Source organism: Nicotiana tomentosiformis, chromosome 4, assembly GCF_000390325.3.
Source record: "Nicotiana tomentosiformis chromosome 4, ASM39032v3, whole genome shotgun sequence".
Taxonomy (NCBI): domain Eukaryota; kingdom Viridiplantae; phylum Streptophyta; class Magnoliopsida; order Solanales; family Solanaceae; genus Nicotiana; species Nicotiana tomentosiformis.
In genome coordinates, this window is record NC_090815.1 from 105620881 (window position 1) to 105681828 (window position 60948).

At 36.4% G+C, this 60948-nt stretch overlaps 4 protein-coding genes and 1 long non-coding RNA gene across 7 annotated transcripts in view; 1 reads left to right on the forward strand and 4 right to left on the reverse strand.

The window, feature by feature from the left end:
* The window catches only part of LOC104121088 (14-3-3 protein 10), a 2922-nt gene extending 1102 nt beyond the window's left edge, over nucleotides 1-1820 (reverse strand). The window contains exon 1 of the mRNA XM_009632983.4: nucleotides 1193-1820. Within this exon, the coding sequence (XP_009631278.1) occupies nucleotides 1193-1690 (498 nt within the window). The 5' untranslated portion in view covers nucleotides 1691-1820. The remainder of the gene's footprint in view (nucleotides 1-1192) is intronic.
* A 31949-nt stretch (nucleotides 1821-33769) lies between these two features.
* Nucleotides 33770-36904, forward strand: LOC104119938 (pentatricopeptide repeat-containing protein At5g18475). 2 transcript variants are annotated; one of them, XM_018778952.2, is made up of 2 exons: nucleotides 33770-33974; nucleotides 35137-36904. In XM_018778952.2, the coding sequence occupies exon 2, from the start codon at nucleotides 35196-35198 to the stop codon at nucleotides 36732-36734; it is 1539 nt and encodes a 512-aa protein (XP_018634468.1). In that variant the 5' UTR covers nucleotides 33770-33974; nucleotides 35137-35195; the 3' UTR covers nucleotides 36735-36904. The 2 variants fall into 2 exon arrangements, with proteins under 2 accessions (XP_018634468.1, XP_009629855.1); XM_009631560.3 differs by having other exon boundaries at nucleotides 35155-36904.
* A 482-nt stretch (nucleotides 36905-37386) lies between these two features.
* On the reverse strand, nucleotides 37387-41805 carry LOC104119937 (uncharacterized). Of its 2 annotated transcripts, none has more exons than XM_009631559.3 (6): nucleotides 41644-41805; nucleotides 41325-41509; nucleotides 40899-40976; nucleotides 40652-40727; nucleotides 37837-37910; nucleotides 37387-37752 (listed from the first exon to the last, which is right to left on the reverse strand). In XM_009631559.3, the coding sequence occupies exons 2-6, from the start codon at nucleotides 41448-41450 to the stop codon at nucleotides 37681-37683; spliced, it is 426 nt and encodes a 141-aa protein (XP_009629854.1). In that variant the 5' UTR covers nucleotides 41451-41509; nucleotides 41644-41805; the 3' UTR covers nucleotides 37387-37680. The 2 variants fall into 2 exon arrangements, with proteins under 2 accessions (XP_009629854.1, XP_070056212.1); XM_070200111.1 differs by having other exon boundaries at nucleotides 41325-41494; nucleotides 41644-41783.
* A 2667-nt stretch (nucleotides 41806-44472) lies between these two features.
* Nucleotides 44473-49255, reverse strand: LOC138910675 (uncharacterized). Its single transcript, XR_011415822.1, has 2 exons — nucleotides 48489-49255; nucleotides 44473-44734 (listed from the first exon to the last, which is right to left on the reverse strand). It is a non-coding gene; the product is annotated as an uncharacterized lncRNA (long non-coding RNA).
* Nucleotides 49256-54987: 5732 nt separating this feature from the next.
* LOC117275555 (uncharacterized) lies at nucleotides 54988-55383 on the reverse strand. The gene has a single exon (XM_033654854.1). The coding sequence runs from the start codon at nucleotides 55381-55383 to the stop codon at nucleotides 54988-54990; it is 396 nt and encodes a 131-aa protein (XP_033510745.1).
* Nucleotides 55384-60948: the final 5565 nt, after the last annotated feature.

A 60948-nucleotide genomic window follows, 5' to 3' on the forward strand; every position in this document is an offset into this window, starting at 1 on the left:
AGACTAACATTTTTCGAAAATTAACTGAATGTCCAGAGGGAGCCAAAACCGAGAAATAAAAACTCCAGGTTAAATCAACTGAATGTCTTCTATACAGTTTCTAAATACCTGCAGCATAATAAGAAAGCCTTTGCATGTGAAATTAATTTTGTTATTCAGACACTCAATCTCACGACAAGAAAATTGAACCTAGAGGGTTTCTAACTACATCAATGATGCAACTAAAGCTAAACTGGCTTAAGCCTAACCGATGTGCATATCCTTGGATATTCACTAACATTGACCAGTCTACAACTGATCTCCTAACTTTGCACAGCAAGGACTTCTTATAATTTCAGTCCAATCTTTAATTTCAAACAAGCATAAAGACAAATTGGTGTTGAGAGACCCTTCTTGGATGGAAATGACACTTCAACTGATACAAATATGAAACACCACACCAGAAAAGCGACATCTCTTAACAAAACAGAGTAAGGCTACAATCTGCAGATCACAAAGCTTTGTCCCTTCTTTTCCTCTTAGTTGTCGTAATTTTTTTTATAAGATTCTTAGTTGTCTTTCAATGGTCAAAGATGGCAATGCAAAGGAACAATCAACTGAAGATGCAGCTTAAACACTCATCTCGCCACCTATCAACATTTTAGTAAAATCTGTGATGGAAAAAAGATGCAACAGAAAAATCGAAACTTACACACTAATATAAGAATCTCCGCCACAATCTCAACTCAAAAGAACTAAATCCAGATCACAATGGCTAAATTTTTACAATCCATATTGAACTCTAACTACAATTTCAAGATGCATTATCGCCATCGCAATACTAATCCTGCTATCACACAAGTAACTAGGAACACCTAGATGCAATTCATTTCTCACAATTTCATCCATATTAGTTAGGTTAATATATATGTAACAGAAAAAACTAAACTGCAATAGAAAATCAAACCCCATTTAACATTCTCCACAACAGTCTCAGCACAAATACAGAAAATCCAGATCAGAATGACTAAAATTAATTCTCTATGTTCAAGTCGAAATCTAGCTACAGTTTTCTACATTTACTTCACGATCTATACGATGATCCTACTATCATAACAAGTAATTAAAACATCCAAGACTTAGTTTGCCCTAATCTGAAGAACAGTAAAAAGCACAAACTCAAAACCTAGAAAAAAGTCAACTAAAACAGTACCTGAGCAGCCTTATAAGAATTCATAGTGTCTTCAGCAGCTTGCTTCCGCTCATCTCCAACCTTAAACTCCGCTAGATACCGGTAATAATCACCTTTCATTTTGAGGTAAAACACCCTCGATTCACCCGTAGAAGCAGACGGCACGAGATTCGACTCGAGCAACTTGAGTATACCAGCACAAACCTCCGTTAACTCATTCTCAACTTTACCTCTGTACTCCTTAACGAGCGACACGTGTTCTTCGTTCTTACGCGATTCCTCTTTCTGTTCAATGGAGGATACGATACGCCACGCGGCACGAAGAGAGCCGATCACGTTTTTGTAAGCGACGGAAAGGAGGTTTCGTTCCTCGACGGTGAGTTCGGCGGCGGGAGTGGAACTGAGGACTAGTTTGTCCATGTACTGGACCATTTCTTCATAGCGTTCGGCTTGTTCGGCGAGTTTGGCTAAGTAGAGGTATTGTTCGCGGCTGAGATTGTCTGTGAGCAGAGCCGCCATTGTTGTTGTTGTAGAGAGAGAGTTTAGGCGAAAGAGAATGGATTCTCGACAGAGTGTGTGTGTGCGTGAGAGAAAGAGAGAGACTTTTATGTGCTTTTTCTGCCCTTTTTCTTTGGCTTGTTTTGATTTTTCTGGGAGAATATGTCTGGGCTTAATAACCCCTAAACTTTACGCGGATTATTAGTTACACCCTAAACTATTCGTGATTTTAATTAAACTTGACTTTTTAGGAGCAATTATCTCCTTGGATGCTGATGTGGTAAAGAATATTGGTGCAAGCACATGAGAGTGAAGAAAAATTAAAAAATTAATTTTCAAGTAGGTTATTTTTTAACTTTTAATTATCATATAATTATATATAATAATTTATTTATTACAAATATATATTTCTTCTTGCTTCATCTTAACATATAACATGTACTTTACTCTAACTTTTATTCTTTTTAATTTCTTCTATAGATATAATATCTATTTGTTACAACTACATATTTCTTCTTTTTTTTAGGCCAAATTTGTTAAAGTTTGGTTAGAACTCCGTCATTTTAGCCAAATAGAAATTTTTTAGCAAATATAATAGAGTACTAGTTGTGTATTTTCTGTTATTTTTTTCTTTAGATTAATGTCTATTTATTTTAATTGTGTATTTTTATTTTCGAGTTAAATCAGTAAAAAAAATGGCTACAACTCCATTATTTTTTACCAAATAAAAAGGTATAGCCAAAATAATGAACTTGCAATTGTACACTCTTTTTATTTCTTCTTTTGATGCAATGACTATTTGTTTCAACTATGTATTTTTTGTTTTCCGGTAACATCTGTAAAAAATATATTTTAGAGCTCCATAATTTAGAGCTAAATAAAAAATTATAGCCAAAATAATAAAAATCAAACTATATATTTTTTATATCCTTTTAGACGCCTTGACTGTTTAATTCAACTGTATAAATCTTTATTTTCAGGTCAAATTCAAGAAACAATAACTAAAACTTTATTATTTTTAGCCAAATAAAAAATATTAGCCTAAATAATGTAGTTCTAGCCAAGTTTTATTATAAATATTATTCGAAAAAGATTATCTAAAATAGTAACACACTTAAAAAGGTATAAAGTATATTTTATTTTTCAAAAAATGCCATATGGACAGGAAAATTCACGTGGCATGCGAGTGCATATCACTTTCTTAGGATGAGATCGTCCAAGGGGGTAACAACTATCGAATAACCAAGTACATGGTGTAATTAAGACCACGAATAATTCAAGAATGTAATCAATAATACGTGCCAAATTTAGGGGGTTTTAAGGTATTTTGCCTATAAGTACGTACTTAATTTAGGGAAAAAATTAGTCTATTGTTTCAATTTATGTGACTGAGTTTACTCAGTATGGTACTATATAAGACAAAAGAAATTTTAATTTTTTTAGTCTTGAAAACTTAAAAGGCTAAAAGTTTATAATATGAGACTTTTAATTTATGTAGCTATAATAAGAGTAATATGAGTAAAATAAAAAGTTTAAAGTTAAATTATTTTTAAATATATAAATATATTATTCATCTAATAAGAAAAATATATTACATAAAATTAAATGAGAGAGATTACTAAGTACTGTTAACAACTAAAAAAGAGAAAAACTTATGTTAACATCATTGTAAAAGAAAAGGGGTTAAGTATTCAAATAATAACTGTCAAATAATAGCGCTATTTTAGTCCCCAAATAAAAAAGTATACGAGATACTTAAAAACCTATTTGGAAGGCCATATTGTAATTGAATTTAAATGTAATTTGATATAATTATATAATTTTAAATTATTTTTTTATTGTCTGGTTATTGGTTAAGTAGTTAATTAATTAGCATGAAGTATGGTATAATCGAGTATCGAGGAGAGCGAGTAGACTTTCCAATTTTCAAAGAAAATGTAAAAATTGCTTGTAATTACATCATATGTATATGCAGATATATTTGTTACACATTAAGGTTTTTTAACCTGCTCATCTTTTTTTTTTATATCTGTTGTTAACTTTTATTTTAAAATAAAAAATAGATATAGAACTATATAAATTATACATATGCAGTTAAATATGATATTTGAACTTACACTGTAATTATTTCATAGAAAACAAACAAGTCATAATTACTATATCGTTAATAACTAGGTTGTGTAATTTCCAACTACGCCATTAAAATTTCAGCTAAAATCAATAACGGACAAGCTATATTGTTAAATGAAAAAACAATTAGAGATTAATTACAATTAAATAATCAGCTTTACAGTAAAAAAGTTAAATGCATAAAATTCAAAACAATAATGGGCTTTAGCTACCTATACCATTGAGCCATCTGGTTGCTGCAATCCAAAGTACTTACTTTTGAAAATTCATTTTGACAAACTCCTTTGGTGGGATAAGTATAGAGATTTTTTCATTCTTATATCATATTTTAAATTTATTCGTTTTTTCTTATAATTTTTATACAATTGAATCAATAAGTGTCCTTCCATCCTCTTTTCTTTCTCTTCTACTCTTTCCATGTTCCCTGTCGCCTCCCCCCTAATCCCTATAGTTATCGGAAAACGGTCCATTACATTTCTGAATCAAACCTCAGTACAAATCAAAAGACCTCGGTCATTTTCATTTCTTGATTTTAAAATTATTGACCCAAGCCCTAACAAATCATATTCAATCGTCTCCAAACTTCGGGTTCAGCTTTGTATTAGTATTTCCAACAAGAATTTATGCTATCTAGTTGATTTCTCACACAAAATTTGAATCTCAAATGAAACTTAGCTTCTCCAAAGTGCGATGATGACGTTTTTAATGGTGAAACTCGAACTTTCTCTACCCAAATTATTCAGTTCACGTCAATATTCAAGTTTTCAGTCCAAATAAACATGAAGTAGTGCACACGAGTTGATTTGGAATTCATTCTCTTATTTTCTTTCTTTAACAAATCGAGTAAAAAAAGAATAATGTGTGGCACAACATCATACAAATTAAAAATAAATCTCATACATATTTGATACAAAGTTGATACACTTACAACAACATACAAACTAAAGATAAATTTCATACAACTAATTATATAGCATACAACATATCCACAACTTTTATACATCATTCTTACATAGTTAAATACAACTATAATATTATACAACTTCAATATAATTTTTATATAAATTTTATATAATATGTCTTTTGTATATATTTTGTTATGTGGTGTGTTCTTTCCTCTCTGAAATTCCAATCAAAATTTTCTCTTTTAACACAAAGTTGATACATATCAATAATTTTATGCAAAAAGAGTATTTATAACTTAAATACAAATTTCATATAATGATTTATATAGTATACAACTTATTTTCAACTTTCTTACATTCAAATAATTTTTTTTTTAACTACACTAAATACAACTTAAATACAATTTACATATCTTCTTCTTCTTCTTCTTCTTCTTCTTCTTCTTCTTCTTATATGATGTGTTCTTCTACCTCTCTGAAATTCCAATCAAAATTTTCTCTCTTAATACAAAATTGATACATATCAATAATTTTATACAAAAAAGAGTATTTATAACTTAAATATAAATTTCATATAACGATTTATATAGTATACAACTTATGTTCAAATTTCTTACATTCAAATAAAAAATATTTAACTACGACCGAATACAACTTAAATAAATGATTCGAAACTTTTTAATGGTTGCCAGTGGTGGAGAGTCAAACATCTTCAAATTTTATTGATTCACAATTTGAATTTGACCACCAACTATGCAACATGAAAGAAAATTGCTAAGTTAAAACTCTATATTCAAACGACTGAAACCCATTGATGAATTTCATGAAGAAAAAAGGAGAAAGGAGATGAGAAAAGAGAGAACCAGAGAAGATCGAAGAAAAAAATAAGGCTGATGAAAGAGCAGAGACGAGAAAATATAGAGAGAGGGAGGGGAAAATTGGATACTTATTAAGGGATAACTGACATTCCCTAATATTAAAATATACTCATTTAAAACTCCACAAATTTGTATATAAGTGATAAATTATATATCAACTTATAATTAAATTAAAACTTCAATAGTACAACAACAACAATAACAACAACCCAGTAAAATCTCACTAATGGGGTCTGGAGAGGGTAGTGTGTACGCAGACCTTACCCCTACCCCAAAGGAGTAGAGAGGCTGTTTCCGAAAGACCCTCGGCTCAAGAAAACAAAAAGACAAAAGGAGATAATATTAGTATCACCACAACAATCATAGAAAAATAGGAACACCATGAAATGCAGAAGAAAGATGCAAAGAAAAAACGATAGCTAGTAAATAGGACATGCACTGAAAAGCGAAGTAGTAAAATACAACATTGCCACTAACTATCTTAGACAAAAACCCTACATGGCTAGTCCCACATTGGTACTAAGTAAGTCAAGACTCAACTACATCCTAACCTACAACTCTAATACTCGACCTCCACATCTTCCTATCAAGTGTCATGTCCTCGAAAATCTGGAGCCTCGCCATATCCTGTTGTCACGACCCCAAATTTCCTCCGTAGGATGTCGTGATGGCACTTAGTCTCTAAGACTAGGTAAGCCTATCAATGCGGAATAATAATAATATCTTAAATAAATATACTACAATTCAAACAATTTTAACTCCCAAAATACGGTAGAAATAAGTCACAAGCTTCTAAGAATTCATTCTTTATGTCTCTATACATCAGAGTCTAAAGCAAATAAGGAAGACAAGATAGTAAGATAGGAGGGGACTCCGGAGTCTGCGGACACTGGCAGATATACCTCGAAGTCTCCTCGTACAGCTAGTTTAGTGATGCCTGGTCTGATAAGATATACTTGGATCTGCACAAAAAGATGTGCAGAAGTGTAGTATGAGTACACCACAACGGTACCCAATAAGTGCCAAGCCTAACTTCGGTAGAGTAGTGACGAGGTCAGGTGAGGCCCTACTGGAATATAATAATGGAATGGTAAAATATTTAACAATATAGTAAAATAAAATAACACTGGAAATGAATCAAATAGTATGTCACATTTAATGACACCAAATAATCGCAAATAATATCTCATGAAATCAAAACATAATTTTCTTCAACTTTATGAAAATCACAATAATTAATCGAAAGTAACTATGGCCATAAATCAATATTAACAAGGACACTACCGAGGTACCGCCTCGTAGTCCCAAATTATAAATAATTTCACAATATCTCATTTTCTTATCTCACCGCGGGAGCCTTTACAATTTATTTTAAAAAAATATTTTTTTCGAAATAGCATCCCGCGTTTTAGCTACCTTTATCACACCGCATGACTTCTAGTAGTTCCTCTACTAGCCACGCGTATCAAGCCACCCTTATCTCACCGCATGCGTTTCAACACCCAGACCTTATACCACCGCATGCGTATCAATATCACAATATATCATAATTTGCACCTCAAGTGCCCAATATTTCGATTTTTCCAAAAATAAATCGACAACAATATTTTTAAATAATAAAGAGCTCACGGATCATGCCAAAATAATCCAACTATTTTTTCACAATAAAGAGCTCACTGCTCCATCACAATGAGTACAAAAATATTCAGGAGTAAATAATTCAGGAAAATAATATTTCAAAATCTTTAATACGTTGCTTCAATATCAAGTTTAAAAATGTCAAATACTTCATATTAATAATATTTAATCTAAAGAAAATCAACCTTCAAATAATGCACAGAATTAAAGAAACCAAGTTTCAACTAAACAGGTCAAACAATTAGTAGGAAAAGGTCAAACAAATTTGAAGTGTATATCTCATATCATTGATGAAGAATATAACAAGATAAAATAATTTAATAAGTGCGCAATAGCGATCTACACAATTTAAAAATATAATCTTTCACATTTAGCCCGTGTACACACTCGTCACCTCGTGTACACGACTTTCAACACATTTCAATAATTACATTCATATTAATTCTAGGGAAAATTTCCCCCACACAAAGTTAGACAAGTCACTTACCTCGACTTGCTCCAATTTAACTAAGTATTATGTTTTTTCCTCGAATTTTCGACTCCGGTCGACTTGTATCTAGTCATAATTAATTCGATACGGTCAACAAAAATTATAGTAATCAATTTCATAAGAAAATATTATATTTTCTTTAAAATCCGAAATTAGCTCAAAATTTGCCTGTGGGACCCACATCTCGGAATCCGACGAAACTTACAAAATCCGACAACCCATTCAATTACGAGTCCACCCATACCAATTTTACCAAATCCGATAACAACTCGACCTCCAAATCTTAAATTTTCGTTTCTATGAAATTTTCTAAATTTTTTCAAATTTCAATCTCAAAACACTAATTAAATGGTGAAAACAATGATATATTCATGTATATTGACCAAATTCGAGTTAGAATCACTTACCCCCAATGTTTTTCCTTGAAAATATATCAAATATCGCTTCTGCTCAAGCTCCAAGTTGTTAAAAATAACGAAATGGACGAAGCCTCCCTGTTTTTATAACTTACAGATCTGTCCAGGGTGACCTCGATCACGGGGGACTCCGATCATGGGAGTCCTATCATGGAGTCCGATCATGGAGTCCGATCATGGACTGCCTCGATCATGGGCAGCCTCGATCTGTCATGGACCTCGTTTTGTAAGGGACCTCGATTTGTCATGGACCTCGATTTGTAAGGGACCTCGATTTCTTAGGGACCTCGATTTGTAAGGGACCTCGATTTCTTAGGGACCTCGATTTGTAAGGGACCTTGATTTCTTAGGGACCTCGATTTGTAAGGGACCTTTGTTATGGACCTCGATTTGTTATGGACCTCGATTTGTCATGTACCTCGATTTGTTATGGACCTCGATTTGTCATGTACCTCGATTTGTTAGGGACCTCGATTTTGTCAGGGACCTCGATTTTGTCAGGGACCTTGATTTTGACAGGGACCTCGATTTTGACAGCAACCCGATTTTTGACAGCATTTCCAGCAGAAAAATTGCAGCAGCTAAGTCCCACTTTTGATTCTTTAACCATCCGAAACTCACCCGAGGCCCTCGAGACATCAACCCAAAACACCAACAAATCCTAAAACATCATACGAACTTATTTGAAACCTCAAATCACATCAAACAACACTAAAATCACGAATCATGCTCCAATTCAATCTTAATGAAACTTAGAATTTCCAACTTCTACATTCGATGTCGAAACCTATCAAATCAAGTCCGAATGACTTCAAATTTTGCACACAAGTCATAAATGACATAACGGAGCTGTAAAAAATTTCAGAACTGAATTTCGAGCCCGATATCACAAAGTCAACTCCCCGGTCAAACTTCCAAACTTTAAATTCCTATTTTAGCCACTTCAAACCTAATTTTACTACGAACTTCCAAATAAAATTTCGATCACGATCCTAAGTCCAAAATCACCATACAGAACTGTTGGAATCATCAAAATTCTATTCCGGGGTCATTTGCACATAATTCGATATCCGTTCACTATTTAAACTTAAACTTTAAATTTTTCATCAAAATTCCATATCTCGGGCTAGGGACCTCGGAATTTGATTCCGGGCATACGTCTAAGTCCCAAATAACGATACGAATCTACCGGAACTGTCAAAATACTTATCCGAGTCCGTTTGCTCAAAATGTTGACCAAAGTCAACTCAATTGAGTTTTAAAGCTCTAATTCACATTTTAATCCATTTTTCACCTGAAAACTTTCCGAAAAATTTTATGGACTGCGCACGCAAGTCGAGGAAGGATAAATAGTACTTTTCGAGGTCTTAGAATACAAAATTAATTATTAAATTTAAAGATGACATTTTGGGTCATCACACCTGTCTGATCACCTCTCCCCAATACTTCTTAGGCCGCCATCTACCTCTTCTCGTGCCCTCCATAACTAGCCGCTCACACCTCCGTACCAGAGCATCTGGGCTTCTACTTTGAACATGTCCGAACTATCTAAGCCTCACTTCCCGCATCTTGTCATCAATGGGAGCCACGTGCACCTTCTCCCGAATAACATCATTCCTAATCTTATCTATCCTAATGTGCCCGTACATCCACCTCAACATCCTCATTTCTGCTACTTTTATCTTCTGGATATGTGAGTTTTTAACGGGCCAACACTCAGCCCTATACAACATGGCCGATCTAACCACCGCTTTATAGAACTTACCTTTGAGTATTGGTGGCACTCTCTTGTCACACAGGACTCCAGATGCTAACCTCCACTTCATCCATCCTACCCCAATACGGTATGTGACATCCTCGTCAATCTCCCCTCCCCCCTGGATAACCGAACCAAGGTACTTAAAGCTGCCTCTACTCGGGATGACCTGTGATTCAATCCTCACATTCACGCCCACTTCCCCTAGCTCAGCGCTGAATTTACACTCCAGGTATTCCGTCTTTGTCCTGCTCAGCTTGAAACCCTTAGACTCAAGAGCCTTTCTCCAAACCTCTAGCCTCTCGTTAACACCGGCTCGCGACTCATCAATCAGAACTATGTCATCAGCGAATAACATGCACCATGGCACCTTCCCTTGAATATGGTGTGTTAACGCGTCGATCACCAGGGCGAATAAGAACGGACTGAGCGCAGAACCTTGGTGTAACCCCATTACAACCGAAAAATGCTCAGAGTCGCCTCCTACTGTCCTAAACTGAGTCTTAGCCCCATCATACATGTCCTTAATCGCCATAATGTAGGGAACCAATACACATTTTGCCTCCAAGCATCTCCAGAGAACTTCTCTAGGAACCTTACTATACGCTTTCTCTATGTCAATAAAGACCATGTGCAAATCTTTCTTCCTCTCTCTGTACAGTTCCACCAACCTCCTAACAAGGTGTATAGCTTCTGTAGCCGAACGATCCGACATGAACCCGAACTGGTTGTCGGATACAGGCACTGTCATCCTCACCCACACTTCAACCACCCTCTCCCACACTTTCATGGTATGATTCAGTAATTTGATACCCCTATAATTGTTACAACTCTGAATATCACCTTTGCTCTTATACAATGGGACCACCGTACTCCACCTCCACTCATCCGGCATCCTCTTCGCCTTCAAAATAACATTAAACAACCTAGTCAACCACTCCAAACCTGCTCTCCCCACATACTTCCAAAATTCCACCGGAATCTCATCTGGCCCGGTCACTCTGTCCCTACTAATCTTACGCATAGCTCCCACGACCTCATCAACCTCGATACGCCTGCAGTACCCAAAGTCACGGTGACTCTCAGAATGCTCCAATTCGCCTAGCACAATATCCTGATCCCCTTCTTCATTCAGAAGTTTATGAAAGTAAGTCTGCCATCTCCTCTTAATCTGGGCATCTTCCATTAATACTCTACCATCTTCGTCCTTGATGCATCTCACTTGGTCCAAATCCCGAGCCTTCCTCTCTCTCAACTTGGCCAGCCGGAATAACTTCTTCTCCCCGCCTTTTTTCCCCAGTTCCTAATACATACGACCATATGTCGCAGTCTTAGCCTCTGTGACCTCCAGCTTAGCCTCCTTCCTAGCTGTCTTATACCTCTCCATGCATCCTCGCCTCTCCTCCTTATCTATGCTCCCCACTAACTTCAGGTACGCCACCTTCTTAGCTTCTACTTTACCTTGAATCACTTCATTCCACTACCAATCTCCTTTGTGCCCACCAGAGATGCCCATCGAGACTCCTAACACCTCTCGTGCAGGCTTCTTAATACAGTCTGCTGTCGCTGACCACATAGTGCTCGCGCCACCACTGCTCCTCCAAGCTCCCATAGCCGACAACCGCCCCTCCAACTCTTGGGCTTTATCCTTAGTTAAGGCTCCCCACCTGATTCTCAGACTTCCTCGAGTACACCTTTTCCTCCTCTTTAACATAATACCAACGTCCATCACCAAGAGCCTATGTTGCGTCGCGAGTATCTCACCCGGAATCACCTTGCAATCCTTGCACAGTCCTCTGACACCTCTCCTGAGGAGGAGATAGACAATATGAGTCTTCTCCAGCGTATTTTGAAAAGTAACCAAATGCCTCTCCCTCTTTGGAAAACTAGAGTTCACAATCACCAACCCAAAAGCCTTAGCGAAGTCCAACAATGATGTACCTCCTATGTTCCTCTACCCAAAACCGAAGCCTCCATGCACCTCGCCATAACCACCTGCAGTTGACCCAATATGCCCATTGAAATCCCCTCATATGAATAGCTTCTCAGTAAGCGGAACCTGACGCACAATCTCATCTAATCCCTCCCAGAAGCGTCGTTTAACCTCATCATCTAGGCCCACATGCGGCGCATAGGTGCTAACGACGTTTAGGGTGCACTCTCCAACTACCAACTTAATAATCATCAATCTATCATTCACTCGTCTAACCTCGACCACAGACTCTCTAAGTTCCCTATCCACCAAGATGCCCACTCCATTCTTACCTTTCTGGACTCCTGAATACCAAAGTTTATACCCGTCCGCGTCCTTCGCCTCGACCCTACCCACCTAGTCTCCTGGACACTCGCTATATTGACTCTCCTCTTCTGGAGGATCTTCGCCAACTCTATAGACTTACCCGTCGATGTACCTACATTCCATGAACTAATTCTCAACCTACACACACCCTTGTTCCCTTTACCTCCCTTGCCTCCTGCCCCACCCCTAATTCCTCCCCTACCTCCCGCCCCACCCCCCGTTCCCCCCGAGGACATGACCTCACTCGACCATCCCAGACCACAGCCACTATACCTACGACAGAGTAAGGGGAATCACTATCACACACAATATAACTAAGCTGACAACAATTTAACTAACACAACAAAGGAAAACTGAAAAACGGGAGGTACCAACTCACACGAGTCCAATATTTACAAATAGCAAATTCTAAGCGAGAACAATAGAACCTGATAAAACTTCAATAGTAAGGATAAATAAATTTTAAAAATAGTATAGCTAAGTTAAAATTCCGTAAGTAGTAAATTTGAGAAACTTGATCAAACGGGCCAAGTTTTAATCTCATAACAAAAGGTAAAAAAAAAAAAATTAAATGTTGAATCAAACGAAATTTTGCAAAACTTAAGTATCCATATAACAGCTAATTGAATAGTCAAGAGAATGCCCTATGAATTATAATTTATAGTGCTAAAGTTAAAATCACGTTAATATTAGCTTGTACGAAAAATATTAATGAGTCTTAAATATATCTATTATAAATAATTATCTAATGGTGGATGTCCATAACTCATAAATGAGTAATATACCTACTACGCTTCTCCATTATCTCCATAACACCACCACTTCAATACTTATGGAGTTATGGTGAGTTTTTTGGCCAATATTGTCCCTTATCTTTGAGTGTAGGTCTATTTTGGTCCCTCAAATATAACCCTGAGCATATTTAGTCCCTTACTATGCTAAAATGGAGTACATTTAATCTCACTGACACAATATGTTCAAAAACTATCGGTGTTACCCAACTCTGATTCATGAACTAAATCTTCTGCTCTAATATAAAACGTTTCCTCTCCTTTTATTGGATAACGCAAATTATCACTTTAATTCCTTATTTTTAGATAATGTCTTCTAAAATTTGGACCTTAAAAATATCCCCTCTGTGCCAGTTTTCAATAAAAAAATGACATTGTATAGCCGTTGTAAAAATAATAGCCGAAAATTATATTATATATATATATATATATATATATATATATATATATATATATATATATATATATATATATATTGTATGTTAATATACAAAAATTATATAAATTTTATATACTTTTTCCGCTAACAGATGTAAATAGTTTCTGGCACGTGCTAAAAGTGATAATACAATCTGGTTATTCGTTTGCTTCAATAATATGCCTAGAAGAGATCCTGGCAGCTCTCTTTCTTTCAAATTTTAACTTTTCTTTTTGGAAAAATCAACCGAAATTTTTAAATGTATATATATACAAATTTTATATATTTTTCGGCTATTATTTTTGCAGCAGCTATACAGTGTCATTTTCTCATTGAAAACTAGCACAGAAGGGGATATTTTTAATGTCAAAATTTTAGAAGGCATTATCTAAAAATGAGGAATTAAAGTGATAATTTGCGTTATCTAATAAAAGGAGAGGAAACGTTTTGCTTCAGAGTAGAAGATTAGCTTCATGAATCTGAGTTGGTTAACACCGTTAGTTTTTGAACATATTGTGTCAGCGAGACTAAAGGTACTCCATTTTAACATACGTAAGGGACTAAATATGCTCAGGGTTATATTTGAGGGACCAAAATAGACCTACCCTCAAAGATAAGGGATAATATTTGTCAAAAACTCAGTTATGATTGTAACTCTCATACCTCCATAACCTCCCCATGATCTCAAAATAGACCTACCCTCAAAGATAAGGGATAATATTTGTCAAAAACTCAGTTATGATTGTAACTCTCATACCTCCATAACCTCCCCATGATCTCAAATATTTAATGTCATGTTTATGTCATTCTTTTGTATACCTCTATGTAATACTATAAATAGACGGTGAGAAGTGATATTACACACACTTAAAAATACTTGATGAAATAAGAAAGTTATTTCCTTTCCTCTTTACACTTCTTGTCTATTTTCTTATTTTATATTGTTACTTTGAGCTTAGTTTCTTAACACGTTACCAGCACGAATTATTATATTCTTCTTATACTTCCTATGAGAGATGAAAGCCTTCCATGGGAGCTACAATTGCTTTTGTTGCTTTACCAAGTGATAAGTTGACATTTCATATCGTTGGTAAGTTAGAATTATAAGCAGATAATGAAATCAAGTACAATGAAAAATGTCTTGGATGATAATGTAGATTCACTCTTTCATATCTTTGCATTAACTTTATGTGCAATTGTTAATTGAAATTTTTTTTTAATTATATCTAGTGAAATAAGAAACTGGAAAGATATGTCTTTATTTGTTATATCTCTTATCAGACAAGGATAATATTTCAAGTAATTCACATTGTATCATTTCTGCTCCATCTTTGGTATGAAAATCCAGTACGATTTTTACTTTATTTAACATTGGAGCTTAGTTCCATTAGAAACTGTCAAATAATTTATACTTTGGTACAATCCTCATGGCCTTTTAGTTTCACGGACATATATGTGTTTGATCAGAATAGTCGTTAAACTAATCAATTCTTTCCTTGTTGTTGTTTACTGCCTTCATTGAATTCTTCATCTAATTATATGAACTAATGACTTGAAAAGCAAAGGCTAAAATATTAGAAGTACTGTGACTTTGCTGGAACTTGGCAATAGTGATATCATTATGTTATATAGCTAGCTAGCTTATAGGAATGTGTAAACTGTCGAGCAAAATATTCTTGCTTCTTATTAACTTTCTGAAAACTGAATATACCTAATCATTGTGATACATAATAAAGTAACAGTACTAGTAACTCTTTATTTTACGAGACAGTATATTCTTCTTGGATGGTTTCTTTCGGCTAACAGTTTTTATATTTCAATAAATGTATATATGTTTCTGTATATTTTAATATATAGATGCTTAATATGATGTACTCTATGGCACGACACCTCCCTATTTGTATATGGGTGTAATAAAATAGAAATTAATAACAAGACAGAAAATGAAGGATTTGGGGGTAAAGAAAATGTAATGACCATTGTATTATAGCCATGTTCCCATTTATTCCTTATTCTGTGCTCATTTGTTGTTATATAACTTGACGGGGTGGTTGGTTTGGTTCCGAAAATATTTCGGAATGAGTTGGGATAATTAGTCCCAAGGTTGAAAGACTAAGTTGGAAGAGTTGAACAGATGTTGACTTATATATAAATAACCCCGGAATAGAGTTTTGATGGTTCTGATAGTTCTGTATGGTGATTTTGGACTTAGAAGTGTGTCCAGATATTGATTTGGAGGTCCGTAGATGATTTTGGCTTGAATTGGCGAAAGTTGGAAAAGTTAAAGTTTGGAGAGTTGAGAAGTTTGACCGAGAGTTGACTTTGTAGTTACCGGGCTCGGATTTTGATTCGCGGAGTTGGAATAGGTCCGTTGTGTCAATTATGACTAGTGTGCAAAATTTGAGGTCAATCGGATTTGGTTTGGTATGTTTCGGTATTAGTTTTGGAAGTTAGAAGTTCATAAGTTCATTAGACTTGAATCGATATGCGATTAGTGGTTTTAATGTGGTTTGATATGATTTGAGACTTTGAACGAGTTCGTATGAGGTTTTAGGACTTGTTGATATATTTGGTTGAGGTCCCAGGGGCCTCGGATAGATTTCGGATGGTTAACAGATTAAAATTTGACTTAGAAGATTTGCTGAAGTTGTTGATGCATGTGTTGCTGGTTTCCTTATACGCGATCGCGAGTAGAGGTCTGCGATTGTGAAGGGTTGTTTGGGTGACTGGGGGATTTGTTCTACGCGTTCGCGAGAATGGGTCTGCGATCGCGAAGCCTGGGGAGTTAGTGCTATGCAAACGCGTGGTAGGTGTTGTGTTCGCGAAAAAGGAAGGAGGGGTTTCCTGGAAGCCACGCATTGTTCATCGCGATCGCGTGAAGAGGCGTGCGATCGCGTAGGTTGATGGTTCTGTGCATCGCATTCGCGGAGGTTTGTTCGCGTTTGCGAAGATTACTTTGAGAGCAGCATAATTTTTGTTCTTCGCGATCGCGAGGGACTTTCCCCGATCGCGAAGAGGAGCACCTGGGCAGAATATAAAATTTCAAAAACGAGGTTTAAAGTATTATTTCACATTGGGACTTTGGGACCTCGGATTAAGACGATTCTTAGAGGGATTTTCAACGAATTGATTGGGGTAAGTGATTCTAACTCGGATTTAGTTAATGTATATAAATCTATCATTGTTTTTACCATTTAATTATTATTTTTAGTTGGAAAAATTGGGAAAATTGTAAAAATTTCATAAACTATAATTTGAAGATTTGAAGGTCGAGTTGGGATCAGAATTGAGTAATTTTGGTATGGTTGGACTAGTTGAATGGGTGTTCGAATTTTTTTAATTTTGTCGGATTCCGAAACGTGGGCCCGGGGTTAACTTTTTGACTTTTGTTAAAGAACCTAGCTTTATCATATGGAATTGATTCCTATAGTTTGTATTGATTGTATGAAGTTGTTTGTGAAGATCTATTCAAGAGTTTCCCTGAGGTAACACACCTCAATATTTTAATTAACGGGTCCCAATTCACAAACCCTAATTATTTGGCATCTTGTGCCCACATTACAATTCACAATCGCACGGACAACTCACGTGCCAATATCATTAATACCTCATATTTGCACGGACACCTCACGTGCTAAGGGAGTGGCAATTTCTCATAACCGCACGGACAACTCACGTGCAACAATAACAATGACTCATAACCGTATGAACAACTCACGTGCCTACAATAACAGTAACTCATGACTGCACGGATAACTCATGTGCCAACAATAACAATAACTCATGACCGCACAGACAACTCACGTGCCAATAGTATAACTCTCACACAGAAGGCAAGTAACCGAGAATAAATGTAGATGATCAACATATATCAGGATTCATCTTCTTAAACCGATATGAGTGATAAGTTACGTGTATGCTTGTGCAAGTGTTCTATCACAACTCAAGTCAACAACTAGAGCAAAGACAATGAATAGTACATAGGAAACAACACAACGAAACTTAAAATGCATAACTCACATAAGGTAGGCACACCACTACACTAATATCTTCAATAACAACGCCCCCAGGCCATCATAAATCATACCTTACATAGCCCTCCTCGTCTCGCCACGTGCGCAACAATAAATTAAATACCCGCCTTGTCTCGCCACACACACATAATAATATTTCCTCCTTATCTCGTCACATGCGCAAACCCCATGCGCAACCCACACATATATATATATATATATATATATATATATATATATATATATATATATATATATATATATATATATATATATTTCCACCTTGTCATGCCACATGTGCAAATATCAATGATAATAATAGCATGGACAACTCACGTGCGAACACCCCGACAATCCTCTCAACAATATCACGTGTGACAAAAACATAACAACACAATATAATTACTTGCACCACATGTGCCCATATGCCACAATATTTTCTCAAAATAATTCCAATACTACAACCACACATAGCCCTCGGTTCGACAACACTGAGTACAATAATAACAACAACAATAACATGAGAGTATAACAAGTAAATCAACACAAGAATTGCAAAATACAAAGAAACGCAAGAACGAACTCACAATGAAAGATATAACAAGTAATAATGGTTTCAAATAAGAATAACTCAACAATGGGATGGATAATGTGTAACAACGATATCCAATAAGAGTAACTCAACAACTGAAGGGATAACATGTAACAATGTCTCCAAATAAGTACAACTCGACGATAAGAGAGATAGCATGTAACAATGATTCTAAGTATGTACAACTCAATGATAAGGGGGATAACATGTAACAATGATTCCAAATAAGGATAAGCCAACTATGAAAAGGATAACAATAACTTCAATTAAGGTTAAGTAATTACGGAAGATATAACAATAACTTCAATTAAGGTAAATCAATTACGGAAGAGATAATATAGCAATAAAAGAGGAAACAACCTCAATTAAGGCATATAAGAGTATATTTGGCAACAAAGATAGGACATGAATCAATCAACTTCAAATAAGATACGTAAGGGTGAATTTAACAAATGGAGGATTTAACAAGATAAGACAACTTCATTTTTAATGAACATAAGAACCTAAGAGTCTAATCCGGTCAAATTTCCACATATAAGCTGTGTACACACTCGTCACCTCGTGTACACGTCTTTCACGTAGTTCAAATAGTACAAAGCAATAAATTCCTACGGACCCACACAACGTTAGGCAAGATACTTAACTCAAAAGCCCTCAATAAATTTTCAAAAATAGCTTTTTCTTTATAATTCACCTCCACTCGGTACAAATCTAGTCAAAAATCGGCTTAATTACATCAAATAATGCAAGAGAAATCAATTCCAACAATTAAAGCTATGATCTTTACATAATTGCTCAAAAGTAAATAAAAGTCAACCCCGAGCTCGTCCGGTCAAAATCTGGGTCCAATGGTAGATTCCGACTACATATGACCCTACAAGTTCATATATGTGACTAGTTTCAAAATTCGAGTCCAAATCTACTCTCAAAACTCAAATTCTTATTTTTCAAAAACTTGACAAAGTTTCACAAATTTTCACTTTGATTCACATGATTTTGATGTTAAAATCCAAGGTATAATGAAGGAATATGATTAGAAATAGATTAGAATCACTTACCCAAATTTTGTAGATGAAAATCCCTCTTCAAAATCGCCTCATACCCAGTCTAGGGTTCCAAAATATGAAAATGAGACCAAAATCTCGTCCCTCAGCTCTTATGTCCTATCGCAGGTGTCACAATTGCGACCTAAGGTTCGCAAATGCGAACCCCACAAATGAGAAAAAACTATCGCAAATGCGAAGTCCCTCACACCCCTGCTACAATTGCAAATGCGACATAATGTTCGCAAAAACGAACAAGGGACACCTCGCAAATGCGACCTGAATGATGGCAATTGTGAGACAGCTTGGTCTAGCCCCATCTTCGCAAATGTGAACTCATTGTTCGCAAATGCGAACACAACAATCTACATCTTAATATCACAATAGCGATTCTAATCTCGCAAATGCGAGACCTGAGGCATCAGATCACACCAGCAAATTTCCAAACTCTTCCAAACATTCCAAAACGCGTCTGAAACTCACCCGAGCCCTCAGGGCTCTAAACCAAACATCAATACAAGTCTAAAAACATAACACGAACTTGATCGTGCGATTAAATCATCAAAATAACATTCGAAACCATGAATCAGACCTCAAAATACATGAATTCAACATGAAACTCAAGAACTTCTAAAAATACAACTGCGCGTCCGATTTCTATCAAATCAACCTACGGACCTCCGAATTCGATTCCGGACATACGCTAAAGTCCAAAATCACGATACGAACCTATTGGAGCCATCAAAACACTATTTCGGGATCATTTTCACAAAAGTCAACCCTCAGTCAATATTTTCAACTTAAGCTTCTTAAGTGAGAACCACTAATCCAAATTCATTCCGAACCATTCGAAAATCAAATCCGACCATGCACACAAGTTTTAATAAACAATACGAAGCTACTCAAGACCTCGAACCACTGAATAGAACCTTAAAACTCAAAATAATTGATCGGATCATTATATCATGCACTGTAGTAATTGTGACTCAGTTAATACCGTGGAACTGTTTAGTCATCGAATCTTGTTATTATTCATTTATTCTCCGTATGTTAGAGAAATTGAGCTGTGATTCATGTTAGAGATCATGTTTAGGCTATATGTTGGTTCTGTTGGGACCCACAAAGGTCGTTGTTTTGTTGTTGAGTTATTTTCTTAAATTGCAGTTATATACTTAGTCGCATTCATCATTTGCATATCATCTCTTAGTCTTTCTTATCATTTATTTTTACATCATGTATCATTATTTGGGCTGATTAGCATGAGTGTTGTGAGCTCGAGAGACTAGAGAGATTGATGACTGAGTGAGGCCGAGAGCCTGATTGTGAGTGATATTGATGGGATTGGACTGCACACCGCAACAAATTTTATTGATTCATGATAGGATCGGTCCATACGCCGCAACAAGTTTTATTGATTCATGATAGGATTGGGTTGCACGCCGTAATAAGTATTATTGATTCATGAAGGGATCGGGTTGCGTGCCGCAGCAGGTTTTATTAGCGTTTGGGCAGGATCCGCCCCTCCGGAGTCTGACATACTAGCAGTGACCGCAGGTACCGTACAATACTGAGTGACTGTATGTGATGAGTGAGAGTTGAGACAGTCAGGTTGAGTACTCTAAGAATGTGAGTACGTGAGGTTATCATTGTGATACATTACATGTGACATGCACATTTGACATGTAGATATTGAGATGTAACATTCCTCATATCGGTCATACTTGGCATATTTTATCTGTGTTGAGCTTAAACTATTAAACTTGGAAGCATGTATATATTTTTGTATTGTGTACAAACTGATTATAAGTTTTCTCTTAGATATTATTGTCATTTTTCTGTCATATCTATATTGTTAAAATCTGGATTTGGATTGTACCTATCTAAGCTCGTCACTACTTTCAGCCCAAGGTTAGTCATGTTACTTATTGAGTATATTGGGTCGATTTTACTCATACTACACTCTGCACTTCGCGTGCAGATCCAGGTACTACTGGACACGGCGGTTGCTAGATGTGGAGCTTCATCTGCTTGGAGACTATTGAGGTAGCTGCCTTGGCGTCCGCAGACCTCGACTCTCCTTCTTTTCAGTTTATTTGCACTGTTCTATCCTTCTAGATAGTTATTTTTATCAGTTAGACTGTATTGTCATTTAGATACTCATGTACTCAGTGACACCCAAATCTGGAGGATTTTTTATCTAGTCGCGGTATTTTCTTAACGGTTATTTATGAGATTTTTCACTGTTAAGCTTATTTCATTATGTTTTTTTTCAATTTAAAAATGCGTGGTTATTTGTGGTTGTCGTCTTGCCTAGTACTGCGATGGGTGTCATCACCACATGTTGAGTTTTGGGTCGTGATAAGTTGATATCAGAACCTAGGTTACATAGGTCTCAAAAGTCATGAGTAGGTTTAGTAGAGTCTTGCGGATCGGTACGGATACGTCTGTACTTAGCTTCGAGAGGCTACCAAACCCTTAGAAAGACTTACTTTCTTGTATTCTTGTCATTCCAGAAACTAAACTTCTGCTATTCTATTCTCTCAAAAATGGCGAGGACATGTGTTACCGGATCGGGCAGACAGCCACCAGTACCACCAGCTAGGGCCATGATAGGCCGGAGCTGCGATTGAGGCCGAGGTACAGCTCGTACAGCAGCTAGAGCAACACCTATAGACCCACCAGTTGCTCCAGCTCAAGAGCAAATCCCAGATGTGGTTGAGCCGGTGGGACCAGATTAGGCACCAGTTGTGCACATTGTGATTCTAGGCCTTCAAGAGGCTCTGGCCCAGATATTGACTGTATGCACTAGCCTTGCTCGGGCGATTTCAGTTAAGGCCACACCAGCCACTTCTTAGGCCGGGGGAGGTGCTCAAACTCCCGCTGCCCGTACTCCAAAGCAGGTTTAGCAGGGACTTGAGATACCGGGGGTACTACCAGCCCAGCCAGTTTCAGCTGCTCAGGCCTAGGTGGGTCCATCGATGAGTGACGAGGAACATAACAGGATAGAGCGGTTTGGGAGGCCCAAGCCTCCATCTTTCAGTGGGGTTGAGTCAAAGGATGCTCAAGATTTCTTGGACAGGTGCCAGCGGATTTTTCACACGGCGGGTATTCTGGAGACTAGTGGAGTCTCATTTACTACTTTTCAGCTATCAGGGGCAGCCTTCAGATGGTGGGAGGCATATGAGTTGAGTAGGCCAGCCGGTGCTGCACCACTTACGTGGCACAAGTTCTCTGTTCTCTTCTTGGAGAAGTTTGTACCACAGACCCACCGGGAGGAGTGGCATAGGCAATTTGAGTAGTTACTCCAGGAGGGTATGTCCGTGACCCAGTATGAGATGAGATTTTCAGAGTTAGCTCGTCACGCGATCTGGTTGGTTCCCACAAAGAGGGAGAGGATTAGGAGGTTCATTGATGGCCTGAATTATGGACTATGCTTTGTCATGACTAGAGAGATTGCATTAGGTGCTAGGTTCGACGAGGTGGTCAATATTGCTAGACGGCTAAAGCAGGTTCATAGTCAGGAGCGTGAGGAGAGGGAGGCCAAAAGGCCTCGTGGTTGGGTGGTTTCAGCGGTGTTTCTTCTGGAGGGCAGTCCCACCACCGCATGGGTCGTCCTTATAGGCCCGCTCAGATGGCTCGTCCAGTTCATCGTGGTGCATCAGCTAGCCATGGTTCATATAATGCTCGTCTGGGTCAGTCATCTCTCAGTACCCTCCCAGCTCAGAGTTCATCTCGTGCTCTATCAGTTCAGGGTTCATCTGCTACAAGTCCCTCTAGTAGTTATTCTGGTTCTCGAGGTCCGCTTCAGTACCTGTCGCCATTGTCAGAGTGGGGTTGCTTTGAGTGTGGAGAGTTTGGTCATGTGAAGAGGTATTGTCCCCGTCGTTTGGGAGGTCCAATTTAGCATAGGAGTTAGGCTGCGACTTCTACACTAGTTACTTCACCACACGCTCAGCCATATCAGGATGGGGGTCAGGCAGTTAGAGGTCGCCCTAGAGGGGGAGGCCGATCAGGTGGCAGTCATGCTCGATGTTATGCTTTCCCTGCCAGGCCAAAGGTCGTTGCTTCAGACGCACTGATCACATGTATTGTCTCGGTATGCCATATGGATGCTTCTTTATTATTTGATCCCCATTCCATTTATTCGTTTGTATCATTATATTTTGCTCGGTATCTAGATATACCCAGTGAGTCCTTACTTTTACTTGTTCATGTATTTATGCCGATGGGCGATTCTATTGTTATAGACTGTGTGTATCGGTCGTGTGTGGTGACTATTGGGGGATTGGAGACTAGAGTTGATCTCTTATTGCTTAGTATGGTTGATTTTGACGTGATTATGAGCATGTATTTGTTGTCCCCATGTCATGCTATTCTGGATTATTACGCTAAGGCCGTGATGTTGGCAATGCCGGGGTCACTAAGGATCGAGTGGAGAGGTTCTCTGGACTATGTTCCCAGCAGGGTGATTTCATATATGAAGGCCTAACTGATGGTTAGGAAGGGGTGTTTGTCATATTTGGATTTTGTGAGGGACGTTGGTGCTGATACTCCTACTATTGATTCTGTTCCGGTAGTACAAGACTTTCCAGATGTGTTTTCTGCAGACCTGTCGGGCATGCCACTCGACAGGGACATTGATTTTCGTATTGACCTGGTGCTGGGCACTCAGCCCATTTCTATCCCTCCGTATCGTATGACACCAGTAGAGTTGAAGGAATTGAAAGAGCAGCTTCAAGAGCTTCTTGATAAGGGGTTCATTAGGCCTAGTATGTCGCATTGGGGTGCACCAGTTCTGTTTGTGAAGAAGAATGATGGTACTATGTGGATGTGCATCGACTATAGGCAATTGAACAAAGTTACAATTAAGAACAAATATCCTTTGTCGCGCATTGATGACTTATTTGCCCAGCTTCAGGAAGCTAGAGTGTTCTCTAAGATTGATTTGAGGTCTGGCTATCATCAGTTGAAGATTCGGGACTCGGATATTCTAAAGACGACATTCAGGACCCACTATGGTCACTATGAGTTCCTTGTGATGTCTTTTGGGCTGACCAATACCCCAACAGCATTCATGCATCTGATGAACAGTGTATTCCAACCATATCTTGATTCGTTTGTCATAGTATTTATTGATGATATCCTAGTGTACTCACCTAGCCAAGAGGAGTATGCTCAGTATCTGAGGATTGTACTACAGAGGTTGAGGGAGGAGAAACATTATGCCAAGTTCTCCAAATATGAGTTTTAGCTCGGTTCAGTGGCGTTCTTGGGGCATGTGGTGTCCAGTGAGGGGATTAAGGTGGATCCAAAGAAGATAGATGCGGTTCAGAGTTGGCCCAGACCGTCTTCAGCAACGGAGATTCAAAGTTTTCTCGGCTTGGCCAGATATTATTGTCACTTCGTGGAGGGTTTCTCATCCATTGCAGCTCCTTTAACCAGGTTGACCTAGAAGGGTGCTCCATTCAGGTGGTCGGATGAGTGTGAGAAGAGCGTTCAGAAGCTCTAGATTGCCTTGACCACAACTCCAGTTCTAGTTTTGCCTTCAAAATCGGGTTCTTTTACGGTGTATTCCGATGCTTCTCGGGGCATTGGGTGTGTCTTGATGCAGGAGGGTAGAGTGATTGCTTATGCCTCACGCCAGTTGAAGACTCATGAGAAGAACTACTCCATTCATGATTTGGAGTTGGCAGCCATGGTCCATGCATTGAAGATTTGGAGGCATTATCTCTACGGCGTGCCATGTGAGGTATTTACAGATCATCGGAGTCTTCAGCAATTGTTCAAATAAAAGAATCTAAATTTGAGGCAGCGGCGATGGTTGGAACTATTAAAGGACTATGATATTACCATTTTGTATCGTCCCGGGAAGGCCAATGTGGTGGCTGATGTCTTGAGTAGAAAAGCGGTGAGAATGGGTAGCCTTGCATTTATTTCTGTTGGTGAGAGACTGCTTGCATAAGATGATCAGGCCTTGGCCAATCAGTTCGTGAGGTTAGATATTTCGGATCCTAGTCGGGTTCTAGCTTGTGTGGTTTCTCGGTCTTCCTTATATGATCGCATCAGAGAGCGTCAGTATGATGACCCCCATTTGCTTATCCTTAAGGACACAGTTCAGCACGGTGATGCAAATGAGGTTTCTATTGGGGATGATGGGGTGTTGCGGATGTAGGGTCGGATTTGTATGCCCAATGTAAATGGGTTACGTGAGTTGATTCTTGAGGAGGCACATAGTTCGCGGTATTCCATTCATCCGGGTGCCGCAAAAATGTATCAGAACTTGAGGCAGCACTATTGGTGGAGGAGGATGAAGAAAGATATAGTGGGGTTCGTAGCTCGGTGCTTAAATTGTCAGCAGGTGAAGTAAGAGCATCAGAGGCTGGGCGGTCTGCTTCATAGGATTGAGATTCTGAAGTGGAAATGGGAGTGTATCACCATGGACTTTGTAGTTGGGCTCCCACAGACTTTGAAGAAGTTTGATGCTATTTGAGTTATTATGGACCGGTTGACTAAGTTCGCGTATTTCATTCCAGTTGGGACAACCTATTCTTCGGAGTGGTTGGCTGAGATCTACATTTGCGAGATTGTTCGCTTACACGGTGTGCTGGTGTCCATCATTTCAAATTAGGGCACGCAGTTCACAACGCAATTTTGGAGAGCACTGCAGCGAGAGTTAGGCACACGGGTTGAGTTGAGTATAACATTTCACCCTCAGAAGGACGGACAACCATAGCACACCATTCAGATATTGAAAGATATGCTACGCACTTGTGTCATGGATTTCTGGGATTCTTGGGATCAATTTCTGCCACTTGCAGAGTTTGCCTACAACAACAGCTACCAATCGAGTATTCAGATAGCTCCGTATGAGGCCTTGTATGGGAGACGGTGTCGGTCTCCAGTTGGTTGTTTTGATCTAGGTGAGTCTAGGCTATTGGGTATTGAATTGGTTTAGGATTCTTTGGACAAGGTTAAGTTGATTCAGGATCGGCTTCGCAAGGCACAGTCTAGACAGAAGAGTTACGCCAATCAGAAGGTTTGTGATATTTCTTACGTGGTGGGAGAGAAGGTATTGCTCAGAGTTTCACCCATGAAGTGTGTTATGAGGTTCGGGAAGAAGGGCAAGTTGAGCCCTCGGTATATTGGGCCTTTTGAGGTGATTGAGAGGATTCGGGAGGTTGCTTACAAGCTTGCATTGTTGCCTAGTCTATCGAGTGCTCATCTAGCGTTCCATGTTTCCATGTTCCAGAATTATTTCGGTGATCTATCCCATGTTTTGGATTTCAGCACGGTTCAGTTAGATGGGGATTTGCCTTATGATGTGGATCCGGTGGCCATTTTGGATTAGCAGGTTCAAAAGTTGAGGTTAAAGAATATGGATTCACTGAAGGAGCAGTGGAGGGGTCAGCCAGTCGAGGAGGCTACTTGGGATACCGAGCGGGAGATGCGGAGCATATATCCACGCCTATTGAGACTCCAAGTATGATTCTAGACCCGTTCGAGGACGAACGTTTGTTTAAGAAGGGAAAAATATAACGACCCGGCTGGTCGTTTTGAGTATTATAGCCCTGCTCCCCCATTTTTACTTATTTTGTACTCACTTGTTGTTATGTGACTTGCCGGAGTGGTTAGTTTGGTTCGGGGATGTTTCAAAATAAGTTGGGACACTTAGTCCCAAGGTTGGAAGCCTAAGTTGATAGAGTTAACTGGATGTTGACTTATATATAAATGACTCCGGAATGAAGTTTTGATGGTTTCGATAATTCCATATGGTAATTTTGGATGTAGGAGTGTGTCCGGATATTGATTTGGATGTCCGTAGATGATTTTGGCTTGAATTAGCGAAAGTTGGAAAAGTTGAAGTTTGGAGAGTTGGGAAGTTTGACCGAGAATTGACTTTATGGTTACCGGGCTCAGATTTTGGTTTCGGAAGTTAGAATAGGTCTGTTGTGTCAATTATGACTTGTGTGAAAAATTTGAGGTCAATCGGAGTTAGTTTGGTATATTTCAGCATTAGTTTTGGAAGTTAGAAGTTCATAAGTTCATTAGGCTTGAATCGATGTGCGATTCATGGTTTTAGTGTTGTTTGATATGATTTAAGGCTTCGAGCGAGTTTGTATGAAGTTTTAGGACTTGTTGGTATGTTTGGTTGAGGTACCGGGGCCTCGGGTGGATTTCGGATGGTTAACGAATTGAAATTTGACTTAGAAGATTTGCTGAAGTTGATGATGCATGTGTTGCTGGTTTCTTTATACGTGATCGCGAGTGGAGGTCCGCGATTGCGATGGGTTGTTTTGCTGACTGGGGGATTTTTTCTACGCATTCGCGAGAATGGGTCTGCGATCGCGAAGCTTAGGGAGTCAGTGCTACACGAACGCATGGTAAGTGTTGCGTTCGCGAAGAAGTAAGGAGGGGTGGCCTGGATGCCACGCATTGTTCATCGCGATCGCATGAAGAGGCGTGAGATCGCGTAGGTTGATGGTTTTGTGTATCGCGTTCGTGGTGGTTTGTTCGCGTTTGCGAAGAGTACTTTGAAGGCAGCATAATTTTTGTTCTTCGCGATAGCGAGGGACTTTCCGCAATCGCGAAGATGAGCACCTGGGCAGAATATAAAATTTCAAAAATGAGGGTTAGAGTATGATTTTACATTGGGACTTTGAGAGCTCGGATTGAAGTGATTCATGGAGGTATTTTCAAGGAATTGATTGGGGTAAGTAATTCTAACTCGGATTTGGTTAACATACATGAATCTATCATTGTTTTTACCATTTAATTTGTGTTTTGGGTTGGAAAAATTGGGAAAAATTGGAAAAAATTGTAGAAACTTCATAAACTATGATTTGAAGGTTTGAAGGTCGGGTTGGGATCAAAATTTAGTAATTTTTGTATGGTTGGACTCGTTGTTGAATGGGTGTTCGGATTTTATTTATTTTATCGAATTTCGAGACGTGGGCCTAGGGTTGACTTTTTGACTTTTCTTAAAGAACCTAGCTTTATCACATGGAATTGATTTCTATAGATTGTGTTGATTGTATGAAGTTGTTTGTGGCTAGATTCGAGTCGTTCGGAGGCCGATTTGCGAGGCAAAGGCTTATTGGAGTAGGGATTTGCGCGGTTTGAGATAAGTAATACTTTTAAACCTGATACGAAGGGTATGAATCCCCAAACTATGTGTTATTTGGTTGGTGTTGAGGTGACACACATGGTAGGTGATGGGCGTGTGGGCGTGCATCGAAGTAATTATGACTCGGTTGATACCGTAGAACTGTTTAGTCATCGAATCTTGTTGTTATTCATGTACTCTCCGTATGTTAGAGAAATTGAGTTGTGATTCATGTTAGAGATTATGTTTAGGCTATGTGTTGGTTCTGTTGGGACCCACAGAGGTCGTTCTTTTGTTGTTGAGTTATTTGCTTAAATTGCAGTTATGTACTCAGTTGCATTCATCATTTGCATATCATCTCTTAGTCTCTATTATCATTTATTTTTACATCATGTATCATTATTTGGGCTGATTGGCATGAATATTGTGAGCCCGAGAGACTGGAGAGATTGATGACTGAGTGAGGTCGAGGGCCTGATTGTGAGTGATATTGATGGGATCGGGCTACATGCCGCAGCAAGTTTTATTAATTCATGATAGGATCGGGTTGCACATCGCAACAAGTATTATTGATTCATGAAGGGATCGGGTTGCGCGCCGCAACAGGTTCTATTAGCGTTTGGACAGGATCCGCCCCTCCGGAGTCTAACATACCAGCAGTGACCGCATGTACCGTACAAATACTGAGTGACTGTGTGTGATGACTGAGAGTTATGACAGTCAGATTGAGTACTCTAAGAGTGTAAGTACGTGAGGTTTTTATTGTGATACATTACATGTGACATGCATATTTGGCATGTAGATATTGAGATGTAACATTCCTCATATCGGTCATACTTGGCATATTTTATCTGTGTTGATCTTAAACTGTTAAAATTAGAAGCATGTATATATTTTTGTATTGTGTACAAACTGATTATGAGTTTTCTCTTAGATATTATTGTCATTTTTCTGTCAAATCTATATTGTTAAAATCTGGATTTGGACTGTACCTATCTGAGCTCGTCACTACTTTCAGCCTAAGGTTATTATGTTACTTATTGAGTATATTAAGTCGATTTTACTCATACTACATTCTGCACTTAGTGTGCAGATCCAAGTACTTATGGACACGGCGGTTGCTAGATGTGGAGCTTCATCTGTTTGGAGACTATTGAGGTAGCTGCCTTGGCGTCAGCAGACCTCGACTCTCCTTCTTTTCAGTTTATTTGCATTGTTCTATCCTTCCAGATAGTTGTTGTTAGACTATATCGTCATTTAGATACTCATGTATTCAGTGACCCTCAGATTCTGATGGATTTTGTATCGAGTCGTGGTATTTTCTTATCGGTTATTTACGAGATTTTTCATTGTTAAGCTTATTTCATTATGTTTTTTTTTTCAATTTAAAAATGTGTGGTTATTGTGGTTGTCGGCTTGCCTAGTACTGCGATATGCGCCATCACGACATGTTGAGTTTTGGGTCGTGACAAAAAATCCATTGATCCAGAGTGATATCCATCATGGCAAAGCAAATCGATGGGTTCATGGCTCACTTTGGCCGATTATGCCATTAACTGAGCGTAAGACGGGGAGTTTAAGTCCCAATACACCACGAGAGTAAGACATCGGGTTTGAGTCCTGGTGCACCATAATGATAAGAGTTGGGTTCAAATCCCAACGCATTATAGCCTTACATGTTTTTATATGGGTAAGGCATTGTATTTGAGTCCCAATGCACCATATTGATGATATAGTGATGACTAAAGAAAAATAATCTATTTTTTACGAAAAAAACATGAAACTTGTCCCACTTGATTTGCTCCATTCTTGAAGTGAATGTGATAGCGGTGCATAATAAGTCTAAATGAAGATAAATGGTTGACCAATGAACGTGGACGTGCCAAAGATCAAAATAATAATAATCATAATTATGGTAATTGTAAAAAGAAGAACAATAATTGGGTGTTCTCAAAATAATCCTTTCAAAGGTGAAGGAATGTGTATCAGTGTGGTCTATAAATACGAGGCATGTTCAGATGATTATGGTCCATTCCTTGAAAATGTGACTTGTGATAAGCATTGTAAATGCAGACTCATTCCTGAAATTAAATATATATATATATATATATATATATATATATATATATATATATATATATATATATATATATATAAAGATTATGCATAATAATGTGCTTATGTATGATTGGATAAATACCACAAATCACCTCTAAGGGAGGTTTGAGAGGAATAAAGATAATGAATATTACAATGTGGTTACATGAATATGTCATTGGTCGTGTACATATGGTACGCCAAAAAATATTTTGTCATGCCTTATAAAAGACTACTAAAGGCAAATTATAGTAAGAAATAATTTTGATTATGATGATTTTGACCATGACAATTATTATGATATAATTTTCTCCTTGAATGAGACATTCACCATATGTATGGTGTAACAGAAGATCTTATAGTAGAAGATCAATTAAGAGCTCCGGAAGAACTAATTTGTTACTACCCGGATTAATGAAATTGTTCATGATATTGATATTGTAGTAAGTCTCAAAAGAAACTTTTTGAGTTTCAAATATATTAGCCAAAGTAGTTGGCATATTGAGACTATAAATGAAAGGAAGATTGAATATCTTCATATTACTATAATCATATCGGGTAAATATAAAAGGTTACCTTCTATTTGTACTACACAAGTATAAGCATGATGATGGAATCGCATGTCACAAGTAAACTAGAAGTTTACTAGAACAAATATAAGTTACCATGACCGGTTGGCCATCCCGGTTCAATTATGATGCGAAAATTAAATGAGAATTCACATTGGCATATATTGAAGAAATAAAAGATTCTTATATATATATACATGCCATGTGGACTGTTTACGATTATATGATTTTACAAGATACATCTATTGAATGGTCACATGTGCGTTTGTTATCAACTTGCAGTTTGGATTTTGCAAGGTTTCTTGCTCAAATTATTAGAGCACGATTCAAAAATATAAATTATGATAATTTATGTTAATAATGTTGATTTAAATCTAAGTTGGTTTAGCAAAAATAACATGCCTCATATTATAGCTAAACCATTGGTTATGAGAACAAAACACCTCAAAAGAAATTTGGAATGAGATGTATTATATAATATACCGCAACACTTGTATGCATCTAGCGAACAAGTTATGATAAATTCTCCCTATCAGAATTGGTTCAGGGTCAGGAACCAAATAATTTTCATCTAGAAATATGAATGTGCTATATAATTTAATTGTTCTATCACAATGCACAAAGATGGGTCCCCAAAGAAGGTTGAGATATGTGTTGATGATCCCAACATAAGGGGGAGAAAATGAGCAGCTGAAAAATTAATATATGAAATGAATTATTATGAGTACACCTAGATCCTCGTATAAGAAAATATGAACTTGAAATTCAAGTGATAATTCATTTGCAAAATATTGCCAGGCAAATTTGCTGACCCAAAGCTAAATATCATATTTTGCAGCTAATGCTCCAAATAGAATAGAGTCCATGATGGACAGCGTCTATGGCACACATGAAGCGTAATAGACTGATCGGTTCCAAAGATAAAACTCCTTGAATAAGGAGAGGAGCAAATGATCTAGATGGTCATAATAAGGAGTCAAGTGCTCTAGAAGAGTACCACGACATAACACTTCATAAGACCTCATGGGAGAGGCTCAGGTACCTGAAAATAATGCGATAAAGAGATCTCAATAAGTTATGTCTTTATTAGGTAACGATGGAATCGATATAAAGTGATCGTAGACGATATTGTTGATATAATGTAGCGCTCAATATTATTAATATTGACAAGCATCTGGAGCTCAAATATGTCATGGAATGTGGACAGATAGATGATTGGCCAAATGAAAAATACGCAAGAAAGATTGATTTCACGTTTCTGAAAAACGTGAAGTTGGACGGATAGTCCCAACACCTGAAAGTATAAAGCCAGTAGAGGTATAAATGTATTCTTGTACGAAAAGTTAAATAAAAAATCTAGGCGATATACATAAAGACGACTTGTGGCACAAGAAGATTTTTAAATATTCTAGTATTGATTATATGGAGACATGTTTTCCTGTGGTGGATACAATCATTTCAGATTTTGGTCTGACACTACATTTGATATGTGCATAATGAAAATCCTTGAAAGATTTAAATTATCTTGAAGCATATTAAGGTTCCCAGAAAAATTATTAAATAAAGATTCAACAAATCCTTATGTGAATTAGAGCAATCATGGAATACATGATTTGTTTTTGTGTCTAGTGCACTTGGTGCATTAATGTATCTTGCTAGAACCATGAATATAATAATATGCTAGCGAGATATAGTTTTATTCCTATGTAGAGATATTGGAATATGTTTAGTATTATATTGCAAAAAAAATCCTTGATATAGATTTGTTTATCCTAACAAATATTGCCAAGGTTTTGTTGATTAAACAAATGCAGGGCTGAAGTTCATTCTTTAAGCAATCTATTTGCATGCGAGGGTATTATCATATTATGATATTCTACAAAGGCTGTCAATTATTGATTCAAGTCATGTCAAGATATTAGCAATTTATAAAACAAGTGACTCAACACACAACAGATGTGCGACTTTTCTTTGAAAAAGAAGACTTCAATAATATTGAAGACAATGTTGCTTGCTTATCTCAGTTGGAAGAAGGATATATTGAGGGCGACAAAATAAAGCACATTTAACCAAAATTCTTTTCAGACATGATCTTCGACAGATTAGTGATATAGATGTTCAACAAATTTATTTGATTGATAATTTGGTGGATCTATTTCAACAAATCATTACCAACCTCAACATTTGAGAAGCTGGTATACGAGATTGGAATGCGTTATTTCCGAAAAGAAAAGTGATGTTTTCACTAGGGGGAGTAAGATATGCGCTGCACTCTTTTTTCTTTAGCTGAAGTTTTATCCTACTGGATTTTCCTAGCAAGATTTTTAACGAGGCATCAAACAATGTGTATTACATGATATATGTACTCTTTTTCTTTCACTAAATTTTTTTCCCACAGGGTTTTTTCTTAGTAAGGTTTTAATTAGATACATTATCTATGGACATCCAAGGGGGAGTGTTATAAATAATTATCTAATGGTGGATGTCCATAACTCATAAAGAAGTAATACCCATTACTCTTCTCCATTATCTCCATAACTTCCACTACTCCAATACTTATGGAGTTATAGTTTTAACTCTCATACCTCCATAACCTCCCCATGATCTCAAATGTTTAATGTCATATTTATGACATTCTTTGTATACCTCTATGTAATACTATAAATAGAAGATGAGAAGTTATATTGTACACAGTTGAAAACACTTGATGAAATAAGAAAATTATTTCCTTTCCTCTCTACATTTCTTGTCTATTTTCTTGTTTTATATTATTACTTTGATATTAGTTTCTTAACAATATCAACTTTATTAATATTTAATATTTAAAATTTAATACGAAATAGAAAAGCAAAGGGGCTCGTATTTGTCCATTCCCTTTATACAAAAGCATTCATTTTCAAAAGAAAAGAATAATTAAAATTTACTCAAAAAAATAATTAAATTAAAAATTCCAATTGCGAAAGAAAAACCCTGGGCCTCTTCGTCAACAAAATCACATCCCCCTACCGCGTCTTCTCCATCTCTGCAAAAGTTGGCACTTGATATCTTAATTGACCTCCTGAATCCAATTTAAGCTTACCCTTTTCTTTATTTTTCTTGAAAATGGGTGAAAAAGAGGATCTTGGATGCAGTCAATCAGTTCTCTGAGCTCATTCACTCATCTACTGGTAAACAATTTAGCTATCTCCTATTTCTTTTTAGTGATATCTCTTATTTCACACTAATGTTGTTGCCATTTATTGGAAAATCTTTCAGCAGTTTTTGAGTCGTTAGTTCCTTCACTACATATTTGTTTGTTGGACTTGGTTGTTACTTGATATTGTACGAATTGTTTGACTTGATTTTGATTGTGGAGTCAAGATTGTAGTGTGAAAAAAAAGGGTGTCTTTCTTTAGGGAATGACTGGTGGTTTAATCTGAATAGTATATGGTCTAGTTGAATTATGCAACACTTGAATGGAAATGTCTTACGCCATTCCATGTTAAAGATTCATTCGAAGCAAGATATGGGAAATGTTCGCGTTCTTGAGGAGTGTTTAGGGTATATTTTAAGCATTTGATGTGAAAAACTTCAAGCAACTGGCAATTGTAGCTCTTTTATAAGGCATTCAAAAGAAAACACATGCTCGTAGTTACCTTTTTTCACCCCTATATTTGAGTTGTTAGCATTTTGAAAGACAAATTTTTGCTTGGGTATCTTGCTTCCGCCAGATGGTTAGTTCCAGAGGTGAAGCCAAGATTTGAAGTTTATGGGTTCTAAATTTGCCACGGAACCCACATCTTGTCTTAGTTACTGTGTTCGCTTTAAGTATTTATACATATTTAATGAATTTCTTAATACAAATATAGTATTTAAGCAAATGTGACTGGGTTGGTTCCAAACCCGTACCTAATAGGCTAGCTCCGCTTCTGGTTAGTTCGTACCCATTATCTTAACTGGTGTAAATTCATTTATGAGAAAGAGCAATGTTTAACTCATCTGACTAACTCTATGTCCCATAAGATTAACAACTATTTGACTACTACAAATATTTAAGGGGAAGCTTGGCATTTGGTTGGAAGGGGGAAAATTGAGTTGTCTTTCCGCTTGAAAATTAAATGATATATGTATTACCGGGATTGAGGAGGACGGTGTATTTACATGTGAAAAACTGGGTATATTCAAGATTTCATCCTATTTTGAGGGACAGATTTTAGTCTATTCTTTGTTTCCTTTTTCTCTTAATAAATCGTTTACTGCTTGAAGATTATCGATCATCTACTAGAGTAACTTCCTTCTCATGTTTGTATGATAAGATGCAGCATATCTTTTTTTCCTCTACGCTGACAGCTGCATATAACTCTTCAGGTAGAATTTGAGTCACAGGTCCAGGAAATTTCTTAACTTGAATGAAAGTTATTGGGCACAGGAGATGCAGTCTCTACTCTTCATCTAGGCTATTCTCATCTTCAGTTCAATGGATTTCTCCTTTGCATTACCAGAGCAGGAGTTCCCCAAGGCAAGATGCTGCTGTCGAAATAGATGGCACTACTGTAGAAGAAGTTCCAAGAAAACGCAAGTATATATCTCATGAATCTGCAGTCAGCTTGATAAAACAAGAGAAAGATGCAAAACGTGCCCTGGAAATTTTTAACAAGGTTTCTGATCAGAAGGGTTTCAATCACAATAACTCCACCTATGCTGTTCTTCTCCATAAACTTGCTCTTTGCAAGAAATTCGAAACAGTTGATGCTGTTATTCATCAGATGAAATATGAAACTTGCAAGTTCCATGAAGGTATATTCATTAACCTCATGAAACATTACTCCAAATCCTCTCTCCATGAAAAGGTTTTGGAGATGTTTAATGCAATCTTGCCTATCGTTCGGGAAAAGCCGTCTCTCAATGCCATTAGCACATGTCTGAATCTCCTGATTGAAGCAAAACAGATTGATCTGGCCAGGGAGTTTCTCTTAAATGTGCAGAAGCATCTAGATTTGAAGCCCAATACATGCATTTTCAATATCTTGGTCAAGTATCATTGCAGAAAAGGGGATGTTGAAGCTGCATTTGTAGTAGTAGAAGAGATGAGAAAGTCCAGAGTTTCTTATCCTAACTTAATTACTTATAGCACCCTTATGGATGGCCTATGCCGATGTGGAAGGCTTCAAGAAGCAATCGACTTGTTTGAGAAAATGCTTGCTGAAGATCAAATTCCGCCAGATGCATTGACTTACAATATCTTAATAAATGCATTTTCTCGTGCAGGAAAGGTGGATAGAGCTACGAAAATAATAGATTTTATGAAGAAAAATGGATGTCAACCAAATATAGTTAATTACACAGCTTTGATGAATGGATTTTGTAAGGAGGGGAAAGAGGAAGATGCCAAAGAGGTATTTCATAAGATGAAGAGAGTAGGCCTAACGCCTGATATCGTTGGCTATACAACATTGATAAATTCCTTCTGTAGGGCTGGTAAAGTTGATGAAGGCATTGAGTTACTCGAAGAAATGAAGGACAAAGGATGCAAAGCTGATGACGTGACAATAAAAGTTATACTTGGAGGATTGTGCAGAGCCTCTAGATCAAGTGAAGCTTTCGATATGCTTGAAAGGTTACCTTATGATGGTATCCGTCTAAGTAAGGAAAGTTATAGGATTGTGTTAAATTTTTTGTGTAAAGAAGGCGAGCTAGAAAAGGCAATGGAGTTGTTGGGTCTGATGTTGGCTAGAGGATTCGTGCCTCATTTTGCTACGTCAAATGAATTGATTGTTCAGCAATGTGAAGTTGGAAAGGCAGCCGATGCAGCTATGGCATTGTTTGGGCTGTTAGAAATGGGGTTTAAGCCAGAACCTCAGACGTGGAGTTTATTGATTGATGTGATTTGCAGGGAGAGAAAGTTGTTGCCTGCATTTCAATTACTTGATGAGTTGGTTCTGCAATAGTTACATACATGTATTGTGATTGTAGCCTTTTTCTTTCTTGCTCGGTGGCTTTCAGAAATAAGTTAGTGGAACCATCATTAGCTTAGAGTAGACATCAACATATATTTGTTAGAAGTTTAATCTGTATCTCTTTATAAGACACAAAGGAATGGAAACTTGCGAGGATAGCAGATTCGCTTGCCCTGCTACCATATGCAGTTTAGCACCCCGCCCCAATGTTTGCCCCTTGGAATGAATTGCTACCTATAAAACTCAGAAATTTGCCACTGTCTTTGTGATGCTGCAAATCAGCCTATCGATACGTGATTTTTTTGTCCAAAAAAGGCAACAGATTGCATTTGAATACGTTTTGTAAGTTGTAAAAGAATATTTAGTTCAATGACTGAACTAATGGTCAATGCAGTAATCCACACGGTATGGGGACAGGAAGAACTGTCATTGTGCTCCATTGGAGGTCCAACATGTTTGGAAAGATTTGCAACTGTTGAAATTTTACTATTGCTTACCCTGAAAAAGCAAACGTTTTGCCCAGACTGAACAAATTTGAGATAGTAATTAAATATATGTCTCTATATATCGTCCTCCGCATGTGTGGCCACAAACTCTAAGGAGAAAGCACATAAAAAGGGCATGCACTTCCCACAATCCACTCTAAACCATGAATTGAGACAATCCATTGATACTCTAGTAAGAAAATCTACCAAAATAAGAGGTCACCAATTCTTTAGTCGATACAAGAAGATTTCATATAGACAGCCCTCTGAATGAGGTTGGTCACTTGGCACTAAGCAGTGATGTCGGCTTCTCTATACATGCACAAAAGATAGTACACTAGCCTAATTGATGTAAACTACAGATCCAACTGTGCATCCCAGCTCCTGTAATAATGTGAAGGTGCCAGTAGGATCACGCGATATACTACAACGGGAAGGTGCATATCTTGGCTTTACCATATTGAATGCTTCATGCCAAGACCGTTACACGTTAAAATAAGACCCTTGTAGCGATTGAGGTATTCCTGCAATCAAGATGGTCAAATGCCAGAGCAATATTAATAATCAAGACATGGTTAAGTACTTAAACTAACCAGGAGGACACTCACAACAATGTTGTAATCATAGGCTCGTAGCATCCCTTTCTTGTCGTATTCTTGTCGTTTCACAGGATCAATCAGAACTGTTTTGAGACAATTGGAAAGTTAAAATATAGGGAAACATGACAAATGCTAAGATTAATCAGAAATAGACACGGTCAAAGGTGAAAGTAAGAGCAGGTTAAAATATCTTAAGACAGAAATGTAGGTGACCTGGTCATTACAGTTTGTATAATCACGTTCTCCAATTAAGATAGTTCAATACTACTGTCAACCATATTGCACAATGCTCGCATGAAACTATGTATCATAAAGTCAGTCAATGGCATTACACAGTATAAAATGCTTACCTATTAAACAATTTGGGGAACTTTAATTGTCATTAGTGTCTCAATCATAAAGCATGGGTTCCTACTGTCAAACGCCCTACCCCTTGAGGATTTCTGTGGAAAGTCATTGACATCAGGACGAAAACACTCACAAAAGTTAGAACATCTGTAATTACACCTATATAATTTCGAGTTAGGTTCAGAATATTATAACTTTAAAGCTTCTGGACTAGTATAAGGGTCTCTGATCATAGTCGATAATTGCAGAATATTGAAACTGCAGAAGCTGTCAATATTTCTTCCAATCGTTTAATGTAATTTTACTTCTGTGCGACATTTTACTAGCTTTACAAATTCCTCAGAGCAAAACGAATCAAAGTTCCAACTGTAGACTCATTGCATCCTATTATGTTAGGTATTATATAGATTTTCACATTTTCTAAGCCTTCAGAATCTCCTATACAGGAAACCTGTGACACAGCCTCAAGTTTAGAATTGCCCTTTCTCCCACACACTCAAGTTCAGAATTGCCCCTTCTCCCATTCACTCAAAAATTGTAACAGATAGTATTACCACCGGTTCGAGCCCTGCGCCGAGGAGACTGACTAAAACTTGTGTACACCGGCTAAAGCAATAACAAACAATTATATGGGGTACAAAATCTGTACCCCATGGGCAAGTCTCTTCAGTCTCCCATTAGATAGCTAATGTTTTAAAGTTCATAAATACACCGGCTAAAACCATAAGATCAATGACTGGAGTATCAACTTTTTGAACTTACTAAAACACTCCACCTACGTTAAAAGCATAGCCAAGGCCACCCAACCCCAACCCCAACCCCAACCCCACCCCACCCCCACCCCACCCCGGAAAAAGGGGGAGATTACTGTAGGTTGACGCCTAGTCGCCTACCCTAAAAATATTCAATCCTCGGAATACTGATTAATAGAATTGGAACGGATTCGAAGAATCAACGCAAACTAGTTTGAAACTGAGTGCAGTTAATGTAGTAAAATCTCAAAACAAGACCAATGGGACACTAAGACTTGACGAGCTAGTTATGGTATAAAATGACTATTCTTATATTATTGGCACTCTCAAACAATTCTAGAACCTTCAGAATTTCTTCCTGAGATAGCTCAAATTTTCTTTGTTCACTATTCTAAACTTTCAAGATTAGTTGGAAAATGCACACTTGAGAGTGTAGAAAACAAATGTTGGTCATCGGATGACAGAACCATTCAAGAATCCAGGAGTTCAACTTTAGAACAAAATTTTGTCTTTCCAGAAAATAGTCATCTACCTGAGACAAACAAATTCATCTCGGAGACTGAAGAGACTTGCCTATGATTTTTTATTATTCTACACAACTGATCTTCAAATATTTTAAACCTGTAACTTGGCTGGAAAATATGATATTTGGCATATATGCAGTTACGGGTGTTAGTTTCATTCGAGAGAAAAAAACTCTTTTGCATCATAATTCAATACAGCCATGTATGGCATGATTACATCAGCCTAGCTATTCAACTAAAGGAAAAACTGAGATGAGCTCATATGCACATCTACCACTTGAAGCTAACATGTACAATGATATTCCCAGCACCCAGAATGTTGACTTTTGTCTAAATAAGGAATAGTCAAAAAGCACCAGGTTGAGTGCAGGTTACAAAGATATTGATAGTTAAGCAAGTATTTGCAATGACACAACACTTTGCTAACTTTTCACTCCCATAATATCATACACAGCTAACTACTTTCAATGAGTCATGCTTCACTCAACTTTGAGCAAGAGGATACATGTACCCGAAACCGACATAGGTGGGTGCCTATTTTGTCCCTACACCACAAGCATTGGGCTTTCCTTATGGGCAATAATAAGTAGGAGCAATTGGGTTTACAAGATTTCCACTATAATGCGACCTTAGTGTGTTAAGGATGCTTCTTACAAGTTGGGTCTCGGCCACTTGCACATCACAATTGCTGAGAAGTTAATTCTAAATTGACCTATTTTCTCACAAATCAAACTCCTAGAATGACCCGTACCTCCTAGAAATACACTCTATTAGCAGGGAAAATTCTCTACCCTACTCTTTATTACAGACATCCTTATCTCTAGGAATCGTGAACCTGAATCTTCGTCTGCAGTCTTAGCCAAAATACATGCTATATGGAGGCAACTAAGTCGCACAAGTGGGATATTGGTTCTCCACACCATTCCCCAAGGAGTGACCAGCCATAACTTTCAAATGTTGCCTGAATCTAGATATGAAATAAGTATTTGATTCTCAAGCTACTCATTCAAACACATTGCTTCCAGTAACATGTCATTAAATAAACAAACTCAAGGAAAACACAGATATGAGCTAGATATTGACTGATAGTAGGCTGAAAACTCCATGTTAGATCAACTTCGATATGTGAAAGGCTTAAAAGTAGCCTGGTAAACACCCAAAAAAAAATGAGTAAAGCTTAAATGTGGAAAAAGAACTAACCTTGGTATGCCTCATTTATTTCCTGAAACTTTGAAGTAGCACTATCCTGATCTTTTTGCTTATCCGGATGCCATTTCTGTCCCCATAATGAAATTTATAATAAATGCTAAAACTAAGAAAACGAGATAGGCACACCACATATTCAGATACAAGGAAATGCTCAAATGTTTAACACTCACAAAGTGGAAATATCATAAAAAACAGGTATAAAAGAATTGATTTTAAGATGGAGAGAGTGAAAACTAACCAAAGCAAGACGGATATAATTGGACCGAATGACCTCCTCTGTGGCATCATAATCCACTTCCAGTATCCTATAGTAATCCTACAGAAACATTCAAGAGATGCAAAACTCACAAGTTAAAACTGCAACTTGACACAATTCCAGAAAATAAAACCAATATCCACTTCCACTATCTCATAATAATCGTACATGCACATTCAAGAAATGAAAAACCCACCAATCAAAATTACAAACTTGACACAAATTTCACCAAAATTCACAACCAGAATTCCATAATAATCCTACACGCATTCAAGAAATGCAAACCACACCAAAAAAATTACAAACTTGACACAAATTTCACCAAAATAAGAAACAAATTCCGCAGATAAACCTTAGACAAGAAGCAGAGACATCAAAGAATGAAAACACGTGAGATTATGTGAATACCTTAGGCTTAGATAAAACTGACAAGAAATCAAATTTAAGATAAGAATCCTCCTCTTCTTGCTGCTGCTGATGCTGTTCTTCCTCATATTCATGTCGGAAGTCATTGCCCCACTCGTCCCACATCATCTTTTCTTCTCAAAAAGCGTTTCAGCTCAAGAAAAATAGGCAACCTATAAAGGATTTATCTGTGAGCCGCCAGCCAAGAAAACCGATGGGAAATATTTTAGCTGAAAAAGCCCAGAAATATAATAAAAATCTGATCTTTTCTTTTATTTTTTATTTTTTCAGTTCATAGAAAATAAAATGAAGCTCTAGATACCCGCTAAGATGATGAAATTGTGAGATGATTTATCTAATCCGAAGGGCCAAGAGACAATCCCCACAAAAAGAGGCAGATTTTTTTTTAAACAAAATTGATTTTGAAGAAAATAAGGATAATTGGACGAGTAATTAGGGATTAGGTTGATACCTATTTGTGTTTTTACTTTTTAAGTATTTTTGAAAGGGTAGTTTTTTTTTTTTTTTTTTTTTTTTTTGCTTTTTTCGAGAGTTTGATGTGTTAACACGAATGTACTTTTTGGTCAGGACATTTTGCTTCTTGGTTTGTGTTATTTGTATTTTATTTTTTTCTTTCTATACGATATTTTAAATTTATTTATCAAAATTATTCTAATTTTATATATTTTTCTATGATTTTTGCGGTGATACTCATAATCTTCTTTTATCTTTTTGTCCTCTTGAGTCGAGAGTCTTTCGGAAATAGCCTGGGATTTCACTGAGTTGTTGTTGTTATTGTATATTACCACTTTTAAACAAGTATTACTTACAAATTATATGCAATTCATTATTAGTGCCTTAAAATAGGAAGTTTAGTTACATTTTTTTCCTATTTTTTTCTCCACTCATCTTTTAATAAGACTTTTTTCAGTTGTGTAACCTATTTTAAGCCAAAACAAATGGAATTTCATTACCAAAAAAAAAAAAAAAGATCTTTTACAAGATGGAATTTTATATGCCAGTTTCTCAACAAGAAAGATTTTGTTGAACTTGGATTCAAGCCCTTGTTGTATGTATTTCATATTATCTCCAAATCTTTGTTCCATTTATATTTCTTTTCATAAGGGTTTCTCCAGAATTGTGTGTGAATTCTTGATGCTATTAGTGCAGTAATTGATCTTACTCCCAAGAGGATATGATTGCTTTTTTTAGTGTCAGCTCCCTAACAACTAGTATATGTTATCTGTAAAATAAGTTCTAGTTAGTATCTTGGTGCTTTGTTCTCCTGGTTAATCAAAATTTATAAATTAAACTAAAGTGGCACAGTTGCAGCATATTTTACTGGGTAATATCAATCATTAAAACTAGAAAAATTATCAGGCCTAGAGTCTGTTATGTAACAGAAGGGCGCTCCGCTAGTTGAAAACTTTAAATAGTTTTTATGTAATATACAACTTATTTATAATTTATCTACAACTTTCAATTATCATTTCTATCCAGTTAAATATAATTACAACATCATACAATTTAAATACAATTTTCATACAAATTTTATACAATATATTTTTTGTATGTATTTTGTAAATGATTTGTATATATTTTGTAAGTGGTGTGTTCTTCTTCCTTTATGATATTCCAATCAAAATTTCATCTCTTAAAACAATGTTGATACATATCTATAACTTTATGTAAAAAGATAGTATTTATAACTTAAATAAAAATTCCATACAATGATTTATACATTAAATAATTATTTTTCAACTTTCACACAACATTCAAATAAAAAATAATTACAACATAATACAACTTAAATACAATTTACATACAACTTTAATACAATTTCGTAAGTATGTTGTATGTCTCGGTTCTTCTTCTTCTTTTTCTTCTTCTTCTTCTTCTTCTTCTTCGAGTTTCAATCTGAAATTCAGCCAAACTCAAGTCTAATCTTTACCAAACACCCTCAAAATTGAGATATAAACTCCAAAGAATATTTTCAAATGCTCGTAACAATACTCAATCTAAACAAATAATAATTTTTGAAAATCCAAATTCGAATTCAAACCTTTAAAACTTTTTAATGGCTGTCAATGGTGGAGAATCAAACACTTTCATGACATATTGATTGACAGTTTCAATTTGAACACTAATTATGCAACGTGAAAGGAAAGGGCTAAGTTAAAACTTTATATTAAAACAATTGAAATTCACTGATTAAAAGAGAGGATAAAAAGTAGAGAAAATGAAGGAAGAAAAATTGGGGAAACAACATAGAAGGGGAGAAAGAGAGAGAGAAGACGGAGAGAGAGAAATGGGGATATAACTGATTCCCAATTCAATTTATAATATAACGAAATACTCATTAATACTAATTTGTATATAATTGATAAATTATATATGCTCATGTAATTAGGTTAAAACTTGATTAGAGAGGGTAAATAAATTTCATATGTAGTATAGGAAGATAAAAATCCTTGTTTGTCTCACTGGATTATCAAAGGTGACCAATTTTGGGCTTAGCTCTTATTCCTCTATTTTGATTAATTGATCCAAAAGCATGCATTTTAGAGAAATAATTGATTAGTAGTAGTAAGATGTTTAAATTAATCCTTACCCTGGGAGAGGCTGTTTTCGATAGACCATCGGCTCCCTCCCTCCAAGAAATCCCCACTTTGCTCTTGGGGTGACTCGAACTCACAACCTCTTGGTTGGAAGTGGAGGGTGCTCACCACTAGAGCAACTCACTCTTGTCAAAGAAATATGTTTTCTCAATTGTGCAATATATAAACAATTATGTAATTATACAAGCACTTAATATTTTTCTTAATTATGAAACCATAGATCGGTGGATGTTGACTAATGGCGAGTACACGGATTATCCTGTAAATTTCGTGCAACAAAATGTTAGTACTAAGGAATCTTACCTGTTTTTCCTTTCGAAGATAGTTAATTATCATGATTCATTTAAGATGTGTATTTAAATCTAAGGAAGGGGTAGGTCATATTCAATTATTTCTTCTTCCTTTTTTCAGTATTCCTAGCATTTTAGAAAGAAAGAAAAAACGCTTTTAGGATGCATAAAAACAAATACAGTATCTAGGTTCACGTAAAGACATACAACAATCGCCAAACAAAGAAAAACGAAGAGTCTGCATTTTATACCAATTCTTTTTTTTATATAGTAACGGAATATTTATAATAATAACTAGAAGTAGTTTTACTTGTTACAAATCATAGAAAAGTTCCCACTCATTGGTGAAATATCACAAGCGATATTCTGGTTACCTAATGTTCTAAGCATATTACAAGCAGTAGTTGGTAGGGATTTTACAAGAAAGCATTCTCCATTTTGTTCCATTGTCAGTTGTTGCATCACAAAAAGAGGTGGACTTGCATGGAGCTTTGGATTTTCCGAACTAAACTGTTAGAGGTTTTATTTTAAGATGAATATTCTTAAAATGAGGGTGAATGGAAAATGGAGGGAAAATAAAATTTTGAGTAAAATTTTAAGTTTCCCCCTCTTAACAATGAGACATTGTCCCATATTGGAAGAGGAAGACATTTTTGGTGGGTATATATATAATTGCTCTTCTTGTAGCTCTTAAAGAGTTAAGAAGAAAGCAAGCCTCGCGCCGTCGTCGCTCGCTCGGCTCGGCTTCGGCTACGGCTACGGCTATTTGGATTTGGATTTGGATTTGTTTGGATTTGGTCAAATGATTGATTGATTAATTTCCTAAACCCAAAAGGGTAAAGATAGGACCGAAAACCGTTGATTGTGTTTTCATAGGATATGCGACAAATAGTAAAGCATATCGATTTCTGGTTCATAAATCAGAAAATCCCGACATTCATAATAATACGGTTATAGAATCAGATAATGCTGAGTTCTTTGAAAATATATATCCGTATAAAAAGGAATGTGAGTCGTTTGGTGAAGGATCTAAACGACATCGGGAAGAAACAAAAGAAAGTACATGTAATCAGGAGAATCCAAGACGTAGTAAACGTCAAAGAACGTCTACTTCATTTGGACCAGATTTTGTGACTTTCTTACTGGAGAATGAGTCTCAAACATTTAAAGAAGTTATGACTTCTTCGGAATCATTGTTTTGGAAAGAGGCAGTCAATAGTGAAATAGAATCCATATTGAACAACCATACATGGGAATTGGTTGATCTTCCTCCTGGAAATAAACCTTTGGGTTCTAAATGGATTTTTAAGAGAAAAATCAAAGATGATGGCACTATTGATAAATTCAAGGCAAGGCTCGTAGTCAAAGGGTATAGACAACGAGAAGGTCTAGACTACTTTGATACATACTCTCCAGTTACAAGAATTACGTCCATACGGATGTTAGTAGCATTAGCTGCAGTGTATGGTCTTGAAATTCATCAAATGGATGTTAAGACTGCCTTCTTAAATGGAGAGTTGGAGGAAGAAATTTACATGGAACAACCTGAAAGGTTTGTGGTTCCAGGTAAAGAAAAGAAGGTATGTAGACTTGTTAAGTCTCTTTACGGACTAAAACAAGCACGTATGTAGACTTGTTAAGTCTCTTTACGGACTAAAATAAGCCCCAAATAATGACATGCGAAATTTGACCAAACAATGTTGTCAAATGGTTTTAAAATAAATGAATGTGATAAATGTGTGTACATTAAAAATGTTCCAAATCACATAGTTATTGTTTGCCTATATGTGGATGATATGCTGATAATGAGTAATGACATTGCCAACATAAATGCTACTAAGCGTATGCTCAATAGCAAGTTTGATATGAAAGACTTGGGAGTTGCTGATTTAATTCTGGGAATTAAGATCTATAAGACTCCTCAAGGTCTGGCATTGTCACAATCTCATTATATTAAGACAGTACTTGAAAAATTCAATCACTTGGGCTTTAAAGTTGCAAAGACTCCAATTGACGTGAATCTTGCATTAGCAAAGAATAAAGGCCAAAGCATATCACAATTGGATTATGCTCGTGTGTCGGGATGCTTAATGTATATCATGAATTGTACACAACCAGATATAGCTTGTGCTATAAGTAAACTGAGTCGATATACGAGCAATCCAGGCCAATCTCATTGGATGGCAATGAAACGAGTTTTGGGATATTTAGAACATACCCAGAACTTTGAAATTGCACTACAGTAATTTTCCTGCGGTGATTGAGGGATACTGTGATGCAAATTGGATCACCGGTTCAACTGATTCTAAGTCGACGAGTGGATATGTATTCACTATTGGTGGAGGAGCGGTATCTTGGAAGTCGTCCAAACAAACATGTATTGCCCGCTCTATAATGGAGGCTGAATTCATAGTCTTAGATAAAGCCGGTGAAGAAGCTGAATGGCTCCGAAATTTCTTGGAAGACATTCCATTTTGGCCCAAACCGTTGGCACCAATATGCATACATTGTGATAGTCAAGCGGCAATTGGAAGGGCTGAGAGCGTTATGTATAACGGTAAATCTCGTCATATACGACAAAGACATAAAACCGTTAGGCAATTACTCTCTAGAGGAATTATCACGATTGACTATGTAAAGTCAAGTGATAATGTGTCGGATCCACTTACAAAAGGCCTAACTAGAGAGGTAGTTGAGAAATCATCAAAGGGAATGGGGCTATGGCCGAGAACAAGTCATTGTGGCGGTAACTCTACCTAGAAGACTGGAGATCCCAAGATCTAGGTTCAAGGAGATCAAACAAAGTCATTAATGACGGTTCAACATTGTCAAATAAAATTTTAGTCTGTTCTCGTGATGAGACAATGTTCAGTACCAAGGATAAAGTATTAAGGCTTTTTAATGATTTCTAAATTTGATACGGGGTATATCAAATAGTGTATCTATAGGATGACACGTTTAGGAATCACCTATGTAAGTGTGAAGTGTGAGCCGCTTCAAGAAGAACTTTGTAAGGCCGGTTCTCTACGCACTTATGAAATCAGGTGGTGTTCATGGCTGAAACGAACACAACAATGAGAACCAAAGACGGTTAAGGGTTGATTGTGTGACTTATGGTTGTTTAGGTATACACCAAAGATCGACGGTTCAAAGATATCAAATCTACCGATTGACCGAGTATATCTGACATAAGTTTACTACGGAAAGTTCAAAGGGAAACCTACTTATCCAGATGCGATTAATCCTTGCTTGTAAATCACACAGTTTTTCCATGCATACTTCCGTGATATAGCCATTCCCCATTCATGTGGGGGATTGTTGAGGTTTTATTTTAAGATGAATATTCTTAAAATGAGGGTGAATGGAAAATGGAGGAAAAATAAAATTTTGAGTAAAATTTTAAGTTTCCCCTTCTTAACAATGAGACATTGTCCCATATTGGAAGAGGAAGACATTTTTGGTGGGTATATATATATAATTTCTCTTCTTGTAGCTCTTAAAGAGTTAAGAAGAAAGCAAGCCTCGCGCCGTCGTCGTCGTCGCTCGCTCGGCTCGGCTTCGGCTACGGCTACGGCTTTGGATTTGGATTTGGTCAAATGATCGATTGATTGATTAATTTTTTGGACCAAATTTATTTGTTAATAGTAAATATTAACGTAAGATTATCTGTATTTATAACGGATATTTTTCAATCCGTGTATTTGATCATTGGCAGCCGGATAATGGTCTTCCCACCATGAAGTGCTTGCTCCACCATGAAGTGCTTGCTCCACCATGAATGTAATGCTTGCTCCACCATGAAGGGTGGACGTTTGGCTTGCACTCCCTCTTGGTTGCTATAAATAGGAGCAGCAAATGTTGAAGTGAAACACTCGGAACTCAACTGAAATTACCAAGAACTCAACATACAATTGGCTATACATTGCACTCCTTCCTCTCAGAACTTCCATACGTTCTTCTGAGTATATACTCCTTCGTTCTGCATTGTTTTTAACTTCAAACAAAGCAACTGTAAGTGTGATTTGCTACCGAACTTTGTGTTCGCTGAAACACTGGGGTTTGAAGTACCGCTACACCAGTGTGTTATTCGTTCTATCCTGGGAGGAAATAATCCATTACCTTGGGTACTAGGAGGGGATTAAATTCCTTAAGGAAACACTGTGAATTCAGTGGGCTCGAATTTATTATTGTTTCATTACGTTAACTTATATTTTGCAGAATTAATATTTACAAATACAGCAATATTGGCGGGGAATAACATAAACTGCTTAAAGTGATTCTTGGTAGCGTCTTTAGCTAGGAGATGGGCCACGTTGTTGCCTTCACGAAAGTTATGCCGAAGTAGTAGGTCTTTCTGCTGGTGCATTAATGATCTGCATGCATGAACAATATTAGAGAAAATAATATGATCATGATATATTCCGGTGATGGCCTCTGTTGAATCTGTTTCCACCTCAAGGGGGAAGAGTTTGAATTTTGTGGCAATTTGGAGGCCCTCGTATATTGCCTGCAGTTCAACATGTAATGGTGATATAGCAACACCTTTTTTTTGGAAGCCAATAATCCAATTACCCGCGTGATCCATGAAGACTCCTCCTAATCCTGAATCTTTTGCATATTTTTTGTAGGCTCCATCAGTGTTTAGTTTGTACCAATTTTTTGGGAAGCATGCCATGTTATGTGGATTGACATTTTGGTTTCAAGAGGTGCACCTTTGGAGTTTAGAAAAATGAATTCCAAAGCTTGACCTGAGATAGCTTTTAATAGGGGGAGGGAGTTTGTGTTGTTGAAATTGTTTTTGTTTCTGGTATTTCAAATACCCCATATGAGGAAAGGGAGTAGGTGAGCCCATTCAATTCTAGGAGATTGTAACATTAGATTTAATTCCTTTAAATTGAGAAGCCAATGGTTGCTAGTAAGGATGTTATGAGTGTTGATGCCTAATGTCCTCCATATTGCACCAATATTTGGGCATTTTAGAAAGATGTGGGTTAACGGTTTCTTCTTCTGTACGGCATATAGTGCATTGCGGATCAATATTTATGCCTATGCGGTTGAGATATTGTCGACAAAGAAATCTACCACGGAAACATTGCCATAGAAAGAATTTTTTTTTAGTGGGGCAATGTAACTTCCATATCTAGGTGAAGTCGTGTTCCAATGGGGGTGCCATTGATCAATTGATAGCACGATTTAGTAGTAAAACATTCGTTGTTGTTAATTCTCCATAAGGGTTTATCAGAATTACCTTGTTTTAGCGGTCGTTGGATGGTTTATGTTTACAATGGAAGTTGGTAAGTCGAAGAAAATGTTGGATAAGTTTCATTTACCATTATCTATAAGGTTCTTGACTTTTAGGTTTTTTTTTTTTTTTTAAGGGGACATTCTATACAATTTCTTAAAGAGATACAACAATCACCAAACAAAGAAAAACGAAGACTTTGCATTTTATACCAAACGAAGACTTTGCATTTTATACCAATTCAAAATAGTTGGTTTGTTATAATTCACAAGAAGAATGAAAAAAAAAGTTTGTAACTGAATTTTCTGTGTATTCAAAATAAGTATTGTACATGAATTTATACAAAAAGAATGAAGAAAGAATGTAATCCTATTTGTACATTTGTCTCCTATCTACCAGCTAATGTGTAACTAACTTAGAAAAAAAATATTCTCTAAAATAAATCTATCTAAAATATTTATACGTAGGCAGGAAGCTTCCTGATGATGCAAATGGAGTGTTTTGACACCAATACCCTTTCTGCTAATAAAGAATGGCTAGGATTAGATCTATCATAAACTTAAATAAACGGTGGTGATTAAGGTAATGTGTGTTATCTCTTTAAACCTTGTAAAATCCGAAATTTTGACTTTGTGACTACTTTCTTCTTCGTTTGTTATTCTCCATCTGAAAATCGTTTCTTTCTTGAATCACCATCGAGCAACAACTCATCTGAAATTCTAATGCCAACATCCCCCCTCAAGTTGGAGGGTGGAGAAACTACCTCTAACTTGCCCAAAATAAGCCGATGGTAGGGCCAGAAAGGGGCTTTGTAAAGACGTAGGCGATCTGTGAAGCAGAGAGTACGAAAGATAAGGAAATGAGTCCGACAAGATATTACTGCCGGACAAAATGATAGTCGAGATCCACGTGTTTGGTACGCTCGTGGAATACCGGATTGCGGGCGATATGAATCGTCGCTTGGCTATCTGAGTGAACTTGCATCGGTAAGGAGGAAGAAATAGACAGATCTTAAAGAAGCCTCACCAGCCATGTGATTTCTGCAACAACACGACGCATTGAACGATATTCCGCTTCTGCTGAGGATAAAGAAACCAAAGCTTGTTTCTTTGACTTCCAAGAGATTGGAGCTCCCCCCCCCCCCCCCCAAGAGATGAAATACCCACTGATAAAGCGCCTAGAATCTGGGCACCGGCCCCAATCAGAGTCATAAAAAGCCAACAAATCAAAGGAAGAGGCATATGACATTAATAATCCCATACTAGGATCTGTGAGGAGATAGCGTAGACAACGCACGACAACTTCAAAATGAGGTACTAGAGGAGACTGCATGTACTGGCTGATGTGTTGCACTGCAGAGGAGAGGTCAGGACGAGTATGAATGAGGTAATTCAACTTGCCGAGTAGCTTTCGGTAAATTATGTGGTGAGATAGTAAGTCCCCAACATCCATACGAAGCTGACAAGAAGAATCAATTGGAGAAAGAGACGGTTTCAGATTCAGACAACTAAATTCAACCAGTAAATCCAAGGAGAACTTACGTTGACTGAGTATTATTCCCTGTGGTTCTATAATAATTTCCATGCCAAGAAAATAGTGTGCTTTTCCCAAATCCTTAATTTGAAACTCAGAATCAAGAAAATATTTGAGTGAAGTAATTTCTGAAGGATCATCTCCTGTTAACAATATATCGTCCACATAAACAACAACAATAGTAATTTTACACCCTCAATTCTTAAAGAATAGTGAATAGTCATTAAGATAGTATGAGTATCCCTTGAAGTTCAAGGCTTCAGTGTGTCGGGCATACCATTGCCTTGAGGCTTGCCGCAGTCCATAAAGTAATTTCTTGAGTCTACACATATAATGAGGTGAGGGAGAAAATATACCAGCTGGGAATTTCATGTAGACCTCCTCTTGTAAGTCACCATGCAGAAATGCATTGTTGACATCTACTTGAAAAATGCCCCAGTTCAATAGACACCTGATAGTAGTCATCTTTACTATTAGTGAATAAGTTTCAGTGAAGTCTACTCTTTCTCTTTCAATGTCCTCCTCCCTCCCCCCCCCCCCCAAACGTGCCTTGAGCCTTTTCAGTGATCCATCATGCTTATACTTTACTTTATATACCCATTTGCAAGGCAAAGCCCTCTTATCCTTTGGTAATTCTACCACTTCCCAAATGTGATTTGCTTCTAAAGTCTGAATTTCTTTAGACATAGCTTCCACCCATTCGGGATGTAAAGAGGCTTGGGAATATGAGGTAGGTTCAGAGAAAAAGGAAACTGAATTTAGGAGGGACTAATTGGGGTGTGAAAGAGCTAAAAATGATAAGATAGAAGGTGTAACAGGGGAGGTAAAGCAACTAGAGGAAACATCAGTAAAAAAACTGAGTGACAAATGTAATCATTTAGATAGTTAGGTAAGTGATGCTCCCTAAGGAATGTTCTAAGGGCAGGTGGAGCATGGGTGAATAACTGACTGGAAAAGTGAATGGATTGTCCTAATGAAGGACTTGGGCTAGGAGAGGGAATGGCTTCAATGGGTGTATGGTTATAGTGGGAGCTAGGTGTATTGAGAGGAGAAGGTGAACTAGGAGAAAGTAGATGAGGAAAGTTCTCAGAAGCAGGTGAAAGAACCTTCTGAGAGCCTGAAGGTGACTGAACAACATAGTTAAGAAGCATAGTTGAGGGAGATTGGTCAGTATTGGGTATTTATAAGTTGAGAGGAAAGAGATGGACATGATCTCTTGAACAAAATGGAAAGGCATCCTCATATAAAACCACATTTATGGAAACAAACACCTTCCCAGTATCTAAAGTAAGTAACTTGTATCCCTTTTTCCTAATAGAATACCCCAAAAAGACACATTTAACTAACCTAGGATCTAACTTTGTTCTATGTATAGTGTAGAAGCATAACAAAGGCATCCAAAAGATTTGAGATTAGTGTAGGAAGGTGGTGAACCAAAAAGAACTTCATAAGGGGACTTTCCTTGAAGAACTGTAGATGAAAATCTATTTATTAAATAAGTTGCAGTCAACAAACACTCCCCCCAAAATTGAATTGGTAAATTTAATTAATATAACAGTGCTCTACAGGTTTCTAGTATATGTTTGTGTTTCCTCTCAACATCATCATTTTGTTGAGGAGAGTAAACACACGTTGTTTAATGCAAGATACCTTGTGAAGCAAAAAATTGAGAATGTAAAGTATTGGATCCTAGTTCCCAGGCATTATTAGATCTAACCATTTTCACATTAGTGTCAAATTGCCTTTCTATCATAGTGAAAAAGTTTTTGAGCATTGGAAAAGCATTGAATTTTGTACTGAGAAGGAAAGTCCAAGTAGCCCTACTATAGTCATCAACAACGGTAAGGAAATATTTGAATCCTTCATAAGTAGGCGTCCTATATGGACCCCAGATGTCAACATGTATGAGATCAAAAACATGCTTGGTAGTAACTGAACTAGAAGGAAAAGGCAATTTAGTTTATCTTGCTTTAACACAAACTTGCTTATAAGAAGGTAAACCAAAATAAGGAATGGAACTGATATTCTTCATGTTAGTAAATGGTAAATGTCCCAATATGTTATGCCAAAGGCTTACATTACTTGTAACTGAAGCTAAGGATAAAACAGAATTTGAAAACTAATGTCTACTGTGCTGATTACAAAGAGAATAGCAAATTGCCTTGATTTTATTAATGACTCATTTTCTAGGCTTGACTTGATTTGACTTGAAAATGTAGAGACCTTGTTTTACTTGACCAAGCACCACTGGCCTCTTTAGTGAAGGGGCCTGCAATGTAGCACTAAGAGAAAAAAATATTAGAATGGTTTGGAACTGAGTGCACAACTTATGAACACATAACAAATTATAGTGAAAACTTGGAACAAACATAACCTTTTGTAAGGTGAGTTCATGCAAAAGGGAAACATAATCATATTGATAAACCAAGACTCTAAGTGAATTAGGTAGAGTGACATATAGCCTGTTTGGCCAAGCTTCTCAGTAGGCCAAAAGTGCTTTTTTTCAAAAAAGTATTTTTTTCCTCAATTTGAGGTATTTGGCCAAGCTTTTTTTTGAAAAAAAAGTGCTTTTGGCTAGAAGCAGAAATAATTTTGAATAAGCAGAAAAAAGTAGCTTATCTCCAGAAGCAGAAGCAGAAGCAGTTTTGACTTTTCTTCCTACCAAAAATACCCTTTGCAAAATATTATATATACCAAAATAACCTTACTTAGTTTAAACTATTAAGTAATATAAAATGACTTTTGGGATGAACTTTTATATTTATTGGATGATTTTTGATATATTTAAATTATCTTGAAAGAATAAAGTACTTTTCAATTTTATTTTTATATTTTACCTAAATAAAATAAAAACTTAATTATTATCTTTAATAATAAAAATTTATAATTATTTATCTACTTATATAATATTAACTATTAAGCAAATCTCTTCATGTCCTTATTTGTAATTTGATACATAAACACATTTTTTGAAAAGCTTGGCCAAACACAAACTATTATTCAAAAGTGTTTTTCAAATTGATTAGCCAAACACAAACTGCTTTTCTCCAAAAGTACTTTTTTGAAAAGCACTTCTCAAAATAAGCTGATTTTTCCAGCTTGGCCAAACAAGCTAATAGACTAGTTTAGAGAAAGTTTGTATATTAAACAAAAGACTAGAATCAGAAGTCATATGTTCTGATGCTCCCGATTCTAATATCCAAGAAACAGCATTCAAAGATACACTTATATAAGTTCTGGAAGGAGTAGAAGGCCAAGGAGGAGAAAATATACCGGTACAGTGTACAGAAATAACATCCTCATTGATTTGATCTCCTTGGTTAGTAACCTTGACACTCTGAAGTGGTTGATAAAGGTTATGATATTAATCTTGTATCATTGGCTTATCCCCTGATTGGACTGACTGATCTCCATTGTCTTCTGCAGGCAGGAACATACTTCTTGGATCTAGTGAACTTGAAGTCAGCTGAAAACCCAATTAGGCTATAGCAATTTTCAATTGTCTGATTCTGCTTCTTACAGTAACTGCGGAACTATGTTTATTTCTTTCCTTCAGAATACCTCTTCTCTGTATTGAACTTACTCCCTCCATTGTGTTGTTTTGTAGACATGAAAGCCATCTCTCCGGTTGGTTGAGTGAGATGAACCCATCTTTGCTTCTCATCCTTGATAAGGAGAGAGTAGGCATGATTGATATAAGGTAAAGGTGAGAGCATACGCAAGGTACTCCTAGGTCCAGAATAGGCATTATTCAGTCCCATAAGGAAATGAATGAGCCATGCATCTTGTTGTTACTTATATGTTTTGGACTTTCCTCTACAGAAACACTCACAGGTACAGTGTTGGCAAGTGTCAAGGCTGTCAAGTTCATCCCAAAGCCCTTTGAGCTTAGTGTAGTATCCAGCAATGTCAAAGTTACCATGCACTAACTCATTGATTTCCTTTTGCAGATGGTAAAGTTGTGGTCCATTGCTTTGTCCAAATCATTTCTCAAGCTCCAACCATATTTCCCTGGTTGTTTTAGAGTAGAGAACATTCTTTGCTATCTCCTTAGTCAGAGTGTTTAACATCCAAGATATAACCATATCATTGGTCCTTGTCCAAGATTTGAATGAATCACAAAAGATCTTGGGTTGAAGAAAAGTCCCATCGATAAAACCCACCTTGTTCTTGGCTGATAAGGCAATAAGAATACCCATGCGCCAACCTCCATAACCTTTACCATCAAAGGGTGTGTTGACCAAGAGCATCCCTGGAGATTCAGAGGGATGGGGGTAAAATGGATAAGAAGCATCAAGAAAAAGAGCTCCTGAACTTGTTTCAGCTTCAGTAGCTTTTGAAGCAATTGTAGGAGCAGAGGAATCGGATGGATCTACCATTGTAGCTATTGAAACTAATAAAAAAAATGAGAGAAGAAAGGGATAAGAAGAGCAGAAAACAAGAGGTATTGATCGAGCCTAGTGCTCTGATACCCTATTATAATTCATAAGAAGAATGAAGAAAAAGCTTGTAGCTGAATTTTCTGTGTATTCAAAATAAGCACTGTACATGAATTTATACCAAAAAAATGAAGAAAGAATGTAATCATATTTGTACATTTGTCTCCTATCTACCAGCTAATGTGTAACTAAAAAGGAATATTCTCTAAAATAAATCTATCTAAAATATTTATACGTAGGCAGGAAGCTTCCTGATGGTGCAAATGGAGTGTTTTGACACCAATACCCTTCCTGCTAATAAAGAATGGCTAGGATTAGATCTATCATAAACTTAAATAAACGGTGGTGATTGAGGCAGTGTGTGCTATCTCTTTAAACCTTGTAAAATTCGAAATTTTGACTTTGTGTCTACTTTCTTCTTCGTTTGTTCTTCTCCATCTGAAAATCGTTTCTTTCCTGAATCACCATCGGGCAACAACTCATTTGAAATCCTAATGCCAACACGATTCTTGTCAGAATAAAATAGTAGTATGTTAACAAGATGGGATTACAATTGAAATACATTACAAGTTGGTCTCGTCACTGGGAGTAATGGACACTATTACAAGCTAGAACAAATTGAATGGTTGTGGCCCATAATGCATAAGGAACAATTGGAACGGTTACTCCTATCTCTCTCTTGCTATTTCTGTTATGGCTTGTTGCTTTTAGGGATATTCGTCGGTTGGTACGGTACAATATTTAAATATTTTGGTTCGGTATTTTTAATATTTGATTTGATTTGGTTCGGTACAAATACCGTACCTAATTAAATCCGGTATGATTTGATTTTTCTCCTTTCGATTTTGATTTATTCGGCTCGATAACTTCGGTTTGAATACTAACTAGTGCATAAATCCATAGACTGTAATATTCTTAACTAACGTACTCAAAAGTACAAAAGTAAAAATATTTGTTGATAAAAGTTTTTTCAAAAACTAACAAGTATCAACCCATAGAGAGAAAACTGTACATAAAGGAATAAATTTGATCATAAGAAATGTCTTGTTACTTGCTTAGAGTTAATTGATGAACTTAGAGAATAAAGAAAAGTAAAATGTTAGAATTTTTATATTTATATTATAATTAATAATATGTGTATTGTGTAATATAATATATATTTCGGTACTGTGAGCACCTAAGTTTTGACTATATTTGAATTTTTATCACCTTCTATTATGTAATATTTTCAGAAATTTAATATATATTTTTTAGCTTTGTCTTTATATATATATATATATATATATATATATATATATATAGGATAAAAATTAATAATAATTTAAAAGGTCAATTATTACTATTAGTATTATTTTTATTTTTATTTTTATCTTTATTTTAAAATAAAATGAATTAAAAACCGAAAATAAATAAAAATTAATAAATTTTAAAACAAAACAAATTTCTGATGGAAATTAAAAAATAGGAAAAGTAGAAATATAAAATTAAAAAGTAAAAGTAAAAGTAGGTGGAAATTATTTAATAAAAAAAGTAAAAGAAAGTGGAAAATTAAAAAATAAAAAATAAAAGAAAGTTGGAATTAAAAAATAAAAGTAAGGGTAGCTGAAAATTTAAAAAAAAAGAAAGTAAAATTAAGTGGAAATTAAAAAAAAAGTAAAATAAGTGGAAAATAAAAAAAGAAAAGTATAAAACTGAGAATTTAAATATAATAAAAGTAAAAAAAGTAAGAAATTAAAAAATAAAAGTAAAGGAAAGTGGAGAATTATTATTTTTTTTTAAAATAAGAAAAATGGGAAGTGACAATTCTTTTTAATTAAAAATAAAAAAAATAAAACAATAAAACAAAAAACTGAAAATTACGAATTTTTTTCTATAAATAAAAGAGAAATGTGAGAAAAAAGGGAGGGGGGACAAGGAAAAAAAAATAGGGAGGAGGGAATTGAGAGAAATGTTTTTGCTTATTCTACGCTAAGAGGATTTCTATTCATGTCATTCTTTCTTTGGTTTACTTTCGAAAAATCCAGCAATCCATCACCAAACTCTAACCCCGAAACCAACTGAAAACCAAGCTAAAAAGCACGACAAAAACGAACCAAAAACCCAACGAAATAGTCCCTTTTTGTACAGAAAACAACAGCTCCAAAGTTGAGTCGTCGAGTTCGAGCTCCGTTTGTCGATTTTGATCGAGGCTCCATTTGCAACCTTGTCCATTATCCGAGTATCAAAACAAACTTGTAAAGGTCCATTTCTCCATCATTGTTTTGTTAAGATATTATGATTGAATATAAAATTTTATCTTATTTAGCTTCATGAAGATTGAATTTTTTTTATTTATTAATTGTTAGGTCTCATTAGCTTTGTTAAATTTTGTTACTTTCTTGTTTGATTAACATAAAGATTGATGAAAACATGATTTTTGGGTACGTAGTGAATGTTTGTACTTTGGAGATAAAATCCATGTCTGCTAGTTGAAATTGAAAAATGAGGTTTGGACTTTTTAAAAAAAAGGTGATTGGGCCCGGTGGTTGGGCTTTGCTTAATGAAACATGTACTACTGCAATTGACTAATGGATAGTGGAGTAGCTTGATGAACTAGTAGCTGGGCATACTTACTAATTGGCTTTAAAAAGGCCAATTGTGCTATGATCAGTTTTAAGTTATTTGGACCAAAATAATTAAGAGCAAAAGCTGATCCTTTTCACAATTGATTTCATAATTCATGTCCTCACTAATCTCAAATCTTAGGAGAATAAATAATATTCGAACCTCGTAGCTTGCTTTAGGTGCGATTAATAATAAATCATTATGACTATGGGTACGGTTCCTGTGGCATAGTCATGATACATAATTCTAAACTCAAGTGTGCGTTTCACGCAACTTGATCCCAATTTCAAATAATAAAAATTAACATGTTGTAGATCGCGGGTGCATTTCACGAGACGCGATTCGCAATATGTACAAAAACAAGCGAGTGCGCTACATTGCGACTTGTTTAAATAAATTCCATAATTGTTTAAAATAATTAAAAGCGGTATAGAAGCATTAACACATAAAGGGTTCTAAAACATGTAATAAATCAGATAATTAGGTCAATTATTAATAGTTGAGCGACCATGCTAAAACCACAGAATCCGGTAGTGCATCACACCTTCTTCTGGGTTAACAGAATTCCTTACCCGGTCTTCTGGTTTTTGCGGACCTTACAAGAGAGTCAAATTTCCTCGATTTGGTATTAAAAATAAAACGGTGACTTGGGACACCATCAATTATTCCAAGTGGCGACTCTAAACTAAATTAAATAATTCTGTTTCGATTAATGTCACTTTAATTGTAAAAACTCCCTATCCTCCGGGAAAAAAGAGATGTGACAGCTCTGGCGACTCTGCTGGGGAAACGAACCCAGAACTTTTGGTTCAGGGTTCAGAATTCGAGCTTAGATGACTTTTATACTTGGTTTTTGTTTATTATCTGATTTTTTTACGTGTTTGAGCCTAATGTGTTAACTGCCGCTCTTTACCGCTTTGATATTGTTGTGAACTATATATAAACTGTTACGAAAATCCTTCTTCTTTCTGAGTCTTCTAAATCTTCTTTGAAGCATGCGCTTCGCGTGACTCCTATTCTGTTAGAGTCATATCCCCCATTTTAGAACGAGGATCGGACAAGTTGCAAAGCCAGTGAACCTTCTGTATTCCCGGTACGTGAACCCCCTTCGGCTCGAGTTGTCCGCTCGGGTAAGCCAGGTCTAGAACAATACACATAAGATTTCAACTTAGAATGACATAACCTCATGCCGGATCCCTAGTAGGTATATTTGTTTGCATCATGTGCATTTGACTTAGGAGACTCAACACTGGGGTTGGGTCCGTCTAGGAAAGGTGTACCCAAATCAAAATACCATCATGATGCATTTTTACATGCTACTTGTGCATTTATTTATTTCGGCTTGCATGTTGACCGATTTCTATAATAGGGAAAGAAAATTAAGAAAAAACTAAGAGTGAGGTACGAGAGAAAATCACCTGGTTCTAAAAATCTCGGTATTCAAAATATCCCGAAACTCTGCCGAATTTTTGAAAAATAAAAAGGTAGAAAAAAAAAGTCATTTCAAAATAAGTCATATTTTCCTGTTGCATCAAAACTGACTGAATTATGCGGGTCTGATTCTCACCGGATGTGAGATACGTAGGCAAACCTCATCGGTTCCGGACCCAATTTTCAAAAATCAAAAAATATCTTCATTTAATTTCTTCTTTAGAAGTCTTTCTGTCACGACCCAAAATCCTACCACAGGCGTCGTAATGGCACCTAGTCTCTAAGACTAGGTAAGCCGATTTCTATTACATTTTTGAAGCCATTTTTTTTTATTAAAATCTAACATCGGAAATAATTACAATACACAACCTCCCAAAACTGGTAGTACTGAGTCACGAACTCTACTGAATACGTGGAATGATCACGAGAACCGAATATACAATACTATTTGATTACAAATTAACAGTACAATGGAATGAAAAGACTCCAAGGGACTGCGACGATCAAGCAGCTCTACCTTGAATCCTTACAATCCCGCTTTAACTCTGCTCAAGTCCGTTATCTTCAATACCTGGCTCTGCACAAAAATGTACAGAAGTGTAGAGTGAGCACACCACAGTGGTGCCCAGTAAGTATCAAGACTAACCTTAATGGAGTAGAGACGAGGTACAATCAAGACACTCACTAGTCTAATAACCTGTGCAATATAATATACAAAATAATAGGAAACAAATAATAATAAAGGCAGGATAAAACAACCAGTGATATGCACAACAAACAACAAGAATACCATTAATATCACTCAATAATTAATAAACACAATTACACCCAATTAAATCAAGCCCTTCAAATAAATATATTTCACATAGTTCTTCCAGATAACTCTCTTTCAAATATAATTTTCTCAAATAATTATTTTTCAAATATAATTCTTTCAATAAATCTTTCCAAATATAATTTTCTCAAATAAATATCTTTCAAAATACAATTCTTTTATATAATACTTTCTAAGTAAAAATCATTCCAAATAAATATTTTGAATATAATTCTTTCAATTAAAAAGTCACCATGTGACACCTCATTTCAAAATTATCAAAATACGGGTCTCAGTCCATTTTCATATTTTTCATAAATACGGGTCTCAGCCCATTTTTATATTTTCACGGCACCTCGTGCCCATAATTAAATCATTATTTTTGTCCGGCACCTCGTGCCCTCATTTCATATCACAACTGCACGGATAATTTACGTGCCAAATATCATTATCATTTCATCACATCACCTCTTGCCCACATTTTATATCATAAATGCACGGACAATTCACGTGCCAATATTCCCGTTTCATATCACAATTCACGGCACCTCGTGCCCACATTTCATTTTATAAACCGCCTGACAATAGCCACAGGCTCCCAATTTCAACATAAATCAGATTATTATCAATTTACTAACAACAAGACAAGTTGCACA

Excerpts from the sequence above, each read along its gene's own strand:
- LOC117275555 (XM_033654854.1), bottom strand. The coding sequence starts at position 55,383 with ATGGTAGATCCATCCGATTCCTCTGCTCCTACAATTGCTTCAAAAGCT.
- LOC104119937 (XM_009631559.3), bottom strand. The coding sequence starts at position 41,450 with ATGATGTGGGACGAGTGGGGCAATGACTTCCGACATGAATATGAGGAA. Across the intron at positions 40,977-41,324 it reads CAGTTTTATCTAAGCCTAAG|GATTACTATAGGATACTGGA; the intron begins GTATTCACATAA and ends ATGTTTCTGTAG. Across the intron at positions 37,911-40,651 it reads AATAAATGAGGCATACCAAG|TTCTGATTGATCCTGTGAAA; the intron begins GTTAGTTCTTTT and ends GTCTCAAAACAG.
- LOC104119938 (XM_018778952.2), top strand. The coding sequence starts at position 35,196 with ATGAAAGTTATTGGGCACAGGAGATGCAGTCTCTACTCTTCATCTAGG.